Source organism: Gymnoscopelus microlampas (assembly GCF_963454915.1).
Source record: "Gymnoscopelus microlampas genome assembly, chromosome: 16".
Classification (NCBI taxonomy): Eukaryota; Metazoa; Chordata; class Actinopteri; order Myctophiformes; family Myctophidae; genus Gymnoscopelus; species Gymnoscopelus microlampas.
Window position 1 is genome coordinate 43390698 of NC_139953.1, and position 72089 is coordinate 43462786.

Sequence of the window (72089 nt, forward strand, 5' to 3'; positions counted from 1 at the left end):
CTGTGGTCTATGTTTTGTTTCACTGTCTAACATACACACTTCTCAACATATACGTATGAAGGATGACAATCAATCAATCAATCAATCAATCAATTAATCAATCAATCCTATATTGTCCTCTAAGGCAGTGGTTCTCAAAGTGGGGTCCGGGGACCCCCAGGGGTCCATGAGGGAGTTCCAGGGGACCCCAGCTAAATGATAGATAGTTAGGAACCAAATTGTCTGTCACTCAGAGAGTGTACAAATGGAACCAAATGGACCCTAACGGGTTCCATTTGTACATTAGAATAGAGTCTGCACACCATGCTGATGCTGAAAAAGCTCTGCTGTATTTGTATTGCCTTGTCAACGTTTTGATCTATTCAGATCTTCATCAGGACATATACATGGGAATGGGCGTAAACACACATAGGTTTATATAGGTCACCATCCACTCAAAGATAGGTTAATCCCAAAACAGTCAACTGAACTCATCATTTGGTTGGCTTTGCATAAATAAAAAGTAAAGAAAGTTAGCTCATATCTCGATAACAGTTTAGGACATGTTAAGGATGGCATAAATACTATTAACTGGTGTAAATAGCATATATAAATATGGAGACTAGTCACTGACAGTGACAGCACCGTGTTGATACAGGTCTCACATCTGCAGTGAATCAGCGTCAACGTGAGGGTCTTTGCTGGGCAGTGAGTGTTGCCAACCGTTGTGAGAGAAATAAGCCAATCCACCTCCAAAACCAAGCCAACTCTAGCGAGAGAAATAAGCCAAATATCACCTCGAGAAAAACAAGCCAAAAGTTGAGTTAAATAGGTGGACATGGCAACACTCCTACTGGGACTTATTCTACTCCGGAAACGACGGACAGTTTGCACACTGAAATGGGGCTATGGCGCCACCCCTGGATCGGCCGGGAATACAATGTATATGAGCACTATGTGTGATGAAAGGTGTATGGATAACACTAATATACAAGAAACATGTTAAAAACATATACAAAACATTTGTGTAACAAAACAAAGAGACAATATAGCTGCAAGCAGCGATAATACGGGGCCAGTGAATAGAGAGAGAGAGAGACATGGAAACGGAATAGATTGAAGAGAGAGAGAGTGACATGCAAACAATAGATTGATGAGAGAGAGAGATGGAAACATAATGGTTTGATTGGACATCTCAACCTACTGCCATTAACAGGATTCGAACTCTCAACCTTCAGACTAATAGGCTGCAACACTACCTATAGTGCTATAGCTTTGTCCAGGCTGATATTGTCTGTTGAAGATCATAAACTCTTGCCTTCTTTCATGAACCAAGCCCCTGTTTCACTAACACTAAGATCACTCGTTCACAAGCCATTTACCAATGAAGAAATTGTACATCTCCTCAGAACCAAAACTAATGAAAGTAGCCGATCTACAAGCTCACAAACCATGAAAAGTTGTGAGATTGTAGATCAGCTATTTTCAGAATGAAGTATGTCATACGTAAAAAACGTACTCTCAAATAAGCATTTCAGGTTATCTTTACCATTTGCACATGTATTCATTGATACAGTCATGTTGTTTGCAATTCAACTTAAATTAAGTCTACATCAAGTGAGGCTTGAACTGGCGACCTTGAGATTGTGAGGCATTCATTTAAGGGAGACGCCATTGGCCCAACAGACAAGTAACTGTGAAAAAGGAGATCACACAGATGATACAGCAGAAGTTAGGAGCCAATGACTGTTTTTCATATAATTCAAAATGGTGGGAGATCTAAAGGTCAGAGGTCAAAAGTCAGACCACGAAAGTTGTCGGGCATGAAGAGACGCATGTGTGTATCGAAGTTTCATGGTTGTAGGTCAAACAGGGCATGAGTTGTACCTGTTCAAAGTTGGCACTTTCAATTGAGTGCTATAGCGCCACCCTTTGACGAATGAGTGTGAGAATTATTTCTTGGTAGTTTTTCATGAGCATCTACCATATGGCCGAGTTTCGTAAAAAGCGTATGCACAGTTAAGCCAGAACTGGCAAAAACAAGTATTTTTCAAACTGCTCAAAATTGCGGAAAATCTAAGGGCGGAGCTTAATGGTCAAATCGATACGTGTGTTCCTCATGAGTCAAGGCACATGTGTAAGCAAGTTTCACGACTTTCGGCCAAACGAGGAATGACTTATGCCTGTTTAAAGTCTGCCTTTTCAAAAAATTGCTATAGCGCCCCCTTTTGGCCAATTGGAGTAAGATTGGTTTCAGTGATATTTGGAATGACCCTGTACATTTCTGCAAAGTTTCAAAGAAATGTGAGTCTGCATGTATGTTTTAGGCACAGATGAATAATTTTCTTTAAACTGTAATAGTTAAAATCTATCTCCTCCTGGGATTTTTGAGCAATCTGCACGAAACGTTTAGCACTTGAACCTTGGACCACTGCCTACAAAAATTTCCAACGGATTTTCCATAAGTGAAAAAATGCAGAAGTTAGGAGCCAATGACTGTTTTTCATATAATTCAAAATGGTGGGAGATCTAAAGGTCAGAGGTCAAAAGTCAGAGGGTGAAAGTTGTTCAGCATGAGGAGACGCATATGTGTATCCAAGTTTCATGGCTGTAGGTCAAACAGGGCATGAGTTGTACCTGGTCAAAGTTGGCATTTTCAATTGAGTGCTATAGCGCCACCTTTGGACGAAAGATTGTGAGAATTATTTTTTGATCGTTTTTCATGACCATCTACCATATGGCCGAGTTTCGTAAAAAGCGACAGCGCGGTTCAGCCAGAACTGCGAAAAGTGGCAGAAGAAGTGACAGAATACTGCCAATAACAATACGTGTACAGAGCAGAGCTCTGTCCCCGTAATAAACAGTCTTGAATAGAATAGAATCAAATTGAGAGCAGTAGAAGTGTTTGTTCAAATCCATGTGCCTGTGACCAACCTCATGTTAACTACTGTATGTTGTTATGTTATCACTGTGTAGGACGATTCTGATGATGGACCCACTTATGTCAATCAAACCACCACCGTCTAACCACCAAGAGCAATACTACTGGGACAACACAGGTATAAATGGAGTTATGTCACATTGTATTTTATCGCACATCATTTTACTGTCATGTGTTGTGTTGTGTTGTGTTGTGTTATAGTGTTTGCATTGTTTTGGTTACATTTCATTGTGTTGTCTCATATAGGTTCAGTATGGTGTACCATGATGTTGTTACATTGACGTATGTCACCATAAAGAGCCCTTCTGCTTCTGCTGTCAGGATTCAAACACAGGCCACTGGCGTTAAGGAGATAAAATAATGTTTTTTTAAAAGGTATGATTTTTTTGTATAAGCAAAACTGTTGTGTAAAACCATTTTACATTATATACTGTATCATTTGTGTACCAAAAGATTATTGTGGTTACAACTTACTAACTTAAAGGGATACTTCAGCCAAAAAAATATTTTTTTTTCTATCGATGAGACACCCCATGGAGATGTGAATTCATGGATATTTTTTTTGTTTTTGTCGCATTCCTAAGCCAATAATTTGAGGACCAGCGGACCGGCAGGCAGTGGTTCCAGTAGGAGACACAAAGGAGACTCTTTGTGTCTCCTACCGGAACCGCTGCCGGTCATCAAATTATTGGCTTATAGGAATGCGACAAAAACAAAAAAGTATCCATGAATTCAAGTTTCCATGGGGTGACTAATTGAAATGTCATTTTGGGGGTGAGCTATCTCTTTAATACAACAAATACAATATACTATATTATGTTTTACTTTTTATGTCTAACCCCACTAGCTGATCTATCAATGCATTTGCATTTGTGTGTGATAAGTAAACTCCACCATCCTAGATCTACTACTCATCCTCTTAGTAACCATATAGTTATGTGAGGTTGTTTGGTGTGATATTTTGTACCCATAGGTTTTATCAGTGTAAATAGATGTTTTTGTCCACCTGTGTGCTTGTAAACTGTGTGAATAGCTAGGCAGATAACAGGCGAAAAACAGGCGAATCGTTCACTTCCGGATAAAAGCGCCAAAATTGGTACACATACTCCTTGGGTAGTACTGTTTTGATAAAACCCGTTAGCCACCTGAAAATTCAAGATGGCGGCCATTTTTCAAGATGGCCACCATTGAATATACAGTAATATTACATTTCCCAACAAAATCCCATAGATACAAGCGCCAAAATTGGCAAACATACTCCTTGGGTATTGCTCTTTTGATAAAAACCAAAGATTTTAAGATGGTGGCCATTTTTCAAGATGGCCACCATTGAATATACAGTAATTCGCAGTAATTTCACAACAAAATGTCATAGATATGCACCAAAATTGGCACACACACTCTTTGGGTATTGCTCTTTTGATGACACCTGTTACCCATGTAAAAATTCAAGATGGCAGCCATTTTTCAAGATGGCCACCATTGTACAGTAGGCTATATACAGTCAAATCACATTTAGAAGTAAAATAGCTTAGAAGCAAGCACCAAAATTGGCTCATATACCATTCTTTTAATAATATTTTAGCAGCCACCTAAAAATTCAAGATGGCGGCCATTTTGCAAGGTGGCCGCCATTGAATATACACTAATAATGCATTTCTGAATAAAATCACCATAATATGTCCTATTTGAGTAATCTTGGTGTCAAATCATACATTTTTCACTATGTAGAATCTGAATCTGGACCCATGGACTGACTTCACTGGCTTCCTTGTACCATATATCAGCCCCGGAATCCTAATCTTCTGCTAAATTAGGGGATCATGCTATGTTATAAGTCTATTATGTGTAGCATTTTCTTGTACAAGACAAAGAGGAAGGGTAGTGTTTTCAGCCTGCGGCGAAAGATGGGCAGTGACTCTGCTGTCCTGACATCAGTGGGAAGTTCATTCCACCACTGTGGGGCCAGAACAGAAAAAAGTCGTGACCGTGTCGATCGACCAGAAGGACCCTTGAGTGACGAGGCAATCAGTCGCCCCGAGGTGGCAGACCGAAGTGGTTGGGCAGGGGTGTAGGCATCGACCATAGCCCGGAGGTAAGAAGGAGCTGTTCCTTTCACTGCCCTATAGGCTAGCACCAGGGTTTTAAACTGGATCCGAGCTGCTACGGGGAGCCAGTGTAGAGAACGGAGAAGGATAGTTGTGTGGGAGAACTTGGGGCGGTTGAACACCACACGAGCTGCAGCTTTCTGAACAAGCTCCAGAGGTCTGATGGCAGATGCCGGAGCACCAGCCAGGAGGGAGTTGCAGTAGTCCAGGCGGGAGATGACAAGAGCCTGGATGAGCACCTGGGCTGCCTTCTCCGTGAGGAAGGGGCGAATCCTCCTGATGTTGTAGAGGAGGAATCTGCAGGACCGTGTCACTGATGCGATGTTTGCCGAGAACGACAGTTATCGTCCAGGGTCACACCCAGACTCTTCGCAGTCCGAGTTGACGTCACCACAGCATTATCAATGGTGATGGCCATGTCTCGGTGCGGACAGCCCTTCCCCGGGAGGAACATCAGCTCGGTCTTGTCCAGGTTGAGCTTCAGGTGGTGCGTCGACATCCACTCCTAGATGTCAGCCAGACAAGCAGCAATGCGTGCCTCCACTTGTGTGTCAGAGGGGGGGAATGAGAGGATCAGCTGGGTGTCATCGGCATAGCAGTGGTAGGAAAAGCCATGGGAGTGGATGACAGCACCAAGAGTTGTAGTGTAGAGAGAGAAAAGAAGAGGACCCAGAACCGAGCCTTGGGGAACCCCAGTAGTGAGTCTGTGTGGTTCTGATACAGACCCTCTCAGCATCACCTGGTAGGAGCGACCCGTCAGGTAGGATGCAAACAGGGAGAGTGCAGAGCCTGAGACACCCATCCCCTTAAGGGTGGAGAGGATCGATCTGATGGTTCACTGTGTCGAACACTGCAGACAGGTCCAGGAGTATCAGGATGGAGGAGAGAGAGTTCGCTCATGATGTATGACAGATCAAGCGCAGCTGAAGGTGTTGATGATGCAAGGTTGGACATGTTTGCTCGGAAGCAGAGACCATATGAAGCCATTCCTCCTACCCGATCAGCGCTGAAGGAGCACGTGGTGGGGCAGTTTGCATGTGTCCATGACCCCTAGAACTATGTCGGCAGGAGTCTTGTACTCCTGGCAGGGTTACCCAAGCCAAACAGGTCGAAGGGTAGAGACTAGACAAAGGGTGATCCCAGGGCGCTATTACTACTTGTAATCTACACTTGCAAGATCCGCTTGTCTCTCAGCGCTAATCTATGTGATTTTATTGCAAAATGTAGCAATACTGTATATTAAATGGCAGCCATCTTGAAAAAGGGCCACCATCTTGAATTTTTAGGTGGCTGCTAATATGTTATTAAAAGAATGGTATATGAGCCAATTTTGGTGCTTGCTTCTAAACTATTTTACTTCTAAATGTGATTTGACTGTATATAGCCTACTGTACAATGGTGGCCATCTTGAAAAATGGCTGCCATCTTGAATTTTTACATGGGTAACAGGTTTCATCAAAAGAGCAATACCCAAAGAGTGTGTGTGCCAATTTTGGTGCATATCTATGACATTTTATTGTGAAATTACTGCGAATTACTGTATATTCAATGGTGGCCATCTTGAAAAATGGCCACCATCTTAAAATCTTTGGTTTTTATCAAAAGAGCAATACCCAAGGAGTATGTTTGCCATCTTGAATTTTTACATGGGTAACAGGTTTCATCAAAAGAGCAATACCCAAAGAGTGTGTGTGCCAATTTTGGTGCATATCTATGACATTTTATTGTGAAATTACTGCGAATTACTGTATATTCAATGGTGGCCATCTTGAAAAATGGCCACCATCTTAAAATCTTTGGTTTTTATCAAAAGAGCAATACCCAAGGAGTATGTTTGCCAATTTTGGCGCTTGTATCTATGGGATTTTGTTGGGAAATGTAATATTTCTGTATATTCAATGGCGGCCATCTTGAAAAATGGCCGCCATCTTGAATTTTCAGGTGGCTAACGGGTTTTATCAAAACAGTACTACCCAAGGAGTATGTGTACCAATTTTGGCGCTTTTATCCGGAAGTGAACGATTATTCCCGGTATCTGCCTAGCTAGAATGACATGCAGCTGATGACCCATCAATCATAGATGACGTCACTGACATGTTTGCTCCCGTTAAATGGGTGTGTCAGGAGTGTAACCCCTGATGACATCACAGTATTACATGGCATAACTTATTGTAAATATGTCTTAATCTGTTGTAATAGAATACCCTCGTGAATGTATTTTCATACTACTTCTGCACGCTCCTTACCTACAAAGCCATGTTTCTGAAAGAAACATTTCAGTATTCTGTAATCGCACATCCATACATTTCTTTCATAAAGGCTAAATGAGTTATATACACAATAGATTTGACTTGAACCTATCACTATAACTTATTCATATTATGGTGATTGTTTTAATTAAGTAATTTTCTCCCATAAATTTTAATAATTTTAATAATGTATGCATTCATTTTAATAATTTTAATAATGTATGTATTATAATAATAAAAACAATCCTGCCATACTGTATAAAGGGTGCAACACTTTGGAATATTTTGTTTTATTATTTTCTTTGTTATTACATTAATAAAGTGCTCTCTTTCTATTTTTGGATGTCATGGGTCATATTTTACAGTAAAACAACGGTTCTGTTCTGTTGATCAAAAGGTTTTGTCTAAGGTTCTATTCCCTCATCCTCCAGCATGTGTCTCCATCAAGGTTCATGTAATCTCTCAAGAACAGATTTAAAAAACAGCAGAGGGCGCTGTTTTTCCTTTTTATTTGACGATGGGTTCCCAGATTGAGGTTCATGTGGTTCCTGTGGATGTGTCCTTGAGCAAGGCATCAACCTCCCCTACATGCTCATTCATTGTACATCACTGTAGATGAGAGCTTCAGCTAAATGCTTGAATTGTATAATGCTGTTACTTTAGCCTTTCAGCAGCAGAAGACAATAGCAAGCTTTCACTTCCAAAATGCATCAACGCAAGTCCCATTGTTGTTTAATACAAATGTTGCACAGCAAACTGTCACAACACGTTATTTTATTTATGTGTTATTTAATATAGTATAAGTAATTCATTCACATACACACTTCGCAGTATCAGTCAAGTCTAATTGTCGATCCACAGTAGAGGATCGTGAAGAATTTCATTCTAATGGGAGTGAAAATAGACCATTGGTTTTACACCATCGCCTCTTTTTACAGAGTGAAAACCCCATGATGAGGAAATTAAAGTATGATTCATAAACCTGTGAATTATAGATATCTATTCAGTGTGGAAACATTATCAAGCAACCCATTAGTTGCAGCAGAGTAGCACGTAGTAGTTTCTATCAATTACACACCCCATGAAGCCTTGAATTCATGGAGCATTCACTAACATTTTGTTCGTGTCGCGTTCCAAAGTCAATAATTTTATGACCGGGTCATCGGTCAATAGGATACTCGGTAGGAGACTCTTTGAGTAAAGTAAAAAATCACACCCTGTGTGAAGGTAGCGGCGCCTTTGATACATTTTGTCATCGATATGTGTTTATAATGTGTTTATATGAAGCTTGACCAATCACTTTGTTGACGCACCTGACCAATCAGAACGTTGACGGACCTGACCAATCAGAACGTTGACGGACCTGACCAATCAGAACGTTGACGGACACGGACAAAGTCAGGTATAGAGCAGGATAGGTATAGAGCGGCTAGCGCCGCTAAAAATACCTACACTTTTTTACTTAAGTACAGTACTTGAGTAATTGTACTTTTTAGTTACTTTACACCACTGTTTGGATTCGATAGAAGCCAGCATGTCTTCTGTGGAAGCATGTTGCGCAGCGAAAACAGCATATCTACAAATGCTTCACATTCTGCCTCTAAACTTTGAACAGTTGTTTGCCGAAGTTTGTATGCAATTCAGATTATGCTTTTAAAGTTCCTACAGCAACAGGTTCATCGTCCTACTGTAGATGAGAGGGAAGAGAGTTCACTAAAGTCATTATTTGTTTACAGCTAAATAATGTGTTACACTCCAAGCAAGACCATTTTCAAACGTTCTGACTGTTGACAATGTCCGTACAGTCGCACACGTTTGACAACACTTGCTATATAAGTATAATAACAATAAGGGCGACAGAGGAATGTCTCAGAGCCTAAAAGTAATACATGATTCCAAATGCAAAAGAGGATTTTGTGGAGTAGTGTGTCAGCCAGTGATGTACAGTATCATGTGAGTGGATGTAAATACATGTGATGTAGGGATGTTGTATGCTGCAGAACCAAACAAACAGCAAGCTAAACAAGAGAAGTGCAGCACTAGGTCAGTGGTTCTCAACCTTTTCAGGACGTGACCCTTCAAAATAATCATATTAACATTATATTTGAACTCTGACAAGCACTTGGAATTGTGCGTGTGTGCGTGCGTGTGTGCGTGTGTGTGTGTGTCTCAGCAGTGACACACAGACAACAGTGACAAAATTATTTGAAACCTGGGTTACATTTAGGGACGCCCCAATCATGTGGGGATCCCACTGAGGGTCCCGACCCACAGGTTGAGAACCACTGCACTAGAGAGAGAGAGAGAGAGAGAGAGAGAGAGAGAGTGTGTGAGTGTGAGTGTGAGTGTGAGTGTAAGTGTGAGTGTGAGAGTGAGAGAGAGAGAGAGATGGCTATTGACAAGCTCATATGTACTATGGGATGCACTGGACCCTGGTGAATCTATGGATATATGGGTGACCCCATGAGCACTGATGATCCCTGACTCCTGAAAAAACAGATGTCATAATACTAAACATCTCTTGCTTCATTTAGTCTCTCCAACATCATTAGTCCCCACCAAGTACAATATTATATATATGTATTATATTAGTATTTCCAGTCTCTCCAACATCATTAGTCCCCACCAAGTACAATTACAATTCAGACATTTAGCAGACACACTTATCCAGAGCGACGAGTACGAGTAGCAGAGTAGCAGAGCAAGCATGAACCCTAACTGGTGTAAAGTAATTCAAATTTTTGGTACTTTTACTTCTACTCCACTACATATCAGAGGCAAATATTGTACTTTTTACTCCACTACAATGATTTGACAACGTTACTACTTTGTAGATTTTGATTATTATGACAAAACAAGCATTAACCACTTCAGCCCTATGCATACTTAGGCTATTTGGAAATAGCCGATCTACAAGTTCACAACGCGTCGCTGTGAGCTTCGTTGACTACCTTTTTTCACTGACGAAAACGTACAGTAATAAAAACAAAAACAAAAACTAAGCTATGATGACTAAAACTAAAACTAAATATATTGGTAATTTTGTCAACAAATAAAAACTAGATTAAAATGTTATTGAGGGAATAGTGGAGAAGAGATCCAGTAGAACTAAAAGACGCCTGGGTGGTGCGCTCTGAAAATAGCAGATGTACAAGCTCACACGTGAGCTTGTAGATCTGATCTGCTATTTTCAGCATGCAACCAAGTGTAAAATCAGCCATTACGATGCCATCAAGGCACCGCCAAAATACATTTTAGCCGACTAAATCACCTGTAGATTCAGTTGACTAAAATCTTATGATATTTAGTCGACTAAAACTAGACAAAAACAAAAACATTTCAGATGACTAAAATATGACTGAAACAAAATGGGATTTTATTCAAAAGACTATGACTAACACGAAATCAAAATGTGCTGGATGGAATGGAATGTCGTCATCGGACACGATGGACAACCTTAAGCAAGTAACTACCATCGCAATCTGTTTCTGATAATGAGGAACAACTCTCTCTTGTTGATGAAACATCATCATGGTGTTTTGTTTTTAATTAGCTGGTTGGCTCTTTGGGATTGTCACATCCTTTCTCTTAGAATTTAGAAATTGTGGTGTGTGTGTGTGTGTGTGTGTGTGTGTGTGTGTGTGTGTGTGTGTGTGTGTGTGTGTGTGTGTGTGTGTGTGTGTGTGTGTGTGTGTGTGTGTGTGTGTGTGTGTGTGTGTGTGTGTGTGTGTGTGTGTGTGCGCGCGCGTGTGGATACAGAATAGCATGAGATAGCTGTAATAACGGAGGAGGTCAGTTAATGATCGAAAGTACATCTGAGTGTTAAGAGGCAGTAGTTCAGAGACAGCAAATATCAACAGAACAATAGAGAGTATACAGTAGAAAGTGAAGTATGGCTGAATTCAAATGGACTGAATTTTTATTGCTATTGACAGTACTGCTTCATCTGCCAGGTAAGAATACATTTAATTTAATTATTAAGCGTTTAGTCAATTTAAGTAAGTACTGTAGTATACATGTACTGTAAGGTAGGGTAAGTGATTTACTTTTTGTTAAAATAAGTGTTAAATAGCTCTATATTCTGAGAGTACCCATTGCTATGGAGTGTTTGTTCAGTAAAAGGAGTCTCCCATGTCTCTCCTCTCTCCAAATGATTACTATCAGAATATAGTACTTTAACCTTTTTAACCCAAAACAAAAGAATTACCAACAAATATCACTTACCCTACCTTGAAGTATACCATAAATACAGTGTTCATCTCAATATGAAATATTCACCCTTTTATACATGTGGTAACTGCTCTTACAAATTGTTTAATAACATAATCACATGAATCACAATTCAACTGATTATATCCATATGTGACATATTATTTATTCATAAAGTAACGTAGAAAATAAAAAGAACAATAGTGTGACCTGTGGTTGTGGCTCTAACACTTAACTCTAACCTAAACTTTACACTCCTCACTGTTGGATGATGTAATACTGGGATATGGGAGTTTAATCCTTGAACAAATAGAAGCTTGGCTAATTTTCTACAATACATGTAAATGTAAATGTATTAATTAGTGTGATGCAATAATTATCTGCTATTATTTATCCCTCAGCAAATACCAGACAAAGAATCTCCCTCTACCACAGAGTTGGAGATGAAGTCACTCTGCCCTGTGACAATGTGACCAAACTCCATGATTGTCAGGAGGCTGAATGGATTTTTGATGGGAACAACCCTACTGTACGTTTAGTTATAGGAGGGAGGATTGGCAATCTATTGGAGACGAATGAGAAAGCAAGAGCAGAGAGACTGAGAGTTGGATCAAACTGTTCTTTGGTTATTAAGGATGTCACAGTTGAGGATGTTGGCCTCTACACTTGCCGGGAGTTCTTGCCGGGAGTTCAAGTTGAACTTCGAGATGTTTATTCTGTCTCTCTCTTCACCAGTGAGTTTCTTCTTTACCATTTATTCAGCTCAATCCACTGAATTAGAATGAGTTTTAGTTGAAATCTTTTTTTCCCTCTTCAGCTAACATGTTGAACTAATATTCACTATGTTTTCTCTCTCAGTATCTCAGTCATCTTCACCAGGGACAGATCTTGACACCAGCAGGAGTCAGACGGTGTTATCCTGCTCTATACTGATATATGATCGGAGATCTGCAGGGAATACACATTCTCTGAGATGGGTGGATGAGGATGCCAATACATTGAATGAAACCAGAGTAAAACAGGAGTACCCCTACTACTACGGCACTGTGACCATTCACATCCCCCAGAAGAGTCAGAACAGTCAGGTGTTCAGCTGTCAGCTGGCTGATGGAACAGGACGAGTGAAGAAATCTATAGATTTTACAGCCATGAACTCAGGTGGGAAATATTACTCGCATATGATGAAAATCATTCAAATGATACAGTATGTCGGTGTTTAAGATCTTTAATGATTCAAGTATTTAACATGATGGATGTAAGCTATTGACAGTCACCCCATGGAGACTTGAATTCATGGATATTTTTTAATTTTTGTCTCATTCTTAAGACAATAATTTGATGACCAGCAGACCGATAGGCAGCGGTTCCGGTAGGAGACACAGCGAGTCGTTGTGTCTCCTACCGGAACCGCTGCCGGTCATCAAATTATTGTCTTAGGAATGAGACAAAAAACTAAAAGAATATCCATGAATTCAAGTCTCCATGGGGTGACTAATCCATTGAAACAAAGTTTTTTTGGGGTGAAGTGTCTCTTTAATCATGGGTGTTATGGTAAATGCAGTTTGATATGCCAACACAGCCATATATAAATAGAAAGCAGCAGTTGCATGTACAGTAAATTACAATGTGTAGTTTGTTTAAAACAAGAAGAAGAAGCTTGCATGATGTGTATTTAACTTGTAATACTTTATGTATTCAAAAGCTTTTATTATTATCAATTCTCTGATGTGGTTCATACGGTATATTTGCATATTGGCACATATTTTATTAGGATGTTTTGTCTGAATGTGTCAGTGATATGTCCATTTGGAGTGCTGTGTGTACTGTCCTGTATTTTCCTTATCTTGTACTATTTTGTGTCTTAACCTGTAGATAAGACACCAGCCCCTACTGCTCCCACTGCTGGTCCCACTGCTGGTCCCCCTACTGGTCCCCCTCCTGGTAGGAGATTTGACCTTCACGTGATGAAAATGCATATACCACTTAAGCCCTAATTTATACTTCATCGTATGAATAGCAAAAATAGCTAATGTACAAGCTCACAATGTGTCGTATTGGGATGTGTTCTGAGCAGATCTGCTATTTTAGAAAGAAAGATGTAATTATTACTTTTAATATATTTATTGTTTGATCCTCCCTATAGGGATGCCAGGGTTAACGTGATTATGTTAATATTGTCTGTGGGTGTTTATAATCTTTATTGAATCACATAAAGAAACATGCCTCTGCTTTTGATATCCCCATGTCATTACATTTTATGACAGGTGGGGATATGTTTTAGCTCTGCTTCTAGTCAAACTTAAATTAATTAAATACATGCATTTATTTTTGGAAAGTGTAGACTGTCTGATGTTTCAATGTGTCAATTGTGAAAATATCACAATTGACAATTTAAATAAAAAATGATGTTAACAAAAATATATATATACGTATATGTTTTTTAATTAAAAAAAATGCAGATCTACAAGCCCACAAAGACTTGCGATGCAACACGCTGTGAGCTTGTAGATCATCAGCATTTTCGCTATTTGCATATAACAAAGTATATACTGTAGGGCTTACGTGGTTAAACAATGCATTGTTTTTTTTTAATTCTTTTTTCAATTGATCCCTGTGCAGTGATGACAAAATCCTCCACAGAAACATTGATAAACAAGACTACTAAGAAAACAGCTAAACTTTCAGAATAATTAATGACTAAACAGTTTTAAAACAAAGTGTTTTCAATGTTTTTAAGAAGTTTTATTTGAGTGATTTGTGAATGTTATTAGTTATCACTGTACAGTAGCCTATGTATTGGTGTGTGTTGTATTCAGGGTGTACATATACATGTTCCATGTGTTTGTCCTGAACGTGTAATGTTATTTTCTTTCTTAATGTCGTCCATAGATAAGACAACACCCTCTGCAGAGCCCCCTGGTCTGACCCACATCCTGTGGACTGTTGGTAGAGCACTGATGTACCTGATCATGTTTGTTATGATATTCATCATATCATATATCATATACAAGTGTAGATCAGCTCAAGGTGAGAATGGTCTCTCTCTTAGGTCTAAGTGAGTTACATTAAAACATAATTATAAATTATTCTAAATTCAACTCTGATGTATTTTTCCCCCCCAGGGGCCCAAACACCAAATGATGGCAATATGGTGAGTTATAAAATTGGAAAAAAATATACAGTGAAATGCTGCAGTAAAAATCTTTTGGTATTTATAAATGGACATTATGTCAAGTTATTGTAGGTATTGTGTAACAGAGAGCTGTTACTATGCTGTTAGTAAAGTCTGACCACAGCCACTCGTATCAACACCACAGTGACGGGAACTTATATGAACATATTTGACATCAATGTATATGAGAATACACACTTTGAATCAGAATCAGAATCAGGTTTATTGTCACATCACAGGTTTACAAGGTAAAAAAGTGGGTGAAATTCGTTTTTGTACATCATTCCCATTGCAACGTTAATTGAGAACCTTCACTACAACTCAACTCATTATTTTTGTTTGTTTAATTGGCAGAAGGAGCCACAAACTCCATCTTTCTCTGACTCAATGTTTGATTGCCCTTGTCAAACATAATGAGAATAAACAGTCTTGAACAGAATAGAACGAAATGGAGAGCAGTAGAAGTGTTTGTTCAAATCCATGTGCCTGTGACCAACCTCATGTTAACTATGTTGTTATCACTGTGTAGGACGATTCTGATGATGGACCCACTTATGTCAATCAAACCACCACCGTCTAACCACAAGAGCAATACTACTGGGACAACACAGGTAAAGATGGAGTTATGTCACATTGTATTTTATTGCACAGCATTTTACTGTCATGTGTTGTGTTGTAATGCTTGCATTGTTTTGGTTACATTTCATTGTGTGTTGTCTCATAGGTTCAGTATGGTGTACCATGATGTTGCAGTGACTTATGTCACCATAAAGACTTCTGCTTCTGCCAGAATTCCAACACAGGCCACTGGTGTTACTGTAATTTAACGGGAATATCACTCATTTTCAACATTGAACCATGTCATAATACCTTAGAGCTGTTGTGTGGAAATACATTTTTAAAAGCCCCCCCTCTAGGCTGCCTCATTCACTAGAATGGGGAATCTCACTTCCAGCTGAAACAGTGTGACTTGTAGTAGTTTAAAATGGCATATGGTTGTATATCACATTTCACAAGACATTGTACTTGTAGATAATAGAAATCAATTGGCTGAAAATGCTTTAACAAGTCTTTCAAACTTTGTATTCAAGTCGCACTGTTTCAGCTGGAAGTGAAATTCACCATTCTAGTGAATGAGGCAGCCTAGAGGACGGGCCAAAGAGTACACCATCCGTATGTCACTGATCACATGACCCTAACAATCAATCAAGATTTTTTTGTATGAGCAAAACTCTTGTGTAAAACCCTTTTACATTATATATATATATATATATATATATATATATATATATATATATTAGGGGTGTGCCGATATATCGTCCCGCGATATATCGCGATACGTTTTCGCGACGATATGTATAGTTTTGGAAAAAAAAATATCGTTTTTGAAAATTTTTTTTTTTTTTTTTTTTTTTTACAATCATAATAATCAGGCATGCAAACGGCCCCGAAGTGAAAAGAGTGACAACATGTTTTTTTTTCGGGTCAGGTGTCATACTATTTGGATTCAAAACGGCTATTGTAGCTGAAAAGCTACAAGTTTGCATGTCTGAATAATGCAAAAACAGAATTATTTGTTTGCATTTTCTTTTTTTCTCCTCCATATATTTTCATAATAAAAAAAGTGCGTATCGTATCGTATCAAAATCGTATCGAAGTTGTGAGCCAAATATCGTATCGTATCGTTTCGTGAAATTAGTGTATCGGCACACCCCTAATATATATATAAAATTATTTTTTTTACCAAAAGATCACTGTGGTTACAACTTACTTATTTAATACAACAAATACAATATACTCTCGGTTTATTTTTACTTCAGCTCTATTAGGTCTAGCCCCACTAGCTGATCTACCAATGCATTTGCAATTTGCATGTGTGTGTGATAAGTAAACTCCACCACCATGGATCAACAATTCATCCTCTTAGTAACCATATAGTCATGTGAGGTTGTTTGGTGTGATATTTTATCAGTGTAAATAGATGTTTTTGTCCACCTGTGTGTGCTTGTAAACCAACTAAGTGTCAATGACGTGCAGCTGCTGACCCATCAAGATGACGTCACTGACATGTTTGCTCCCGTTTAGTGGGTGTGTCAGGAGTGTAACCCCTGATGACATCACAGTATTACATGGCATAAATTATTGTAAATTTGTCTTGATGTGTTGTAGTAGAATAGACAAATTAATGTATTTTCATAAAACTTTAGCACGCTGTTTACCTGCACAGCTATGTTTCTGAAACAAACATTTCAGCATTGTATCAACATGCATCCATACATTTCTTTCATAAAGGCTAAATGAGTACAATAGATTTGACTTGAACCTATCAGTTATTAACATTATGGTGATTGTTTTATTTAAGTAATTTTCTCTCATTGATGTTAATAATTTAATGAATGTATGTAATATAATAATAAAAACAATCCTGCCATACTGTATAAAGGGTGAAACACTTTGGAATATTCTGGAATAAATTGTCTTTGTTATTACATTTAATAAAGTGCTCTCTTTCTATTTTTTGATGGCATGGGTCATATGTTACCGTATACAAGTGTTCTATTCTATTCTCAAGAGACAAACAATCAAGGATAAATGCAGCTTGACCAAAAGGTTTTGTCAAGGGTTCTATTCCCATTTCCCTCATCCTCTAGCATGCGTCTCCATCAAGGTTCATGTGGTTCCTGTGTCCTTGAGTAAGGCATCAACCTCCCCTATCTAATACAAATGTTGCACAGAAAACTGTCACAATCAAACAAAGCTATAGCTGTTTTCTGAATTGGAAAAGGAAACATGCATGCCACCTTCTGAAAACTAGTTATGCACAGTACTCCTCCTATCATGAACAAGCTTGAGTGATTACACTCTTTAATGCTAGTTTAGATTCATGTCTTCTTGCTTACAAAAAGGAGCCACTTTTCAAACTCCCTGAGAAAGGTATCAGCAAAAGCTGTTTTTTTTTTAGGGGGGGAGCGGGTTAAGATTTCTAATTCTATTTTATGTTTTATACTGTCCTGAGATCAAATGTCAAGAAATGCAAATGGCCAGCCGGTGATGTCAGTCATTTATTAAAAAAATATTAGTGGAAGTACTCCTGTGGCCTACTGGCAGCGCGCACATGAAATCTGCGTAGATTGGTCAATTGGTTTGTGAGATCTGAACACACAGACGTACAGACCACAATGTCACACACACACACACACACACACACACACACACACACACACACACACACACACACACACACACACACACACACACACACACACACACACACACACACACACACACACACACACACACACACACACACACACACACACACACACACACACACACACCTCTTCTAGACAGCTAGACTTCTGGCTGTAGAGGCCATAATAAATTACTGTCATGTCAAACAACTAGCAGTCAGGCAAGGTCACTTTAAGTGACAATGTGGCTGGATATGCAGCAATGAGAAACTAACAACTGTCTGGTTGATGAAACATCATGATGGTGTTTTTTCTTTTCTTTTTTTCATAGCTGGTTAGCTCTTTGAGGCTGTCGTTTGTTGTCACATCCTTTCTTAGAATTTGGAAATTGTCAGTGGTGGTAAAAGTACTCACATTTTTTACTTAAGTAAAAGTATCAATACTGCAACGTAGATATACTCTGTTACATGCAGGAAGTCCCATATTCAAAATGTACTTGAGTAAAAGTACAAAAGTACTGGCATAAAAATATACAGTGTGTGTACATCTGTGTGCAAGAGGCAGTAGTTCAGAGACAGTAGAGATCAACAGAACAATAGAGAGTATAGAAAGTGAAGTATGGCTGAATTCAAATGGACTGAATTGTTATTATTATTGACAATACTGCTTCATCTGCCTGGTGAGGATACATTTAATTTATACATTAAGTCAATTTAAGTAGTCCTACAGTACAATACATAATTAATGCAACATTAATTATGCACCTTTTTATGACAACTGCTCTTACAAATTGTTTGATAACATACAATTTTATCTGATCTGGGTTGAATTACTTAATTCAACTGATCATATCCATATGATGTTTCTATTATTTATTCACTTTTATGTTTTATGTTTAAAACAATAACAATATTTTGGCCTGTGTTTGTGTCTCTGACACTTAACCCTTACACTCCTCAATGTTGGTTGTTGTAATATTGGGAAACGTGGTGTACAAACGTTCAATAACAAGAACTTTGGCCAATAGCGCAATATACTGTAATTGTCTGAAATGTTCATATGATGTAAATGTATTAGTGAGATGCAATAATGATCAATTATCGTTGTCATTTATCCATCAGCAAATACCAGACAACAGGACCTAGTTGTCTACCAAAGAGTTGGCGAAGAAGTCACTCTGCCTTGTGACACAAGTGATTGTGAGAAGGATGAATGGCTTTTTCATGGGTACAGTTCTCCTGCTATTCTAGGTTTAGTTCATAAAGGGAAGATTAACAATCATGATTTGAGAAATGACAAAGCAAGAGAACAGAGACTAAGAGTTGAAAGAAACTGTTCTTTGGTTATAAAGAACTTCACATTTGAGGATGTTGGTCGGTACGTTTGCCGGCTTGTCGACAGCAAAATTAAAAGTAGTTATTCTGTCTCTCTCTTCAACAGTGAGTATCTTCTTTAACATTGTATTAATCTCAATCCACTGAATATTTAGACTGAGTTCTAGTTGAAATCATACATTTGTCTTCAGCCAACATGTTGAACTAATATTCACTATGTTTTCTCTCTCAGTATCTCAAACACCGTCACCAGGGACAGATCTTGATCCCAGCAGCAGCCAGCTGCTGTTATCCTGCTCTATAGTGAGATATGACCAGACTGGAAAGTGTAGACATTCTCTAAGATGGATAGATAAGGATGATACAATATTGAACAAAACCAGTGAAGAGAAACAGTATGACTGCAATGACACTCTGACCATTAAGATCCCCCAGAAGAGAAGTAACAGTGAGGTGTTCAAGTGTCAGCTGACTAGTGTAAAAGGAAAAGTGATTAAATCTATTCATTTCACCGCCGGGCCACCAGGTAGGAATTACTTGCATATGATGAAAATACAAGTTATTAACCTCTTAAACCCTAATCTTTGTTGTACGACAAAAAGCCAAAATATCAAATTAAATAGCTCACAACACATCATATTGCAACCTGTCTATGAGCTTGTAGATCGCCTTTTTTCACATTTAAAAAAAAAAAAAGTTGTCCGCAAATGATAGTGTAATCCCCTGGCCAATTGTTGCATTTTGCACGTTTCGTTTGTTAATTTTTTTAGAGTATAGAAAGTGAGGTATGGCTGAATTCAAATGGACTGAATTATTATTATTATTATTATTTAGTTGTTGTTTTTTTGTTATTGACAATACTGCTTCAACTGCCTAGTGAGAATACATTTAATGTATACATTTAGTCAATTTAAGTAGGCCTACATTACAATAAATACATAATTAATGCAACATAATTATGCACCTTTTTGCACGAATGTTTAATAGCATATGTGAAACTTTCATATGAAATGTACATTAAAATGATACAGTATGTAGGTGTTTAAGATCTTTAATGATCAAAGTATTAACATGATGAATGAAAGCTACTGACAGGGACGTATCAATCATGGGTGTGTTATGGTAAATGCAGTTTTGATATGCCAAAACAGCCATATATAAATAGAAAGCAGCAGTTGCAGCGGTAGGCCTACATTATGTATTCAGATGCTTTTATACAGTAGTTATCAATTCTCTGATGTGGTACATATGGTATATTGGCATATTGGCGCATATTTTATTAGGATGTTTTGTCTGAGTGTGGCAGTGATATGTCCATTTGGAGTGCTGTGTGTCCTGTCATGTATTTTCCTGATCTTGTACTATTTTGTGTCTTAATTTCAACCTGTATAAGATAAGACAGCAGCCCCTACTGGTCCCCCTCCTGGTCCCACTGCTGGTCCCCGTCCTGGTAGGAGATTTAACCTTCATGTGATGAAAATGCATATACCACTGAAGCCCTAATTTATACTTCATCGTATAATAGCAAAAATAGCTAATGTACAAGCTCACAATGTGTCGTATTGGGATGTGTTGTGAGCAGATCTGCTATTTTAGAAAGAAAGATTTAATTATTACTTTTAATATATTTATTGTTTGATCCTCCCTATAGGGCTGCCAGGGTTAACGTGATTATGTTAATATTGTCTGTGGGTGTTTATAATCTTTATTGAATCACATAAAGAAACATGCCTCTGCTTTTGATATCCCCCCACTGGTCATTACATTTTATGACTGGTGGGGATATGTTTTATCTCTGCTTCTGGTCAAACTGAATTAAATACATGCATTTATTTTTGGAAAGTGTAGACTGTCTGATGTTTCAATGTGTCACTTGTGAAAATATCACAATTGACTATTTAAATACATATTTATTTGCTATTTAATAGCAAAAAATTGCAGATCTACAAGCCCACAAAGAGTTGCGATGCAACACGCTGTGAGCTTGTAGATCATCAGCATTTTTGCTATTTGCATAATAACAAAGTATATAGGGCTTATGTGGTTAAACAATGCATTGTTTTTTTTGTATTCTTTTTTTAATTGATCCCTGTGCGGTAATAAATCATCCACAGAAACATTGATAAACAAGACTACTAAGAAAACAGCAAAACTTTCAGAATGAATTAATGAATAAACTGTTTTAACAACTAAAACTAAAAAACTAAATTCTTCACAAAAGTGCTTTTCTACTTTTCATTGTGGGTGATTTCTGTCAGGCGGCAGGCCAATCGTGACAGTGTTTTAAATCTAAGAAGTTTTATTTGAGTTATTTGTGACTGTCATTAGTTATTACTGTACAGTATGTATTGGTGTCTGCTGTATGCAGGGTGTACATATACATGTTCCATGTGTTTGTCCTGAACGTCAGTGTAATGTTATTTTCTTTCTTAATGTCATCCATAGATAAGACAACACCCTCTCCAGAGCCCCCTGGTCTGACCCACATCCTGTGGACTGTTGGTAGAGCACTGATGTACCTGTTCATGTTTGTTATGATATTTATCATATCATATATCATATACAGGTGTAGATCAGCTAAAGGTGAGAATGGTCTCTCTCAGGTCTAAGTGAGTAATGTTAGAAACATAATTATACATTTTTCTAAATTCAACTCTGATGTCTTTTTTTCCCCAGGGGGCCAAACACCAAATGATGGCAAAATGGTGAGTAATACAATGTGAAGAATATACAAAATATACAGTGAAATGCTGCAGTAAAAATCTTTTGGTATTTATAACTGACTATTATGTCAAGTTATTGTAGGTATTGTGTAACAGAGAGCTGTAACTGTGCTGTTAGTCTGACCACAGCCACTCATATCAACACCACAGTGACGAGAACTTATATGAACATATTTGGTATCAATATATATGACAATACACACACTTTGAGAACGTTCACTACAACTCCACTCATTATTTTTGTTCGTTTAATTTGGCAGATTCAGCTGACTCAACGTTTGATTGCCCTGTTCAAACATAATGAGAATAAACATATTGAATAGAATAGAATGAAATGGAGAGCGGTATATTCTCCATTTCTCAACAAAGGGAATGAACTCGTTCTCATGCTATTCCTCAAAAATGTGGAATGCCCTACCAAAAGGAGTAAAGGAGTGTAAAACCCTACTCACTTTCAAAACTGCCCTAAAGATACACCTTCAGGAGGCTGCAATTCAAAAATGGCCCCTGTCCAAGTCCTAACCTACCCCATGTCCTAACCTAACCTACCCCCCTACCCACCCCCTCTCTCTTTCTTCTCTTGTACATATTTTTCACTCCTCATACCAGTAACCTGTAAGCTGATTGTATGACATTCTGTATAGTAGTGTGTATATCTGTCTGTCTCTTATATGTCATCATGATTTGTGTGCATGGGGATCTCATCTTAAACAAGCTCAGTGCTTAATGAGTTTTCCAGTTTAGTAGACCTTGTATTGTGAATTTGTACTTCCATGTACTGATGTTCTTATGTCTTACTAAATAAAGTACATCAATCAGTAGAAGTGTTTGTTCAAATCCATGTGCCAGTGACCAACCTCATGTTAACTATGTTGTTGTCACTGTGTAGGACGATTCTGATGGTGGACCCACTTATGTCAATCAAACCACCGCAGTCTGACCACCAAGTACAATACTACTGGGACAACACAGGTAAAAGGCTAATTTTAAAAAAAAGTTGTATTTCTATATGGAGTTATTATGTCTGCATTCTCTGTGTTGTTTATTTTGTCTGCATAGTCGTGTTGTGTTGTGTTATAATTTACATTGTTTTGGTTAGTCTCCTACATTTTATTGTGTTCAGTGGTGGAAAGTAACTAAGTACATATACTTAAGTACAATTTTGAGGTATTTGTACTTTACTTGAGTATTTCCAATTTCCAATACTTTAACTTCTACTCCACTACACTACATGGACTACTCAGAGGCAAATATTGTACTTTTACTCCACTACAATCTTTGAAAACTTTAGTTACTAGTTACTTTTCAGTTATGAATTATGATATTATGAAACATACATTAACCACTTTAGCCCTATTTTATACATAGGGTATTTGAAAATACTTTTACTTGTAAGGGCGCGCTCCCACCGCACTTTTATTTTACCTCTGGGGCAGAATCTGCCAATGCTTTGTCAATGCAAATGCGTGGATTCCTGGTCTTGCAGTTTTTTTCCAAGAATCCACGCATTTGCATTGACAAAGCATTGGCAGATTCTGCCCCAGAGGCAAAATAAAAGTGCGGTGGGAGCGTGCCCTAACAAAGTATTTCTATTGCAGTATTGGTACTTTTACTTAAAGGACAACTTTGTTTTTTTACAACCAAGGTTTATATTTTAGCTTGTTATTAAAGTAAATAAAAGATGAGTGTTATTTTTTTTTCATTTACTGCTTTCTATAGTTTTAGCAATTTTCACGATATTTTTTACAGTGGGCGGGGGCATTCTGTCCGGTGGCTAAATATGCCTTTTTTACACAATAAAAAAAGGTCCTGTGGTCTTTGATGGCCAGATGTGAGTTATTGGGGGCTAGAAACAAGCTTCTGTAAATACTAATAAAGAAAACGCTGGGTTATTGTGAAAAAAAAGACATATTTAACCACCGGACAGAATGCCCCCGCCCACTAGACACACACTGTAAAAAATATCGCGAAAATTGCTAAAAATATAGAAAGCAGTAAATTAAAAAAATGTAACACTCATCTTTTATTTACTTTAATTACAAGCTAAAATATAAACCTTGGTTGTAAAAAACCAAAGTTGTCCTTTAAGTAAAGAATTTGAGTACTTTTTCCACACTGATTGTCTATCACAGGTTCAGAATCAGTATGCCGTGTTGGTACAGTAACTCATGTCACCATGAAGACCATTTCTGTTTTGCTCGTCATTGATTCAACAACCTCTTCAACATTGTCAACAAACCACAGAAATAAGTGACCATACCTGCTCTGTCAGGTGTTTTCAAATAGATAAAATAAACATATTTAGTTATCATTCCAATGCCGTATTCAGTAGCATTCTAATGCAGCTTACATACAGTATTTTGCTCACATAAAGTTATTTTGTAAAGGCTATAAATGAGTTTTACAAACAATAGATTTGACTTGAACCTATCACTCTCAGTTATAAGAGCTATGTAACATTAATGTTAATATTAGACATGTTACTGTCATACTGTGTCATAACTTAAGTTGCTTTGAATGTTTTGTGAAACTTTTTAAAACTCTCTATTTTCTTTCTGACACACTGTATATAGTTGCATTCGTTTTCCTGGAAGAGAATATGGAATTTGCTTTGTTGTGACATTTAATAAAATGCTTCTATTTTTGGATGGTCATATTTTGCAGTAAAACAACTATTCTATTCTATTCTATCTTAAGGGACAAATACATCAGGATAAAACCAGTGTGACCAAAACGTTTTGTCAAAGGTTCTATTCCCTCCAGTCCAGAATGTTTCTCCATCAAGGGTCATGTGGTTCCTGAGGACATTGTGTCCTTGAGCAAGGCACCAACCTCATCTGGCTCTTGTTATTGCTTTAGACTTCTCTGTTTTGCATGAAATAACCTTTAAGCAATCAATACCACTTGCTCACCAGTGTACTATTATTACTTAATGACACTTCCTCATTTAACATACATAGCTACTGAGGGGAAATTGCTAATTGTGTTTAGATGTCATCATGCTATCTTCCTGGTCCTCTTCCACACAATAAAACATCTTTATGTTTTTTTTTTACTTCACTGCTTCTAAAATTTGAACAGTCGTATGCAGTTTGTATGCAATATAGATTATGCTTTTATCCAAAGTTCCTTCTGGAGAAAAATGGTTCATCCAAAAAACCTGTTAAAACTAAAATGCATCATCACATCATCACAGAAAAACGTCCATACTGTAGAATAGTGGTTCTCAACCAGTGGTCCAGGGACCACTAGTGGTCCTTGAGGGGGTTCCAGGTGGTCCCCTGCTAAATGATGGAGCTGGTAACCAAATGGACCCTTATAGATCATTTTAGGATCTCAAGAGCTAAATTGTTGTTCATTATCTGCATTACTTAATTAAATAATTGTTATTTTGATCAATGTTTGACTGTTATCTCTCCTATTGGTACCAACATACAATTGTGGACAAAATGTTATCCGACAACAACAAAATATACTAAGTCTTGGGTCTGAGAGTCTAAATCTCAAATAACTTGAATAAATAATGGACCTTGATATGAAAAGGGTTGAAAACCACTGCTGTAGATCACTGAACCACTATGAGAGGGAAGAGGGTTCCCACTAAAGTTATTAACTTATTATTTATTTATTTTTGTTTCCAGCTAAATAATGTATTTGACTCCAAGCGACTATTGACAATGTCCGTAGTACAGTCGCACATGTTTGACAACACTGCAGTCAGGTTAAGAAGTATAAGAACCTTAAGGGCGACACAGACATTTATTAGAGCCAATACAAGGAATTTAAGTAAGAAATAATTCCAAATACAACTAAAAGAGGATTTTGTGGAGTAGTGTATCAGCCAGTGATGTACGTTAGTGGATGTAAATACATGTGATGTAGGGATGTTGTATTGTATAATAATCATATTTGAACTGGGGACCCGCCACCCTGACAAGCACTTGGAATTTTAGGAGCTGAGGCATTGCATTTAGTTTGAATCGGTTCCATAGTTAAATATTGTGAAAATAGCAGATCTACAAGCTCACAATGCCTCGCGTTGAGGCATTAAAAAGGTATTAAAAGTCCTTAAATTGTCACTTTACTTTCATCGTTACTTTGTAGATTTTGATTATTATGACAAAAGATGCATTAACCACTTCAGCCCTATGCATACTTCCTATTTGCAAAGCATTTTTATAAATGTGGAAACTTGTGAAATGGTACATTTTGCAAAATACATATTTCTTAGTATTTTAATGCTAATACTTTTGTACTTTTACTCAAGTACATTTTTAAGTAAGCCTTGCCGAGCCCTGAGGGCCATAGGGTAGCAGCCTATCTCCTGTTTCCTTAGCGTGAGGCAGCTTGATGTGCATCCTATAGTGTGTATAGTTTCAAAATACAGATTATTGATATTATACTGATGATAGGTTATTGGTCTACCTATGATCCTAGATCACTATTTCTATGCATTTGATGTATTACCTTGTGTTTTCCTTGCTTACTGTAAATCACTCTGGATTAAGAGCATCTGCTAAATGCCTCAATTGTAAATTGCAAATTGTCCCCGGATCCCACTTTGAGAACCAATGTTCTAGGAGACCCGGTCAACTACAAGTTTTTAATCAATTAAAACCTATGCTACTGAATATTAAACACTATAGGGTTTCAGTGGTTAAACATGTGGACTTTACATTGCTTCAAAGTACCATAAATAAAATGTTCTCTCTGTAACTACAACAGCTGCCTCATTACCATCCTGTTTCTTCCTTTTAAGGTTGTGTAATGGCTGTCTAAAACCATTAACATACAGTGTGGTCGTCTTATGTAATGCCCACTTTCATAACTAAATACTTTATGTTAATCTTCAATGCAAAACAAGCAGTAATGAGGAACTGTGTGTGTGTGTGTGTGTGTGTGTGTGTGTGTGTGTGTGTGTGTGTGTGTGTGTGTGTGTGTGTGTGTGTGTGTGTGTGTGTGTGTGTGTGTGTGTGTGTGTGTGTGTGTGTGTGTGTGTGCGCGCTCGCGCGCGTGCGTGCATGTGGAACAGAAGTTAAACTGCATAGATACAGAATAGCATAAAATAGCTGTAATAACAAGGAGGAGGTCAGTTAATGTACATCAGTGTGTTTAAGAGGCAGTAGTTCACAGACAGCAGAGATCAACAGAACAATAGAGAGTATAGAAAGTGAATTATGGCTACATTCAAATGGACTGAATTATTATTATTATTGACCATACTGCTCCATCTACCTGGTGAGAATAAATGTAATTTATACATTTAGTGAATTTAAGTAGGCCTACGGTACAATAAATACATAATTAATGCAACATTAATTATGAACCTTTTTATGACAACTGCTCTTACAAATTGTTTGATAATATACAATTTTATCTGATCTGGGTTGAATTACTTGATCATATCCATATGATGTTGCACAAGTCTATTATTTATTCACGTTTATGCTTTATGTTTAAAACAATAACAATATTTTGGCCTGTGATTAATTAATTATGAATTATGCACCTTTTTATGACAACTGCTTTTTAAAATTGTTTGATAACATAGAATGTTATCTGATCAGGGTTGAATAGAAAATGAAAACAAATTACATGACAGACAAAATTCAACTGATCATATCCATATGATGTTGCACACATCTATTATTTATTCACGTTTATGTTTTATGTTTAAAACAATAACAATAGTTTGGTCTGTGTTTGTGTCTGACACTTAACCCTTGCACTCCTCAATGTTGGTTGTCATAATATTGGGAAACATGGTGTACAAACGTTCAATAACAAGAACTTTGGTCAATAGTGCCATATACTGTAATTGTCTTAAATGTTCATATGAATATAAATGTATTAGTGAGATGCAATAATTATCAATTATCATTGTCATTTATCCATCAGCAAATACCAGACAACAGGAAGTATTTGTCTACCAAAGAGTTGGAGAAGAAGTCACTCTGCCTTGTAACACCAGCCATTGTGACCAGGATGAATGGATTTTTCATGGGTACAGTTCTATTACTCTAGGTTTAGTTAATAGAGGGAAGATTGACAATATTAGATTGAGAAATGACAAAGCAAGAGCACAGAGACTGAGAGTTGAAAGAAACTGTTCTTTGGTTATAAAGAACTTCACAGCTGAGGATGTTGGTCTGTATCTTTGCCGACGTGAAGGCGAAACTGACGTTAAAGAGCCTTATTTTGTCTCTCTCATCACCAGTGAGTATCTTCTCTTCCATTTATCAATCTCAATTCCACTGAATTTGGTTTAGACGTTTTGGTTGAAATCATACATTGTGTCTTCAGCCAACATGTTGAACTAATTCATATTCACTATGTTTTCTCTCTCAGTATCTCAGTCATCTTCACCAGGGACAGATCTTGGGTCCAGTGACATGGAGTTATCCTGCTCCATAATGACATATAGTCAGTGTATACGTTGTAGACATTCTCTGCAATGGTTGGATAAGGACAATAAAACATTGAACGAAACCAGAGGAGAACAGAAGTTTCTCCACAACAACACTGTGACCATCCACGTCCCCCAGAAGAGAAACAACGAGGTGTTCAGGTGTCAGGTGACTGATGAAAAAGGCAGAGAGCAGACATCTATTGATTACCTTGTCATGGCCTCAGGTGAGAATTATTACTTTCATATTACTTACACACTGTATCATTAAAATTATATTGTATATGAAGCAGGGAACCCCACTATATATTGGATTCATGTTAAATGTGGTTTTACAGACATTTAACCACTTAAACCCTCAAAACTTTGTAAACTTGACCTTTGGTTCGGCACTTGGTCTGCTCTTTTTTTCCCCTCTACACCAAACCTCCTCGCCGAAAATAGCCCAAGCTCACAACCCGTCGCAGACGCGCTGTGAGCTTGTAGATCTGCTATTTCTTATGTGAAATGTTACTTTCATATGATTAAAATGTACGTCATTAAAATGATACAGTATGTAGGTGTTTAATATCTTTAATGATTAAAGTATTTAACATGATGATTGAAAGCTACTGACAGGGACGTATCAATCATGGGTAAATTATGGTAAATTAAGTTTTGATATGCCAACACAGCCATATATAAATAGAAAGCAGCAGTTGCATGTACAGTAAGTCAAGTTGTAGTTTGTTTAAAACAAGAAGAAGAAGCTTGCATGATGTGAATTTAACTTGTAATACTTTATGTATTCAGATGCTTTTATAGTTGTCAATTCTCTGATGTGGTACATATGGTATATTTGCATATTGGCACATATTTTATTAGGATGTTTTGTCTGAGTGTGTCAGTAATATGTCCATTTGAAGTACTGTGTGTCCTGTCCTGTATTTTCCTGATCTTGTACTATTTTGTGTCTTAATTTCAACCTGTAGATAAGACAGCACCCCCTACTGGTCCCTCTCCTGGTCTTCCCACTGGTCCCTCTCCTGGTGATGAAAATGCATATACCACTTAAGTCCTAATTTATACTTCATCGTATGAATAGCAAAAATAGCTAATGTACAAGCTCACAATGTGTCGTATTGGGATGTGTTGTGAGCAGATCTGCTATTTTAGAGAGAAAGATTGAATTATTACTTTTAATATATTTATTGTTTAATAAATATATTAAATCCCTATGGGATGCCAGGGTTAACGTGATTATGTTAATATTGTCTGTGGGTGTTTATAATCTTTATTGAATCACATAGAGAAACGTGCCTCTGCTTTTGATATCCCCCCACTGGTCATTACATTTTATCACTGGTTGGGATATGTTTTATCTCTGCTTCTGGTCAAACTGAATTAAATACATGCATTTATTTTTGGAAAGTGTAGACTGTCTGATGTTTCAATGTGTCACTTGTGAAAATATCACAATTGACTATTTAAATAAATATTTATTTGCTATTTTAATAGCAAAAAATTGCAGATCTACAAGCCCACAAAGAATTGCGATGCAACACGCTGTGAGCTTGGAGATCATCAGCATTTTCGCTATTTGCATATAACAAAGTATATAGGGTTTACGTGGTTAAACAATGCATTGTTTTTTGTATTCTTTTTTTAATTGATCCCTGTGCGGTAATGACAAAATCCTCCACAGAAACATTGATAAACAAGACTACTAAGGAAAAAAAAAATCATAATGAATTAATGAATAAACTGTTATAAAAACTAAAACAAAAAAACTAAATTCTTCACACAAGTGCTTTTCTACTTTTCATTGTGGGTGATTTCTGTCAGGCGGCAGGCCAATCGTGACAGTGTTTTAAATGTTTTTAAGAAGTTTTATTTGAGTGATTTGTGAATGTCATTAGTTATTACTGTACAGTATTGGTGTGTGTTGTATTCAGGGTGTACATATACATGTTCCATGTGTTTGTCCTGAACGAGTAATGTTATTTTCTTTCTTAATGTCATCCATAGATAAGACAACACCCTCTGCAGAGCCCCCTGGTCTGACCCACATTGTTGGTAGAGCACTGCTGTACCTGTTCATGTTTGTTATGATATTTATCATATCATATATCATATACAGGTGTAGATCAGCTAAAGGTGAGAATGGTCTCTCTCAGCTCTAAGTGAGTTACATTAAAAACATAATTATAAATTATTCTAAATTCAACTCTGATGTCTTTGTTTTCCCCAGGAGACCAAACACCAAATGATGGCAATATGGTGAGTAATACAATGTGAAGAATATACAAAATATACAGTGAAATGCTGCAGTAAAAATCTTTTGGTATTTATAACTGACTATTATGTCAAGTTATTGTAGGTATTGTGTAACAGAGAGCTGTAACTGTGCTGTTAGTCTGACCACAGCCACTCGTATCAACACCACAGTGACGACAACTTATATGAACATATTTGATATTAATATATATGACAATACACACACTTTGAGAACCTTCACTGCAACTCAACTCGTTATTTTTGTTCGTTTAATTGGCAGAAGGAGCCACAAACTCCATCTTTCACTGACTCAACGTTTGATTACCCTGTTAATAAATGAGAACATAATGAGAATAAACAGTCTTGAATAGAATATAATGAAATAGAGAGCAGTAGAAGTGTTTGTTCAAATCCATGTGCCTGTGACCAACCTCATGTCAACTATGTTGTTATCACTGTGTAGGACAATTCTGATGGTGGACCCACTTATGTCAATCAAACCACCACCGTCTGACCACCAAGTACAATACTACTGGGACTACACAGGTAAAAGGCTCATTTTTTAAAAAGTCTTATTCTATATGGAGTTATTATGTCTGCATTCTCTGTGTTGTTTATTTTGTCTGCATAATCTAACTTCTACTCCACTACACTACATGGACTACTCAGAGGCAAATATTGTACTTTTACTCCACTACAATCTTTGAACACTTTAGTTCCTAGTTACTTTTCAGATATGAATTATGATATTATGAAACATACATTAACCACTTTAGCTCTATTTTATACATAGGATATTTGAAAACACTTTTACTTGTAACAGAGTATTTCTATTGCCGTATTGGTACTTTTACTTAAGTAAAGAATTTGAGTACTTTTTCCACACTGATTGTCTTTCACAGGTTCAGAATCAGTTTGACCGTGATGGTACAGTGACTCATCACTCGTCACCATGAAGACCATTTCTGTTTCTGCTCGTCATTGATTCAACAACCTCTTCAACATTGTCAACAAACCACAGAAATAAGTGACCATACCTGCTCTGTCAGGTGTCAAATAGATAAAATAAACATATTTAGTTGCCAATGCCGTATTCAGTAGCATTCTAATGGAGCTTATGTACTGTATTTTGCTCGCATAAAGTTATTTCGTAAAGGCTATAAATGAGTTTTACAAACAATAGATTTGACTTGAACCTATCACTCTCAGTTATAAGAGCTATGCTTGGTGATTGATCTATTTTCATGTTTCATGTATTTAAGAAATGTTCTACCATTAATGTTAATATTAGACATGTTACTGTGTCATAACTTAAGTTGCTTTGAATATTTTGTGAAACTTTTTAAAACCCTCTATTTTCTTTCTGACACACTGTATAATAGTTGCATTCGTTTTCCTGGAAGAGATTATGGAATTTGCTTTGTTGTGACATTTAATAAAATGCTCTCATTCTATTTTTGGATGGTCGTATTTTGCAGTAAAACAACTCTTCTTTTCTATTCTATTTTGGTCTATTCCAATCCTAAGGGACAAATACATCAGGATAATACTAGTGTGACCAAAGGTTTTGTCAAAGGTTCAGAATGTTTCTCCATCAAGGGTCATGTGGTTCCTGTGGACATTGTGTCCTTCCTTGTGCAAGGCACCAACCTCATTTGACTTTTGCTCATTGGAAATATGTAAACTTTGAGCAATCAATACCACATGCACAGCAGTCTACTATTATTACTTAATGACACTTCCTCATTTAACATACGTAGCTACTGATGGGAAATTGCTAATTGTGTTTAGATGTCATCATGCTACTTCCTGGTCTTCTTCCGCAAAATAAAACATTTTTTTTTTTTACTTCACAGATTCTACTTCTAAACTTTGAACAGTCTTGTGCAGCTTGTATACAATATAGATGATGCTTTTATCCAAAGTTTCTACTGTAGAAAAAAGGTACATCCAAAAAAACTGAACGAAACACTAAACAGCATCATCACCATCATCGTCACAGAAAAACGTCCATACTGTAGATTAGTGGTTCTCAACCAGTGGTCCTTTAGGGTTAGGTGGTCCCCTGCTAAATGATGGAGAGCTGGTAACCAAATGGACTCTTATAGATCATTTTACGCTCTCCAAGTTAAATTGTTGTTAATCTGCATTACTTAATTAAATAATTGTTATTTTGATCAATGTTTGCCTGTTATCTCTCCTATCGGTACCAACATACAGCATAAAATTGTGGACAAAATCTTATCCAAAGACAACAAAATATACTAAGTCTCGGGTCTGAGATTCTAAATCTCATCAAATGGTGGTCTGTGGCTCAAATGCTGAATAAATAATGGACCTTGATATGAAAAGGATAAGACAGAGAGAGAGAGAGAGAGAGAGAGAGAGAGAGAGAGAGAGAGAGAGAGAGAGAGAGAGTGTGTGAGAGAGAGAGAGAGAGAGAGAGAGACAAATACACAAACAATCCAGCAGGTGAAGACAGATGTCATAATACTAAACATATCTTGCTTCATTTAGTCTCTCCAACATCATTAGTCCCCACCAAGTACAATTACAATTTAGACATTTAGCAGACACACTTATCCAGAGCGACAAGGTAAATAGTCACATAAAATAATAACAATGTGACAATGTACTGTAGTACCCAGTGGTGTAAAGTAATTCAAATTGTACTTTTACTTCTGCGCCACTGCATCTCAGACGCAAATATTGTACTTTTCACTCCACTACAATTATTTGACAACGTTAGTTACTAGTTACTTCATAGATTTGGATTATTTTGACAAAACATGCATTAAACCACTTCAGCCCTATGCATACTTAGGCTGTTTGAAAATAGCCGATCTACAAGCTCACAACGTGTCACTTTTACACAAGTACATTTTGAATATCAGACTTTTATTTGTAACAGAGTATTTCTACATTGTGGTATCGGTACTTTTACTTAAGTACAAAATGTGAGTACTTCCACCACTGGTAGTACACCTCAAAAAGCTAAGACACTATATGTGAACAATTAACCTCTGCATCTCTCTAAAACAACAAGCTCCACCCGAGGTGATCGACAGACCAGGAAAACGTCAAAGGAGACATGATGAAGCCAGTACCACACCTACACCCCCAGTCAGTGCCTTTACCTGCTCTGCTTGTGGCAGACAGTATGGTTCAGTGTTGATTTCGTCGACTAAAACTATGGCGAAAAATGTTCTTCGACTACCTTTTTTCACTGACGAAAAACTGAATAAAAACAAATACAAACTAAGCTATGATGACTAAAACTAAGACTAAATATATTGACAATTTCGTCAACACATGAAAACTAGATTAAAATGTTAGTGAGGGACGAGTGGAGAAGAGATCCAGTAAAACTAAAAGACGCATGGGTGTTGCGCCCTGAAAATAGCAGATCTACAAGCTCACAGCGTGTCGCGCTGCAATGCGTCGTGAGCTTGTCGATCTGCTATTTTCAGCATGCAACCAAGTGTAAAATCAGCCATTACGACGCCATCAAGGCACCGCCAGAATACATTATAGTCGACTAAATATACTGTAGATTTAGTTGACTAAAATCTTATGATATTTAGTCAACTAAAACTAGACAAAAAATAAACCATTTCAGATGACTAAAATATGACTGAAACTAAATGGAATATTATTCAAAAGAATGGAATGTCATCATCGGACACGATGGAAAACCTTAAAGGACGACTTCACCGCTTTTCAACCTATCTTCATATAATTGGTCCTCACAAATACTCATGATAAAATGGTAAAAAAAAAAAAATCTACTCGGTCTGTGTCTCAGAGGAGGGCTGTGGACAGTTCAGAGTCCCGTCTACCAGTGACATCATCAATGGGGAATCCAAGCTAATAGAAACTGCAGGCTTTCTATTCCTGGAAAGTTGCAATGCAATAAAAGAAGCCATTGTTCTCGTGTTAATAAAAATCTAAATACAAAATGTGAAATGTTGTTGGAAAAAAAAATCATGCCTAATGATGATGTCACTGGTAGACAGGTTTCTGGACTGTCCACAGCCCTCCTATGAGACACAGACCAAGTAGATTTTTTTTTTACCATTTTATCATGAGTATTAGAGAGGACCAATTATATGAAGATAGGTTGAAAAGCGGTGAAGTCGTCCTTTAAGCAAGTAAGATTGTGACTGTCATTCTGATGATGAGGAACTAACAACTCCATCTCTTGATGATGAAACATCATGATGGTGTTTTTTTTTTTTTATAGTTGGTTGGCTCATCCTTTCTTAAAATGTAGAAATTGTGTGTGTGTGTGTGTGTGTGTGTGTGTGTGTGTGTGTGTGTGTGTGTGTGTGTGTGTGTGTGTGTGTGTGTGTGTGTGTGTGTGTGTGTGTGTGTGTGTGTGTGTGTGTGTGTGTGTGTGTGTGTGTGTGTGTGTCTGTGTGTGCGTTCACGTGTGTGCGTGCACGCGCGCGCGTGTGTGTATACAGAATAGCATGAAATAGCTGTAATAACGGAGGAGGTCAGTTAATGATAGAAAGTACATCAGTGTAAGAGGCAGTAGTTCACAGACAGCAGAAATCAACAAAACAATAGAGAGATATAGAAAGTGAAGTATGGCTGAATTCAAATGGACTGACTTCACATTATTATTGACAATACTGCTTCAGCTGCCTGGTGAGAATACATTTAATTTATACATTAAGTCAATTTAAGTAGGCCTACAGTACAATAAATACATAATTAATTATTCATTATTCACCTTTTTATGACAACTGCTTTTTATCTGATCAGGGTTGAATAGAAAATGAAAACAAATTACATGACAGACACAATTCTACTGATCATATCCATATGATGTTGCACACATCTATTATTTATTCACGTTTATGTTTTATGTTTAACAATAGTTTGGCCTGTGTTTGTGTCTCTGACACTTAACCCTTACACTCCTCAATGTTGGTTGTCGTAATATTGGGAAACGTGGTGTACAAACCTTCAATAACAAGAACTTTGGTCAATAGTGCAATATAATGTAATTGTCTGAATAGTTCATATGAATGTAAATGTATTAGTGAGATGCAATAATTATTTATCAATTATCATTGTCATTTATCCATCAGCAAATACCAGACAAAAGGACGTATTTGTCTACCAAAGAGTTGGAGAGGAAGTCACTCTGCCTTGTGACACAAGTCATTGTGAGAAGGATGAATGGCTTTTTAATGGGTACAGTTCTCCTACTACTCTAGGTTTAGTTAGACATGGGAAGATTGACAATGATAGACTGGGAAATGACAAAGCAAGAGCACAGAGACTGAGAGTTGAAAGAAACTGTTCTTTGGTTATAAAGAACTCCACAGCTGAGGATGTTGGTCTGTACGTTTGCCGACTTGAAAGCGACATTGACCAAGAACAGCGTTATTATGTCTCTCTTCTCACCAGTGAGTATCTACTTTTCCATTTATTAATCTCAATCCACTGAATTTGGTTTAGACGTTTTGGTTGAAATCATACATTGTGTCTTCAGCCAACATGTTGAACTAATATTCACTCTGTTTTCTCTCTCAGTATCTCAGTCATCTTCACCAGGGACAGATCTTGGGTCCAGTGACAGTCTGATGGAGTTATCCTGCTCCACAGTGACATATAGTCGGTGTATACGTTGTAGACATTCTCTGCGATGGTTGGATAAGGACAATAAAACATTGAACGAAACCAGAGGAGAACAGAAGTTTCTCCACAACAACACTGTGACCATCCACGTCCCCCAGAAGAGAAACAACGAGGCATTCAGGTGTCAGGTGACTGATGAATATGGCAGAGAGCAGGCATCTATTGATTACACTGCCGTGGCCTCAGGTGAGAATTATTACTTTCATACGATGAAAATACATACTGTATCATTAAAATGATACTGTATGTCAGAGGTATTCAACGTTCTTCAGGCCAAGGACCCTTTGGCTGAGAGAGAGATGAAGCAGGGACCCCCACTACATTCACGTTAAATGTGTGTTTACAGACATTTAACCACTTAAACCCTGAATACTTTGTAAACTTGACCTGGCACCGGCACTTGGTCTTCTCTTTTTTCCCTCTACACCAAACCTCGCCGGAAATAGCCGATCTACAAACTCATAACGCGTCTGCAGCTTGCCTTAACAGTGATGTGTTCAGCTGTCAGCTGACTGATGGAAATGAACGAGCGAACAAACTATTGATTTTACTGCTAAGCCTTCAAGTAGGAGATATTATCTTCATGTGGTGAAAGTGCATATCATTAACCACTTAAGCCCTAATGTATCCGTCATCATATGAATAGCAAAAATTGGCAATGTACATGTCGTATCCTGATGTGTTGTGAGCTTGTAGATCTGCTATTTTAGAAAATAAAATATTTCATTCTTATTTTTAATATATTTATTTGATCCTCCCTATAGGGACTCCAGGGTTAATGTGATTACTTTAATATTGTATGTAGGTGTTTATAATCTTTAATTAATTACATAAAGAAACATGCCTCTGCTTTTGATATCCCCCCTCTGGTCATTACATATTACGGCAGGTGGGGATATGTTTTATGTCTGCTTCTGGTCACACTGAATTAAATACCTGCATTTATTTTTGGAAAAATGTAGACTGTCTGATGTTTCATACAATAATGATGTGCTATAATTTATCCCTCAGCAAATACCGGACATGATGACCTCGTTTACCAACAATTTGGAAAAGAAGTCACTCTGCCTTGTGACCAACGTTATTGTGGGGAGGATGAATGGGTGTTTCATGGGTACATGTTCCCTTCTTTGGGTTTAGTTCATAAAGGGAAGATTCGGGAAGATTTGAAAACACAGGACAAAGCAAGAGCACAGAGACTGACAGTTGAAAACTGTTCTTTGATTATAAAGAATTTCACAGTTGAGGATGTTGGCCAGTACCTTTGCCGACTTGAAGGCCTAAGAGACTTCAAAAAGCGTTATTCTGTCTCTCTCTTCTCCAGTGAGTATGTTCTTTACCATTTATTCAGCTCAATCCACTGAATCAGGGACGTGCACAGATAGACTCTAGGTGGTGCTAGAGCACCTGCCCTTTGCCCTCTTGACCAGAAGGGCCCTTTTGAAAAAAAGGGGGAAAAAGTTTTTTTTATTTTCAGTTTACAGCAGGGGTCTTCAACAGGGGGTCCTCAGAGTTACTACAGGGGGTCCGCCAAATCTTTATGTGATATGATTTTTCTTTTTACCATAACCACTCGAAACCTAGCATCCCTTTTCTGAGGAGAACTTTAGCCAAAAATAGCAGATCTACAAGCCCACAACACCTCGCGCTGCGAGGCGTTGTGGGCTTGTAGATCGGCTATTTTTGGCAAAGAGGTATAGGTGTAGAGGGAAAAAAGAGCAGACCAAGTAAACCAAAAAAAGTATAATTTACTTGAGCACCTGCCCCTCAAAATGTCTGTGCACGCCACTGCACTGAATTATTATTAGACTCAGTTCTAGTTTGAAATCATACATTGTGTCTTCTGTCTTCGGCCAACACGTTGAACTAATATTCACAATGTTTTCTCTCTCAGTATCTCAGTCATCTTCACCAGGGACAGATCTTGGGTCCAGTGACATGGAGTTATCCTGCTCCATAGTGACATATATGTGTACACCTTGTAGACATTCTCTGCAATGGTTGGATAAGGATAATACAACATTGACCGAAACCAGAGGAGAACAGAAGTTTCTCCACAACAACACTGTGACCATCCACGTCCCCCAGAAGAGAAACAACGAGGCGTTCAGGTGTCAGGTGACTGATGAATATGGCAGAGAGCAGGCATCTATTGATTACACTGCCGTGGCCTCAGGTGAGAATTATTACTTTCATACGATGAAAATACATACTGTATCATTGAAATGATACTGTATGTCAGAGGTCTTCAACGTTTTTCAGGCCAAGGACCGTTTAGCTGAGAGAGAGATGAAGCAGGGACCTCCACTACATATTGGATTCATGTTAAATATGTGTTTACAGACATTTAACCACTTAAACCCTCAATACTTGTAAACTTGACCTTTGGCTCGATACTTGGTCTGCTCTTTATTCCCTTTTCTCCCCCTCTGGTCATCACATTCTATGACAGTTTAGAATGTTTTAGCCTATCTCTGCTTCTGGTCACACTGAATTAAATACATGCATTTCTTTTTGGAAAATGTAGACTGTCTGATGTTTCAATGTATCAATTGTGAAAATATCACAATTTACCATTTCATTTAAAAAAATGATGTTAACCACATTTTCAAATGTTTTCAAACTTGTTAAAAAAAGGTGACGTTTCTTAAAAGTTTCATTTTTTTTACAACAAAAAACATCAGATCTACAAGCCCACAAAGAGTTGCAATGCTTGTAGATCAGCCTTTTCGCTATTTGTATACGATAAAGTATACAGCCTGTAGGGCTTACGTGGTTAAACAATGGATTGTTTTTTTTATTCTTTTTTAATTGATCCCTGCACGGTAATGACAACATTCTCCACAGAAACATTGATAAAGACTACAAAGAAAATAGCAAAACTACTAACTTTCAGAATGAATTAATGAATAAACAGTTTTATAAACGAAAACTAAAAAAATAAATTCTTCACGCAAGTGCTTTTCTATTCATTCTCTGATTTGGTATTATTCATTGTGGGGTTTTTCTGTCAGGCGGCAGGCCAATCGTGACGTTTTTTTTTTATGTTTTTAAGAAGTTTTATTTGAGTGATTTGTGAATGTCATTAGTAGTTATTACTGTAAAGTATTGGTGTGTGTTGTATTCAGGGTGTACATATATACATGTTCCATTTGTTTGTCCTGAACTTCAGTGTAATGTTATTTTCTTTCTTAATGTCATCCATAGATAAGACAGCACCCCCTGGCCTGACCCACATCCTGTGGACTGTTGGTAGAGCACTGCTGTACCTGTTCATGTTTGTTATGATATTCATCATAGCATATATCATATACAGGTGTAGATCAGCTCAAGGTGAGAATGGTCTCTCTCAGTCTAAGTGAGTTACATTAAAAACATAATTATAAATTATTCTAAATTCAACTCTGATGTATTTTTCCCCCACAGGGGCCCAAACACCAAATGATGGCAATATGGTGAGTAATACAATTGTAAAAAATATACAAAATATACTGTGAAATGTTGCAGTAAAAATCTTTTGGTATTTATAACTGCCCATTATGTCAAGTTATTGTAGGTATTGTGTAACAGAGAGTTGTTACTATGCTGTTAGTAAAGTCTGACCAGAGCCACGTATCAACACCACAGTGACAGGGACTTGTATGAAGATATTTGATATCAATATGACAATACACACTTAATTGAGAACCTTCACTACAACTCAACTCATTATAATTGGCAGAAGGAGCCACAAACTCCATCTTTCTCTGACTCAACGTTTGATTGCCCTGGTCAAACATGATGAGAATAAACAGTCTTGAATAGAATAGAACGAAATGGACAGCAGTAGAAGTGTTTGTTCAAATCCATGTGCCAGTGACCAACCTTGTGTTAACTATGTTGTTATCACTGTGTAGGGCGATTCTGCTGATGGACCCACTTATGTCAATCAAACCACCACCGTCTAACCACAAGAGCAATACTACTGGGACAACACAGGTAAAGATGGAGTTATGTCACGTTGTATTTTATTGCACAGCATTTTACTGTCATGTGTTGTGTTGTAATGTTTGGATTGTTTTGATTACATTTCATTGTGTGTTGTCTCATAGGTTCAGTATGGTGTACCACGATGTTGCAGTGACTTATAAAGACTTCTGCTTCTTCTGTCAGGATTCCAACACAGGTCACTGGTGTTAATTTAACGGGAATATCACTCATTTTCAACATTGAACCATGTCATAATACCTTAGAGCTGTTGTGTGGAAATAAATACAACCCCCCCTTCTATGTTGCCTAGAACTGGAGAATTGATTGTTGGGGTTATGTGATCAGTGACATATGGAAGGTGTACTCTTTGGCTCCACCCTCTAGGCTGCCTCATTCACTAGAATGGGGAATCTCACTTCCAGCTGAAACAGTGCGACTTGCAGTAGTTTATAATGGCATATGGTTATATATCACATTTCACAAGGCATTGTACTTGTAGATAATAGAAATCAATTAAGAAATCAAAGAATTAACAAGTCTTAACTTTATATTCAAGTCGCACTGTTTCAGCCGGAAGTGAAATTCACCATTCTAGTGAATGAGGCAGCCTAGAGGACAGGCCAAAGAGTACACCTTCCGTATGACACAGATCACATGACCCCAACAATTAATTATCTTTTTTCAAATTTCCACACAACAGCTCTAAGGTATATAATGACATGGTTCAATGTTGCAAATTAGGGGTATATTCCCCCTTAAGGAGATAAAACTCCTTTACATTATAAATAATATGTGTACCAAAAGATTATTGTGGTTAGAACTTACTAACTTAATACAACAAATACGATATACTCTCGGTTTATTTTTTACTTTTTTATGTCTAGCCCCACTAGCTGATCTACCAATGCGCCTGTGTGATAACTTAAACTCCACCACCATGGATCAACTACTCATCCTCTTAGTAACCATATAGTCATGTGAGGTTGTTTGTTGTGATATTTTGTACCCATAGGTTTTATACATGTTTTTGTCCACCTGTGTGCTTGTAAACAAACTAAGTGTGAATGACATGCAGCTGGTGACCCATCAATCATAGATGACGTCACTGACATGTTGTCTCCCGTTTAGTGGGTGTGTCAGGAGTGTAACCCCTGATGACATCACAGTATTACATGGCATACATTATTGTAAATATGTCTTAATGTGTTGTAGTAGCATAGACAAATTAATGTATTTTCATAAAACTTTAGCACACTGCTTACCTGCACAGCCATGTTTCTGAAACAAACATTTCAGCATTCTATCATCGCACATCCACACATTTCTTTCATAAAGGCTAAATGAGTACAATAGATTTGACTTGAACCTATCACTGTCAGTTATTAACATTATGTTGATTGTTTTATTTAAGTAACTTTCTCCTATTAACGTTGAAAATTAAATTAATTGATGTAATATAATAATAAAAACAATCCTGCCATACTGTATAAAGGGTGCAACACTTTGGAACATTCTGAAATATGATATCAATATATATGACAATACACACTTTAATTGAGAACCTTCACTACAACTCAACTCATTATTTTTGTTTGTTTAATTGGCAGAAGGAGCCACAAACTCCATCTTTCTGATTTTCTTTGACTATGACTATGGCACTTAAAAAAAACACATTGATGCTTTTTTTTCTAAGTGAGTCGTGTGATGATCACACAAAAATTGCTATAGCTAAAATGAGAATAGAAGAAAATGATACAATGAAAATCATGAGGTCAAAGGACAGAGAACAGATACACGATGAAAATAAAAAGATGGAAGAAAATATTACTATGTTCGAAATGAGGGAAGGAAAAACGGATATGAAGAAGGCAAAGGAAAGTCTTCCTAGAACTGGCCCTGTGAGATCAAAGGATATATCACAAAGGCTTAAACACAGAATTGTGAGAAAGCACAGATCTGGTCAAGGTTACAGAACAATTTCTGCTTAACTTAAGATTTCTAAAAATACAGTGGCCTACATAATCCAACAATGGAAGAGACAAGCCTTGGTGGGAAACGTAAAGAAGAATCCTATAGCTGAAATGATAAAAGAAGAAAACGATAAAATTAAAATCATGAGGTCAAAGGACAGAGAACAGACAGCCGATGAGGACAAAAAGATGGAAGAAAATATTACTATGGTCATATTGAAGCCAAAAGGACTTAAATAAATAAATGATCCTAAAATTAATTTAGTATGTATATATATTCTTTTTTTAAGTGAGTCGTGTTGTGATGACCAAACACCGCCCACTTCACACTGGGTGTGATTTTTTCTTTGTTATTACATTTAATAAAGTGCTCTCTTTCTACAACAGATAAATGCTGGTTGACCAAAAGGTGCTGTCAAAGGTTCTATTCCCTCATCCTCTAGCATGTGTCTCCATCAAGGTTCATGTGGTTCCTGTGGATGTGTCCTTGAGCAAAGCATCAACCTCCCCTACCTGCTCATTCATTGTGCATCATTGCAGATGAGAGCTTCAGCTAAATGCTTCAAGTCCTATTGTTGTTTAATACAAATGTTGCACAGAAAACGGTCACAATCAAACAAAGCTAGCTGTTTTCTGAATTGGAAAAGGAAACATGCATGCCACCTTCTGAAAACTAGTTATGCACAGTACTCCTCCTATCATGAACAAGCTTGAGTGATTACACTCTGTAATGCTAGTTTAGATTCATGTCTTCTTGCTTACAAAAAGGAGCCACTTTTCAAACTCCCTGAGAAAGGTATCAGCAAAAGCTGTTCTTTTTAGGGGGGGGGGGCGGGTTAAGATTTCTATTTCTATTTTATGTTTTATACTGTCTTGAGATCAAATGATAAGAAATGCAAATGGACAGCCGGTGATGTCAGTCATTTATTAAAAAATTATTAGTGGAAGTACTCCTGTGGCCTACTGGCAGCGCGCACATGAAATCTGCGTAGATCGGTCAATTGGTTTGTGAGATCTGAACACACAGACGTACAGACCACAATGTCAGACACACACACACACACACACACACACACACACACACACACACACACACACACACACACACACACACACACACACACACACACACACACACACACACACACACACACACACACACACACACACACACACACACCTCTTCTAGACAGCTAGACTTCTGGCTGTAGAGGCCATAATAAATGACTGTCATGTCAAACAACTAGCAGTCAGGCAAGGCCACTTGAAGTGACAATGTGGCTGAATATGCAGCAATGAGTAACTAACAACTGTCTGGTTGATGAAACATCATGATGGTGTTTTTTCTTTTCTTTTTTTCATAGCTGGTTAGCTCTTTGAGGCTGTCGTTTAGGTGTTGTCACATCCTTTCTTAGAATTTGGAAATTGTCAGTGGTGGTAAAAGTACTCACATTTTTTACTTAAGTAAAAGTATAAATACTGCAACGTAGATATACTCTGTTACAAGTAGGAAGTCCCGTATTCAAAATGTGCTTGAGTAAAAGTACTGGTATCAAAAAATACTTAAAGTACCAAAAGTAAAAGTACTCATTGTGCAGAATGTCCCATTTCACAAGTTCCAAATGTATTAAAAAAAATATTTTGAAAATAGACGATCTAGAAGATCACACAAGCACACAATGCGTCGCATCGCGAATGGCCGAAATCTATATATGGCTGAAGTGGTTAGTGTGTTTTGTAATAATAATAATCAAAATCTACAAAGTAACTAGTAACTACAGTTTTCTTTTAATTGTTGTGGAGTAAAAGTACAATATATTCCTTTGAGATGTAATGGGGTAGAAGTGAAAGTATTGAAAATTGTTAATACTGAAGATAGTAAAAAAATACCTCAAAATTGTACTTAAGTACAGTACTTGAGTAAATATATTTAGTTACTTTACACCACTGGACATTTTGTGTGCGTGTGTGTGTGTGTGTGTGTGTGTGTGTGTGTGTGTGTGTGTGTGTGTGTGTGTGTGTGTGTGTGTGTGTGTGTGTGTGTGTGTGGCATAAAATAGATGTAGTAACAAAGCGGAATGTAGTAACATAGCCTACATATGTGTGTTAAGAAAGTAGATCAGAGACAGCGGAGATCAACAGAATAGAGAGCATAGAAAGTGAAGAATGGCTGGAGGATTCAAATTTGAATTTATGTTATTATTGACAGTGCTGGTTCATCTGCCTGGTGAGAATACATTTAATTTAAATATTACACATTTAGTCAATTTAAGTCCATAGTAGATTTAAGAATACCATAAATACAGTGTTCATTCATACTTGTAGCTATATGAAATATTCACCCTTTTATGAAAGTGACAACTGCTCTCGCAAATTGTTTGATAGCATACAATGTAATCTAATCTTGGTTGAATTAATTGTTTCGCTATTATAGAATCTAAACAGACACAATTCAACTCATTTCCATATGTGATATATTGCACACATCTATTGTTTATTCATAAGTATTGACTTATTTAAAGGTAGGTTAAGTGATTTTCCTTGGTTAAAATAAGTGTTAAATAGCTCTATATTCTGATGGTAGTCATTGCTATAGAGTGTTTGTTCAGTAACAGGAGTCTCCATGTCTCTCCAGCTCTTTAATAAACAGAAAATGAATTTTCAGGTCAGGATACCAATTTTATCCAATCAGGATAGAGAACTCAGACAGGATACAGATTAAACAAGTGAAATTGGAAGTGATGACACAATGAAATTAGCAGACACAGTTGTAACTGGAACACTATTAAAAATGAAGCTAATAAATGGGTTCTCTCTCCTGATTGGCTGAAATTGTGTCACCTACCTACCTAAAGAGCTGGAGAGACAGGGACTGTGACTGAACAAATACTCCGTAGCAATGATTACTATCAGAATATAGAGCTTTAACCTTTTAACAAAAACCTTTTTGTTTTAACCAAAAACATCACTTACCCTACCTTAAAAAAAGAAAAAGAAAAAGAAAAAGAAAAGCTGTGGTTGTGTTTCTGACACTTAACTTTTTTTTTTCTTACATTCCTTACTGTTGGTTGTTGCAATATGGGAATCTGGGAGTTTAATCCTTGAACAAATAGAACCTTGGCTAATACTGTCTAATTTTCTAGAATACATGTAAATGTATTAGTGTGATGCAATAATTATCTGCTATTATTTCTCCCTCAGCAAATACCAGACAAGAAATCTCCCTCTACCACAGAGTTGGAGATGAAGTCACTCTGCGATGTGACAATGTGACCAAATTCCATCGTTGTCAGGAGGATGAATGGCTTTTTGATAGGAACAACCCTTTTGTTGTAGGTTTAGTTCATCGAGGGAGGATTAACAATGTATTGAATAAAACTGACAAAGCAAGAGCAGAGAGACTAAGAGTTGGACCAAACTGTTCTTTGGTTATAAAGAATGTCACAGCTGAGGATGTTGGCGTCTACACTTGCCGAGAGTTCTCCTCGGTTCCCGTTAAACTTGAAGATGTTTCTTCTGTCTCTGTCTTCACCAGTGAGTTTCTTCTTTACCATTTATTCAGCTCAATCCACTGAATTGGACAGAGTTCTAGTTGAAATCTTTTTCCCCCCCTCTTCAGCCAACATGTTGAACTAATATTCACTCTGTTTTCTCTCTCAGTATCTCAGTCATCTTCACCAGGGACAGATCTTGACCCCAGCAGCAGTCAGACGGTGTTATCCTGCTCTATAGTGATGCTTGACCGGTTTGCAAGGAATAAACATTCTCTGAGATGGCTGTATAAGAATGATAATACTACATTGAATGAAACCAGAGTAAAACAGAAGCGCCCCTACAACAATGGCACAGTGACCATTCACATCCCCCAGAAGAGGGATAACAGTCAGGTGTTCAGCTGTCAGCTGACTGATGGAAATGGACGAGTGAAGAAATCTATAGATTTTACAGCCATGACCTCAGGTTGGAAATATTACTTTCATATGAAATCATTCAAATGATACAGTATGTAGGTGTTTAAGATAAATGACTAATGATTCAAGTATTTAACATGATGAATGAAAGCTACTGACAGGGAAGTATTACTCATGGGTGTTATGGTAAATGCAGTTTTGATATGCCAACACAGCCATATATAAATAGAAAGCAGCAGTTGCATGTACAGTACTGTAAGTTACAATTTGTAGTTTGTTTAAAAAAAAGAAGAAGTTTGCATGATGTGTATTTAACTTGTACACTTTATGTATTCAAATACTTTTATAGTTTTCAATTCTATGATATACGGCATACGGTATATTTGCATATTGGCATATATTTTATTAGGATGTTTTGTCTGAGTGTGTCAGTGATATGTCCATTACGTGCTGTGTGTACTGTCCTGTATTTTCCTGATCTTGTACTATTTTGTGTCTTAATTTCAACCTATAGATAAGACAGCAGCCCCTACTGGTCCCCCTCCTGGTCCCCCTGCTGGTCCCCCTCCTGGTCCCCCTCCTGGTCCCCCTCCTGGTCCCCCTACTGGTCCCCCTACTGGTCCCCCTCCTGGTCCCCCTGCTCGTCCCCCTCCTGGCCCCCGTCGTGGTCTTCCTGCTGGTCCCCCTCCTGGTCCCCCTACTGGTCCCCCACCTGGTCCCCCTCCTGGTCCCCCTGCTGGTCCCCCTCCTGGTCCCCCTGCTGGTCCCCCTCCTGGTCCCCCTGCTGGTCCCCCTTATCTGACCTACATCCTGGTGTCTGTTGGTGGAGTTGTGTTGTTGTTGGTCCTGGTTGTCATGGTATTCATCATTTACAGGAAGAGAGCTAAAGGTGAGCATGATCTCTGGTCTGATATCCTTGCATTAAACATACAATTAACATTCTTAACTAATGATTATTACTTTTTGATTTTATATTACTTTGATTAAGTCTATGTTACTTCAACACCAATTGACGATAAACACCAGGAATTCATGATGAATCATGATGAATTAATGCTTAATTAATTAATCATTAGTTTATCATAAAATAAGTGTTAATTAAGCTAGTTGGTTACGTGTATGATTGGCCCCTTATGAGCACATGGATAGATTCTGAATTCTACTCTCATATCTTTTTTTCCCCAGGGTACCAAACACAAATTGATGACAATATTGTTGTGAGTAATAACACTGGAAATATAACATGTCTGAAAACTAAATATACAGTAAAATACTGTATACATTTTCTTTTCTAATATATTACTGAAAATAATTCCACCGTATGTACTGTGTAACAGAGAGAGCAGTCAAACAAGCATGTATTCAAACAAGATGCAATATACAGAAAATACATAAAATATAATCGTCTCTGTATCTTTCTGTATCGTCTCTGTCGGGTGGAAACCTCATATGTCCAAAACTGTTACTTTTCAGGTTTCAAATTCAAAAGCATCAAAAGAAGCAGATCTACAAGGCAAGCTCAAGTTTAGAGCTTGTAGATCTGCTACTTTTGACACTTTTGTGTGACGCTGTAGTAAAGTAGGACGTTCAAAAACCCCAAAAGTTAAAATATGGAGATGAGACGTTTCTGCCCGACAGCGACGATGTACTGTTATGCTATTTAAGTGTGCCAATGTGATCATGCCAAATGCTAATAGTCAATAGTATTGTAAGTGCTTCACTGGGCACACTGACATCTAACAAACACAACTCTGTAAACTCAAGGGTTCCCAAACTATTCAGGTCGCGACCAACCCCAAATAATCATAATTTGAACTGGGGACCCCCCACCCTGACAAGCACTTGGAATTGTAGGAGTTGAGTCGGTTCAACAGATAAATATTGTGAAAATATTACATTTATTTGTGTGCTATATTTCACAATGTTTGCCTATTAGGTAATATTTGCCAATTTGGCCAATGTTTGACATTTTTTTATTGTATAGTTTGTTGGTTACTTTTGACATAGTAATGGTCTTATTAGTATTTTTTAAAAAATGATCATTTTAGAGGTACTAAAAAGTCCTTAAATTGTCACTTTAGAAATGTGCCCTGTACACACTTATACTGTATGTTAGTTTGTTTACTGTTTAGTAAGAAAACAATGTTAAGCGAATCATCTGGGGACACCGACCCCAAGTTTGGGAACCACTGTGCAAACTCACACAATGTGTTGCTGTAACTGAGCTGTTTGTACAGGCTCTGATGTGTACACATACCAACCACACATTTCACACTGTAACACCACAGCCAGTGAGTCAAGTTCACAGGGAAATCATCAGTGTTCATCATCTAATTCTGAGTGTACAGATATAACCAAATGGACCCGTTTTATGTTCACTCTCTGAGTTACAGATGAATAAATTAACACTGAGGATTTTACTGTCTATGAAAATATTTTTACATCAATGTGTCAATACAGACACAAATGCCACAATGCAGACACAAGCTCCATCTTGTTTTTGTGGAGAAATAGAATATAATAGAAATAAAAGTGTTAACCTCATGTCAACCATGTTGTCATTAGACTGTGCAGGCTGATCCTGATGAGGGCCTCACCTATGTGTCAATCAACCACCCTAAGAAGAGCCAGTCTACTGGGAAAGCACAGGTAACCAATGGTTCCTTTTTTTAAGCCTTACAGTATGTCTTTTTGTGTTTTTGATGTTTTAGTTTTTCTTTTCTTTTGTTTCAATTAGGAAATTAATTTCATGTGTTGTCATGTCATTTGGGTTGTCTTGTGCTTCGCTTTCATATTCATCTTTTGTTAATTTGGTATAATATGGTTTGTTGTGTCATACTGGCTTATGTTGTGTAATGTTCTTCTGTGCCATGTGGTGCTGTGTTGCATATGTTTGCATGTTGTTATGTTGTCATGTTGTCATGTTACACAGTCATGTGTTGTGTTGTGTTATTTATTACCAGCTTGCAAAGCTGGTCTACAAACCGTCAGACCTACTTCCGACACATTAGAGATTTGCATTCGACACATTTTCATTTGCATTCGACACATTTTCAACACATTTGCGCGTCATTGGCTGTCCTTTAAGCCAATGGGGATACTTTCCCAAATCCCATACTCTGCACGGGCGGGCCTCGTCCTCCCAAGCTATGGGACTAGACACGCCTCTGACTGCCCATGAAGACAGTCTTCTAGGGCTGGCTGATTTTCCAGAAGAGCTGAAATGAGCAATGAGCAAATGAAAAAAAAAACTCTAAAATATTCTAAACCCACTATAGCAATCTGGTAATATCAGGCTACATATCACTTAAATGTCAGAGCTTAACTCGGCATGTAAATATGATATAAATGTGTTAATGTGAAGTGGATTCCTTCCAGCGCTAGCCGATTTTGGCTAATAGTAACAGCAACTAACTAACAGTTTTTAGCCAAACGCGGTCATGTCCGCTCTCCATTAGTTCTCGACGCAAGTCGCGTTATTACACCCGTAATTTTCATGTATTGTACATCCCACAATAAAATGTATTAACCATGTTATGGTTTCTGTCCATTACAAATGTCACAAGACACGAAGGAGACGAGGCAGCGGCCCGCGGAATTCGCGGCCTAGCGCAAGCATAAGCCTCGCCTGGGAGTGGGGCCTTTACCCCAACATCGCCGGGCCGCCCGACGATGTCGGCGCGCTGCCACCCGCGACGTCCCGCGCCATGTAAACAAACTACCGGTTGTTGCTAATACTGTCTAAGCATGTATGTGAATGCTTATGTCCAATACTGTGTTGCCGTTAGTTGGGTTTAAGCCAACAGCTGCCTACAATGGGCCGTCAGTGTGTAGTTAAGCCACGGGTAGAGTTAGCATGCGGCTAACGTTAATGTTACACAACGCAGCTGTCGTCACTCAAACGGCTACGTTAAACATCTTATCAACAACCTGTATGCACGTTAGTGTGGTCAATGTCATCAATGCTAACTAATTAGCCCGTTGCACAGTGTTATTTTGGTGTCTTTTGTGTCTTTTGTAGCAACTCAGAGTGTTAAGTCGCACGGAATTGAATAGCTTAGCACTTCCGGTCGTTCCTTCACAATAAAGGTTGCAATCAATTGAAAATAGCCGATCTACAAGCTCTCAATGCGTCGGCGTCGCGATACACACAATATACACATCTTTAGAAAACAGCTGATCTACAAGCTCAAAACAACTCGCAAAGCCACACGTGTACAAGTATATAGGGATAAAGTGGTTAATGCAGGCTTTGTAATAATTATACACATCTACAGTTCACTAAAGGACAATATGCCTCTGAGATGTAGTGGAGTAGAAAATTGCACATACTCCAGTACAGTTAAAACCCCTCAAATTTGTACAGTACTTCAGCACAAACAAATTCACATTATCTACCTATCCATCAGCATAACATGAATATTCTATCTATCTATCTACCTATATATCTCTCTCTGTGATCACATTACTTAATACAATGTATGATGACTCATTATATTATTATATGAATATTAGATAATGATTACTACAAGCTCACAACGCCTCGCGATGCGTTGCAAACATAGCAGATCTACAAGCTCACAAAAACAACCCGCCAAAGGGGGCCGCCATGTTACTCCCAGGGGGTCCGCGAACATCACTTCCGCATTTTCTTCTTCGCTGGTCTAAACAAAGACACGGTTGCCAGATTTATGAGAGAGAAATAACCAACCAGGTCAATGAAAACAAGCCAAATATTTAAGTGACTATTAGGCTACATGAGCACTTTAAACCTATATGCATCGGCTATTTGAAAATAGACTATTTGGAAGTAGCCGATCTACAAGCTCACAACAAAATAATAACAAATAAAAAGCAACTACCAATATTTACAAGCAACTTTACAGAACACGAGGTCGCTTACAATTAGTACACATGGCAACACTGTGTGTGTGTGTGTGTGTGTGTGTGTGTGTGTGTGTGTGTGTGTGTGTGTGTGTGTGTGTGTGTGTGTGTGTGTGTGTGTGTGTGTGTGTGAATGAAAAACAAGCGCCGAAACAAGCGTTTTTCTCCCAAACAAAGACATTTACACTTGTGTGTGTGTCACCTACATTGTCAATCTATATACCATTTTAAAGGTACGTGCCTTGTGATTAAAATGATGCAAACCATTCCAAGATTGATGATGCTTTTAGCATCAACACTGACGCTAAAATCAGCGTGTTTCATGCTTCATGAAAATAGCAGATCTACAAGCTCACAACGCGTCGCCGCCTTGTGTGCTTGTAGATCTGCTCTTTTTCATTTTTTATTGAATACTTGAATTAGAAAAGACATTAATGAAACCAAATGGACCCATTTGGGTATTTTGTTCATGTAAGCCAGTAGTGGAAAGGGCAAACTTGCATGAAATTAAAAGACACGTTGTGAGCTTCACTTTTATAAAGGCTATGTGGTATCTGAAACCCACAGACTTCACTATGGTCTGGTAAAGGTTCTACTGCACTTTTCGTTAACACACACACACACTCACACACACACACACACACACACACACACACACACACACACACACACACACACACTTTATATTGGTAGCCAACCGATGAACCTCTCTGTGGAGTCCTTTCGGTTGCATTGGAATGGCTGACATTTCATTTTAAAGACCACTTTTACATTTTGTGCTGCAGATTGGGGCAAAAAAAGCCTGCCGCAAGCTGGTATATTATGATTTTGTCATTTCTTGTTTGATTATTTATAGTTGTGTTGCATTTTACTGTCATCTTGTGCTGTGTTATGTACATATGTTGAGTTGCACTGTAACTGTGTTTGGATCATAGACTGTATAATAGAGAGGTTTGGATACATTATTTTTGTTTACATTTCATTGTGTTGTCTTTTATAGGTTCATTCTGACGATGGAACAGTGACTTACGCCACAGTAAAGGCCCCTTCTGCCTCAGCTGGACACTAGCAGCACTACCACCAACCTCTTCTTCACCACAGAAAATGTTGTGCAAGTCTCTTTTATATCTGTACCAGTGGTGGAAAAAGTACTCAAATGTTTTACTTCAGTAAAAATAGTGCTGTATCAATACTGCAACGTAGAAATACAAGTAAAGCTCCGGAATTAATAAAAATACTTGAGTAAAAGTACAAACGTATTGGTATCAAAATGTACTTAAAGTACCAAAAGTAGAAAGTGCTCATTATGCAGAATGTCCCAAGTTTTCAAATGCATAAAATGTATAAAAGTCTTTAGAAAATTGCAGATCTACGCATTGTGAGCTTGTAGATCGTTTATTTTCAAATGGCCAAAATGTTTTCAAATGGCCAAAATGTATATATAGGGCTGAAGTGGTTAATGTATGTTTTGTAATAATATTCAAAATCTAAAATGTAACTAGTAACTAAAGCTTTCAAATAATTGTAGTGTAGTAAAAGTACAATATTTGCCTCTGAAATGTAGTGGAGTAGAAGTAAAGTAGCTCACAGAAAATTGGAAATACTAAAATGACCTCAAAATTGTACTTAACTACAGTACTTGAGTAAATTAACTCAATTACTTTACACCATTGACCTGTAAAATTGTATTTGTGTCACAGTGTTAACGCCACCATGCTGGATCAATACTCACTCTCTTAGTAAACATAGTAATCTGAGATTGTTTTGTGTGATATTTTGTGCTCAAAGGTTTTATCAGTGTAAAAAGCTTTTTGTCCACCAGGGTGCGCAGTAAACCAACTATAAGGATGAATGATAAACTGACACGACATCAGTCATAGATGACATGCTCCGGTTTAGCGAGTGTGTCAGAGGTGTAACCGTGAGATGATGTATAAAATGGTATAAATTATTGTAAATATTTCTTGATGAATTTCAGTATGATTCTAATGCAGTTTTTTCACTAGCATTCTAATGTAGTTTATATATTTTGCTCACAACCATTAAGTTCTTCCACAAAGGATAAATTAGTTATACCCAATATATGTGACTGAACACTGAGTTATTAATCCTATGCTTATTGGTTGACCTATTATTGTTTATGATGTATTTAATACATTTTCAACCACTATAGGGCATCGCAGTTCCCGCCCACTTCCTGGTGCCACTGCAAAATACTCAATGCATGCATTATTGAGTATTTTGCAGTGGAACCCGGAAGTGGCCGCAACTGCGATGCCCTATTGTTAATATTACAGAGTACGTTGTTTTGTAGGAGTTGCTTTGAATGTTGTGTGAAACCTTTTAATTGTAATGTATAAATATTAGACGATTAGAAAAAGTTCTTGCAAATGATCTAATGTTTTTTTTTTTTTTTTTACCGTAACATAATCTAATGAGCGCACCTTTCCTGGGTGAGAATTTGGAATTATTTGCTTTGTTATTACATTTATTTTCTGCTTTTGGGAAGGCATGTCATATTTTGCAGTATTCCATTCTATTCTAAAGAGACAAATAAAACAGGATAAAACCAGTTTGACCAAAAGGTTTTGTCAAAGGTTCTATTCCTTCAACCTGTGTACATAATCTATACTAAATATTCACAATATATTTTTAAAATAATCAGTTTGAATGATTTTGTTGACTCGTAAAGTGTCGGGATGACATGCTCATTAACATGTTGCAGGAGATTTGTTGTGTTGGTACCCGTACATGATTGCATCAGGTGAGGATGCAAGACAAGACAGACAGCTAGAAGTAATGTTAGCTAATAGCTGCCTTAATTCATTCATTGTTCCACTGGCATACCTTACAAGGCTTACATCATACCACCATGGTCTAAGACTTTCTCTTCAACATTGAAAACTTGTTCACCTTAACGGAAACCACAACTCTTGAAAACTAACAAATGAGTGGGGCAGTGTGAATGAACACAGGATTGACCCTGGCAGCATATCAATGGTACACGTGTGTTACCTGTTTATTAAGCTACTACTACTTTTTCAACCACATCTAAAGAGACAAGACATCATTTGAATGAGTTTGGGAACAGACACATTGAGACAAAAGACATAGTACACAACACATTACTTTTGATGGAAAAATGAATTGCAACATCTATGCGGTAAGTGAAGAAAGGGAACTTGGAAAGACACTTTCTGACAAACCACAAATCATTTGACTAGACCTTTCCAGCTGACATAGAACTGAGAAAAAGGAATTGAAATCTCATGTATTTGTGTAGGCTACCATACATGGAAGGGGATAGAGCTCTCTCATCATTATTCTACTGTAAGTATTTGCCTCATCAGCAAGAACTGCACAGTGATGGTGAAGAAAGAGACCTTGTAAAGACACTTGCGGACAAACCACATGTCATTTGACTAGACATTTCCAGCAGACAGAGAAGTGAGACAAACAAATAAACTAAGGAACTGAAATTTCAACCATTGCCATATAAAAATATCAAGTCAAGTGCAATCATCAGTGTTTTTTCTTGTTACTCTTATGTTACTTATATATGTGTGTAATCTCTGCATCATTGTAAATGAGGGTCTGCCTCAATGATCTCTCCGAGAATCTTAAATAAAGGTTGAATGAATGAATAATCATAAATGATGTTTTTATTATTGTTTGATGTGCATTACACGTTTTTCACAATTATACTTATTAAACTATTGACTTTATTCTCTTTGCATTATTTGAAATAGGGGTCTAAGCTCAGTATTTGTGGTACTATTGTTTATGCACACGTACTAGTCGTTTTAAAAAGTGTAGCACACTGGCATAGACACTATGTCACATTACGAGTCCATTAGTTTACATTTAGCGCTAATCATTTGGGTTTCTGGTCAAATCATTGACCAGTTATTTTGTATGTATGTGACAAAAATAAAATATTGATCAAAATGTCCGTCACAAGCTGACATGGTGATGACCCCTGGTCCTAACACATTATTTCATATTGCCAGGTATCAGCTTACATTTTAGTATTCATTTAGTGTAACTAATTCACATACTGTAGAGGTAATTTACAAACTTTCCAATATTAGTCATGTCTAAGCATTGATCCATACCTTCTTTTTTAATTACAATTTTTGTAGAAGATATAGCCTATATTTTTTAAAAACCTCTTAGAAGTCTTCAAACAAATAATATAATAAGTGTCAAACAAATAATATAATAAGTGTCTAGGCAGCACAGAACAACAAATGAACTGCAATTGATTAATCATGAACAATACTGTTATGTGCAAGGTGTTTGTTTTGTTTAGTTTTTAGCTTTTTATCCCAATTTAGTCATTATGCCAATTGGTTCCTCCCCACACACTTTTCTGTGTTGTTACTGCTGTTAACAACACAGAAATCCTACTGGTAGTGCAGTGGTAAAGTCACTGCCCACCACCACGGAGGTTGTGGGTTTGAATCCACCGTGGTGCAGCCGGCTTTGTCGAGCGTCTACACGAACACACCGTGTTCGGGGGTGGGAAGCCGGATGGGGAGGGTGATATATGTCACTGTACCTACTCCTACGGGCTGGGGGGCGGCACCTGTCAGCGGGGAGTGTTGGGCGGGAGGAGTAGGACGAAGGCTCTACGTCCTCCTGGTGGGGGCTCCTCACTGGTAGGTGAGTCAGTAGGATACAACAGCAGTGACAACACACAAGGGGGCAGGGCAGCCAGCGCGTCGCATCACAACGCGTTGTGAGCTTGTAGATAGGCTATTTTGAAACATTTTAGTACTTTTATTTATGGTACCTTAAGTACATTTTGATACATTTTGAGACAGATAATACTTTTGTTTTTTACCTTTACTCAAGTACATTTTTTATTTGACTTGTAACAGAGTATTTCTACAATGCAGTATTGATATTTGTACTTATATGTAAGAAATGTGAGTACTATTTCCGCCACTGAACCGCGCTAGAACAAACTCCGGGGAAAGATCAAGAACGGACAAGCAATTCAACTCAAACTAACACTCAGACCCATTAAATGCCCACAGTCTCCATTAGTGCAAACAGTCACCGCTGGGAAACCCAGGTGGAACCAGTCTCACAATCAGGCCGCACAGATGAACAGGAGCAGAGTCACCACAGGGCAACAGTAGCACATGACAGGGGCAGGGCAGCCAGAACAGGGGCAGATTGTGGGTCCGCGGGACCCCGCAGATCGTGACAGGTTCTCACCCTTTTCTGGATCAGGGCCCACTTCAGTGGTCAGATGGGCCGCTTGCATTTTATTTGCAAGTATGTTAATTTGAATGATCAACCAGCTAATTGTGTTCCGTAGTATCCTTTTAAGTTCCTATTAATCGTTATAACAATGACATTATTTCAATGTTAATGTTGTATTATCATTCAAATGTGTGTTTACCAATTATTTAGAGGCCCACTTGTGGTATCCTCATGACCCACCAGTGGGCCCTGTACCACAGGTTGGGAATCGTGTAAAGCACATACAAGCACGCTTCGCTACCTAAACTTGCCTTGCCTAGCTAGCAGGTGTCGCGGGGCTTTTAGACACTTGCACTTTAAATAGAATAGAATAGAATAGTCCTCACTCCTTTGGGGTGTTATTTTGTCACATTATGTGTATATATATATGTATATATATGCACATAGCGTGAAATTCGTCCTCTGCTTTTAACCCATCCTTTAACAACTAGGAGCAGTGGGCAGCCTTCTCCCTCCATTGGCGCCCGGGGAGCAATTAGGGGTGAAGAGTCTTGCTCAAGGAAACACACATCGACACATTGATACTGGGACAACCAGGGGTCTGGCTCCCCAGGCGGGCTCACTAACCACTCAGCTATGGCCGCCCATAAATGAGAGAGGTCAGCTTGCAATAGGCAAAGAGAAAGCTGATAGGGATGTACAAAACGTTTGCACTTGAGAGTGTAAACAAGATTATGAGCTGGTCAGTTGTTTCTCTATTAGGGCACGGTGACACCGCACTTTTATTTTACCTATGGGCCGGAATCTGCCAATGCTTTGTCAATGCAAATGCATAAATGGATTCGAGTTAAAGATGCGCAAGACCATGAATCCACGCATTTACATTGCCAAAGCATTGGCAGATTCCGCCCCATAGGTAAAATAAAAGTGTGGTGTGACCGTGCCCTTGGCTTACAGTGTTAAAATGGGCCAGTAAGAATAGTAGCTAAAGCTACAATATAAGAAAAATATTTTTGGAAAATCCTGCAAATAACTGTACATTAATAAAACATTCTCTACGCACTGTACTAGCTGCCTCATTACCATCCTGTCTTTTCCTTTTAAGGTCGTCTACTGGCCGTTTTCGTCAGCCTGTTGCCTAATGGCTGATGTCATACCTTATAGGCTACTGCCCACTTTCACAACAAAAGATTTGAGGAACTAAGTGTGTGTGTGTGTGTGTGTGTGTGTGTGTGTGTGTGTGTGTGTGTGTGTGTGTGTGTGTGTGTGTGTGTGTGTGTGTGTGTGTGTGTGTGTGTGTGTGTGTGTGTGCGCGCGCGCGTGCGTGTGTGTGTGGGCGTGTGTGAACATAAGGTTAAACAAGAGCAGAAAATAGATGTAATAACAGTCAATCACAGGAAGTGCATCTCCGTTTAAGACAGAGTCACATGGTTCACAGACAGTAGAGATCAACAGAACAATAGAGAGATATAGAAAGTGAAGTATGGCTGAATTCAAATGGACTGAATTCACATTATTATTGACAATACTGCTTCATCTGCCTGGTGAGAATACATTTAATCTCAATATTACACATGCAGTACATTTGTGTACAGTACATTTAAGTATACTACACATACAGTGTTCAACACAATATAAATATTTATCCAACCTTTTTTAAATGTGACAACTGATCCTATGTGTGATATATTGCACACATCTATTATCTATATCATGATGTAATTCTGCTTAGACAAAGTTACAATAGTTTGACCTGTGGATGTGGCTCTGAAACTTAACTCATACTTAACCCATTAAGACCGGGAAAGCATCTGTGTCATTTTAGATTTTAGCTATATACTGTATATAGCATATTGGTTGGCTATTCAAAAATAGCAGATATACAATCTCTTAGCATGTCACTTCGTGCCGCACTATGAGCTTGTAGATCTGCTATTTTTGAATAATCGTCAACATGTGTTAAAATCTTTGAATGTATATATTTTTTCAAGCGAACTCAAATCTTTGCTTCTGTGGGTCCCTGGAACAACATATTTTGAGTTTGGAGTCCGCGGCCAAATACATATCATTTTGTGGGTCCTTGACATGAAAAAGTTTGAGAACCACTGATATTTAGCAACAGGTTTTTCAGAAAACTGTTTGGATTTAGAAAACATTTGTAGAATCGGACGGAAAAGCATCTGTCATTTTAGATTTTAACCACTTTAACCATTAGTTTATACTTTGGCTACTTAAAAATAGCACATATAGAAGCTCATAGTGCAGCACCAAGTGCCGCGCTATGAGCTTGTAGATCTGCTATTTTTGAAAAATCTTGAAAATGTGTGCAAATGTTTGAAAATATATATTTTCAAAGCGAACAAATCTTTGCTTCTGGAGGTCGCTGGAACTAAATATTTTGAGATGGGGGTCCGCAGCCAAATACATATCATTTTGGCATGAAAGGGATTGACAACCACTGATAGCATAGCAACATAAGTACAAAATAAATATTTTTTGCTAGGATTTAGAAGACATTTGTAGAACCCCCAGAAGCAAAGATTTGAGTAAAAAAATGTTTGCTTTAAAAATATTCAAAGATTTGCACAAATTCTCACGATTTAAAAAAAAAATTGATCTACAAGCTCATAGCACGGCACTCGGTGCCGTGCTGTGAGCTTGTATATCTGCTATTTTTGAATAGCCCAAAGAAATCTAAAATGACACAGTTGCGTTCCCGAATTGAATGGGTTAAACCTTACATTCCTCACTGTTAGTTGTTAATTTTGGAGGTTAAACATTGAACAACACATGTAAACATTGGCTGATAGGGACAAGTTATCTAAAATGTTCATATGAATGTAAATGTATTAGTGGGATGCAATAATGATCAATTATCATTGTCATTTATCCATCAGCAAATACCAGAGGACAAGAGGACAAATATGTTTACCACAGAGTTGGAGAAGAAGTCACTCTGCCTTGTGACACAAGGGATTGTGACGAGGATCAATGGCTTTTTCATGGGTACAAGGTTGAAACTCTAAGTTTAGTTAGAAATGGGAAGATTGACAATAAAAGATTGATAAATGACAAAGCAAGAGAACAGAGACTGAGAGTTGAAAGAATCTGTTCTTTGGTTATAAAGAACATCACAGTCGAAGATGTTGGTCGGTACATTTGCTGGCCTGAGGGGCCGAAAGTTAAAAGTAGTTATTCTGTCTCTCTCTTCAACAGTGAGTATCTTCTTTTCCATTTATTTGTCTCAATCCACTGAATTTGGTTTAGACTGAGGTCTAGTTGGAGTCACCCAACATGTTCAACTAATATTCACTATGTTTTCTCTCTCAGTATCTCAAACACCGTCACCAGGGACAGATCTGGATCCCAGCAGCAGCCAGCTGCTGTTATCCTGCTCTATAGTGAGATTTAACCAGCATAGAGAGCGTAAGCATTCTCTAAGATGGATAGATAAGGATAATAAAATATGGAAAGAAACCAGTGAAGATAAACAGTTTGACTACAATGACACAGTGACCATTCAGATCCCCCAGGAGAGGAGTAACAGTGAGGTGTTCAGGTGTGAGCTGACTGGTGGAAATGGACAAGTAATTAAATCTATTGATTTCACCGCCGGGCCCTCAGGTAGGAATTACTTTCATAATGATGAAAATGCATATCATTAAAATGATACAGTTAGTATGTAGGTACTGTATGTAGTATGTATGCATGTAGATCTTTTGAATGTAAGCTACTGACAGGGGAGTATCAGTTATGGGGTGTTATGACAAAACAATGTGAGGTCATGACTAAATCAACCACAGCAACTACAGTATGTAGAGAGAAAACAGCAAAACTACTTGTTTTGTCCATCTTACACAACATAACATTATGCACACACCTCTCTCTTTCTGTGTAAGATACTGTAAGTGATTGTTGGATAGATACTGAGCCATGGGCAGGGACATTCTCTCAGAACAGAGGCTCTAGCCACGATTGAGCATGTGTGTCTATACAGTATAGAATGTTCTTCACAACATGCACATAATACTATAGATAGATATGTTGACAAATGCACTTTGATGTGACAGACTGCCAACACAGCAATATATAAATAGAAAGCAGAAGTTGCATGTAGGTTTCAATTTTACATTTTGAAATGTCGGTTTTTTTTCTTTCTCCTTTTTTCATGCTTGCTTGTATATTTTATTTGTACACATTCAGCTACAAATGCTTTTATCCATTTTCCGATTTTTGCTAAATGGGTACATATTTTAAGAAGTTGGTATGTGAATTTTATTGAGTCGCAATGCGATTTCTAAACTATTGTAATAAAGGCACCACACTGTATATTCATCAACTCACCACTTTGAAACTTAATATATCGTATCTTCGGGTAGAAACCTCATATGTCCAAAACTGTTACTTTTCAGGATTCAAATTCAAAAGTAGCAAAAGTAGCAGATCTACAAGCTTGTGGATCTGCTACGTTTGGCGCTTTTGTGTGACGCTGTAATAGCTATGATCAAGTAGGGCATTAATTTACGAAAAAAACACAAATAAAAATATGGAGATAAGAGGTTTCTGTCCAACAGCAACAATATAGTAGATCTGTAACTCAATATCTAACATAAGGTGCAATTCAGTGGTCAAAGGTCAAGGTCACCACATGGCTCTCAAATATGGATACCTGTAGGTTGTATCATGTATGTGTGTGTGGAGGATGTGTGTACATATAATATGTACACATTGTCCTGTCATTGTGATTGTCCTGAACTTGTTATTTTTGTTTCTTAATTTCAATCTATAGTTAAGAATACAGCGCCCCCTGCTGTGACCTCTGCAGATTTGACCTTCATCCTGGTGGCTGTTGGTGGAGGTGTGTTGCTGATCCTGGTTGCCATGGTATTGATCATCATGTACAGGAAGAGAGCTAAAGGTGAGCATGGTCTCACCTCTGATTTTGTTGCATTTAAAACCCATTAAGTCCAGAAAAGCATCTGTGTCATTTTAGATTTGAGCTAAAAAGCATTATTTTATACTTTGGCTATTCAAAAATAGCAGATATACAAGCTTATAGCGGGATAGCGCGTCACTTTGTGCTGCGCTACAAGCTTGTTGATCTGCTATTGTTGAAAAATTGTGAATATTTGTGCAAATGTTTTAATATATATAGATTGTTTTAAATCAAACATATTTTAACTCAAATCTTTGCTTCTGGGGGTCCCTGGAGCAAAATGTTTTGAGATGGGAGGGTCCGCTGCCAAATACATATACATCTGGGAGTCCTTGACATAAAGATGTTTGAGCACCACTGATATTATAGCAATATATGTTTTTCAGTAAGCTGTATAGGATTTAGAAGACATTTGTAGAATCGGCCTCAGGTCTTAATGGGTTAAAAACATAATTATATTCTGAATTCTAATGTGATTTTGATTTTCCAGGGAGGCAGACACCAACTGATGGCAATGTGAGTAATAACATTGTCAAAATCAAACATGTCTGCAAACCAATTATATTATATTCAGTGAATTATAATGCTTCAGAAAATTGATTATTTGGCATTTTATAATAGAATCATTATCCCACATTATAGGTACTGTGTAATAGAGTGCTGTGAAAATCTAACAAAATTGTATCCTCCAAACAACATAGTGAATATAATGCCTAATGCTCTTTAGTTGTGCCATAACCATTGTGCCAAAATGCTAATAGTCAACCGTATTTGCTTGCTCATCGGCACACCAAAATCTAACAAACACAATATGTTGTTGTAACTGCACAGTAAAATCCTCAGTGTTAATGTATCCATGCATAACTCAGAGAGTATAAAAGGGAGTATACATGTGTATGACTTAAAAGAAGTGCCTTTGAGTACCAAGAATAGCACTATATAAGTTTGATATCATATTGCCCCTGGCACTGCTCCCAAGAGTCCCCCCATTCCCACCCATAGCAGTCTTAACTGAATGAGAGTTCACAGAAAATGCTAATAAACAGCTGTAAATTCGGGGAAAAGTTCTGTCCCTGCATATCGTCTCTGTCAGGTGGAAACCTCATATGTCCAAAACTGTTATTTTTCAGGATTCAAATTCAAAAGTATCAAGAGATCTACAAGCTCAAAGCGTGTCGCTTCGAGCCGCATTTCAAGCTTGTAGATCTGCTACTTTTGATGCTTTTGTGTGATGCTGTGGTATGATACCTGTAGGGCGTTAATATACGAAAAAACACAAAAAGTCAAAATATAAGAGATAAGAGGTTTCTGCCCGACAGCAACAATATATTATTATTATTATTATTATTATTAAAATAATGATTTTACAGAGTGAGCTGTTTGTGTGTATAGAGTCTGGACACATGACTCAGCCACACCACAGTGAATGAGTCTCAAATGGAAATATTTCTCCATCAATATGTCAACACATGGTATTACGTTTGGTGACCTTCATGCAGCTTACTTCTTTATTTCAGTTCTGAATGCTCCATCGCAACTCCTTGCAACAAAACAGTTTTAAGGTCAACCGCACCAATCCTTGCAACTGCCATTGGCAGGGCCGGATTAACCCTTCGCGGTGCCCGGTGCTACGGTCCCGTTTCGGTGCCCCCCCCCCGAGTACATTTAGTCAAGTACTTTTTACTTTACTGGGGTATTTCCAATGTTCAGTTCAGGTTTTATTCCAGACTTTTACTTGTAAGGTTGCGCTCCCACCGCACTTTTATTTTACCTCTGGGGCAGAATCTGCCAATGCTTTGTCAATGCAAATGAGTGGATTCCTGGTCTTGCAGATTTTTTCCAAGAATCCACGCATTTGCATTGACAAAGCATTGGCAGATTCTGCCCCAGAGGTAAAATAAAAGTGCGGTGGGAGCGCACCCTAACAGAGTATTTCTACATTGCAGCATCTGTACTTTAACTTAAGTAAAACATTTGAGTACTTTTTCCACCACTGATCAATGGTTTGGAGTGTCCTTTAGACACAAATTTCATCACGCTCTGACACAGTTTTTTTTTCTCGTGAAAAGTAGAATGAGAATAAATAGTCTACAGTAGAATATAATTGAAATAAAAGTGTTAACCTCATGTCAACCATGTTGTCATTAAGACTGTGCAGGCTGATCCTGATGAGGGCCTCACCTATGTGTCAATCAACCATTCTAACAAGAACCACACTACTAGGAGGGCAAAGGTAAAATGACCTGTATTAGCTTTTTTAAGCTAATGTCGTTGTTTGCAATACTGTTTAAAGGAATGAATGTTTCATGTGCTGCATTGTGTTACGTTATGTTGTGTTGTATTACATCATGTCATTAGTGTTGTGTTGTGTGATGCTTTCATCTTCAGCTGTTGTGAATTTAGGATATTGTAGTATCATTTTGCATCATGTTATGTTGTTACACTGTTGTTTTGCGATGCATTGTGTTGTTTAATTGCACTGTGTTGATCTGTGTGTTGTTTAATTGCACTGTGTTGATCTGTGTGTTGTGTTGCATTTTTTGTCATCTTGTGTTGTGTGGTGATGTACATGTGATGAGTTACACTGTGTTATTGTGTTTGGATACATTTATTTTTCTTTACATTTTATTTTTATAGGTTCCTGATGATGATGCAGTTACTTACGCCACGGTAAAGGTCCCCACTGCCTCTGCTGGACACTAGCAGAACTACCACGACCTCTTCAACATTGACCACAGCAGTTCTGTGCTCTGTTGGGATTCACAAACACAGACCACCATGCAGGGTAGATAGAAAAATAAATGTCAGGATATTTTCAAAGAGCAAAACCATTGTGTAAACCAGTTAGTTCTCAAACGTTTTCGTGCATGCCAAGGACCACCAAATTGATATGTATTTCGCTGCGGACCCCCATCTAAAAAATGGTTTGTGCCAGGGACCACCAGAAGCAAAGATTTGAGTCAAAAATGTACGCTTAAAAAATTGAGTGTCCTTCATTAAAAATTTTGCAGAAAAGCAGATCTACAATTGCTATGAGCTTGTATATCTGCTGTGTATATATCTTTTACTCCCCCAAGGACCCCTGGGGGTCCCCGGACCCCACTTTGAGAACCACTAGTCTTTTATAAGTACATATAAAAAAAAAATCAACAAAAGAGCATCTTGGTTAACAACTTCATCAAGATTTTTGTAAACAAAAATGTGTAAACAAGGACTTTTAATTTCTAAAAAACAACCACCAACCACACCACTTGTTTTACTATTGTATTTATGTGACAAGTAAACTCCACCACCCTGGATCAATACTCATCCTCTTAGTAACCATAGGTTGTTTGGTGTGATATTGTGTACCTAAAGGTTTTATCAGTGTAAAAAGCTTTTTGTCCACCAGGGTGCGTAGTAAACCAACTAAGGGTTTGTACAACTGATGTCCCATCAATCATAGATGATGTCATGGCATTACATAGCATAACATGATTGATTGTAAATATTTCTCCATGTGTTTTAGTAGAATAGGCAAGTTAATTGTCTCCACAAAGTTAAGCCCATTCCTTCACTAATGTTTCTGAAGCAAACATTTCAGTATCGTTCTAATGCAGTTGATTCCGTAGCATTCTAAGGTAGCTCATATATTTATATTCAGTTGCATTCTAATGTAGCTCATATATTTATACAATCTAATGTATCTTAAATATTTGTATATTGTAATGTAGCTTATACATTTATATATTCGAATGTAGCTTATCTTTTGCTCACATCCATAAAGTTCTTCCATAAAGGCTAAATGAGTTATCTACACAATATTGACTTGGACCGATCACTGTCTGTTATAAATATTAAGTTGATTGTCCTATTTCTGATTATTATTTAAGTAATGTTCTACCATTTATAATACACAGTATGTGTTGCTGTTTCATACGAGTTGCTTTGAATGTCCTGTGAAACTTTTAAAACTCTTGCTAATGGTCTAACATGTAATTACTTGCTTTGTCTATTCTATTCTATTCTTAACAGACAAATAAATAAATGGTAAATGGTGCATTTATATAGCGCTTCTATCCGAAGCGCTTTACATTGATAGTGCCATTAACCCATTCACACACACATTCATACACCGATGGTGGAGGAAACCATGCAAGGCACCAACCTGCTCATCGGGAGCAATTAGGGGTTCAGCGTCTTGCTCAAGGACACTTCGACACTAACTCTATAGGGGAGCGCCCCAGCCCGGGATCGAACTGGGAACCTTGCGGTTTTCCAGCTCACACTACCCGGCCACTCTACCCCTGAGCCACTGCCGCCCCACAAATAAAGCAGGCTAAAGCCAGTTTAACCAAAAGTTTTGTCAAAGTTTCTATTCACTCATCCTCATTTACAATTATTAATATCATCCATATTGATTGATCTAGTATTGATTACCATGTATTTAATTCACTTTCTACCAATTAAATTTACACTGGATGTGTTGCTATGAAACAGCAACACACAAGTGGCTTTGAATGTTCTGTGAAACTTTTTCAAACTCTTGCTAATGGACTAATGTCTGGACAAAAATATGGCAAGTACTATCTATCTATTATTGAAAGGAATGCATGGGTCATACTGTGAAGATAAAACAACTCTTATATACTAATCTATTCTTAAGAGACAAACTAAACACAATAAAAACAGTTTGACCAAAAGGTTTTGTAAAAGGCTCCATTCCCTCAACCTCCACCATGATAGTATCAAGGTTTATAGTGTATTTAATACAACGCTGTTGTATTAAATGTGCTCTATAAATAAAGTGCATTGGATCTGAACACAATGGTTGGACTAGAAAAGAGAAAAACAATGTCCGCTGCTTGAAAACCAATCATATCACCGTGACCTCTCCCAATATGAAGGATCGCCCCAAAAGTCTTTGCTTGGGTTCTGCATTGCTGTCACATTTCCATATTGTTTCCACACAGTTTAAGCCCATTCATTGAACTTAGATGTCACCATACATCAACGGTAGGCAAGAGATCTCCGATTGTCTGGCTCCATGAGACTAGGTATATGCTAGTAGTTGACATATAGACGAATCCACCTCCACAGATGTGCTGTGCTGCTGTGTCGCGGTGCGGACACTGCAGCTATGGTTGCCTAAAGGCAGCGCGTCTGTGGATTCGTCTTAACTATACGTATAATACAGGGTTGAGTGGATAATCAGACTATCAATTTAGTCAATTACAATTATTAGAATAGTTTCGTGTCGATTCGTTGATGTACAGTATAAGAAAAGAAAATGTTCTCCCCCCAAAAAAACCTTGCTTCTTGATTATTAGTTTGTTTGAAGGTGTTATTGCTCTAGTCTAAAAGTCTACATCATCACATAATTATCACACATGGAAATGAGAGTCTCTGGCAATGATGTTTTAAATAGTTAAAGGAAGCTTAAACACAACATAAAACAACCAAGACGAATTGCACATTCTATATTATTCTTATATTAAAATTGGTTACTGGGAGGGCCAGCAGGCGGACCTCGGCCACGTCACTCTGACATAACCAAACCTGATACGCCCATATATAAGCATGTCACTATGACTCAGACATAACCATACAAAAAAACACAATATGCCCATATATAGGCATATATGGATACCGTATCCGGTTGTCCAGAGCCACAGATCCAACCGCTATGCCCATATATAGTCATGTGCATATATGGGACGGACCGACTTGAAACACGACACAGCTCCCGGAAAATGACTCGAGGGAGTGCGGTGCTCGCCGCCGAGTCGTTTGGATATGCGGTTGTCCAGAACCGCCGATCCGACTGATATGTCCATATATGGGCAGGCCAATATACAAGGTTTGGGCATGTAGGCTACTAATGACATCAGGCATCTCCATATATGGGCATAAAAGGGACACAGGTAGACAGACAGATACAGAGATCTCCATATATGGGAACAAAGGGGACACAGACGGGTCTGACAAAGCCCGCGACGCGTGATTATGGATCCCACCTACGCTCCAGGATATAGACCCGCCTTACCTGTCTGATTGGCTCCCTGGCAGGCATAGTTTTACTGAGGTTAGGGTTAGGTTTAGGCATAGTTGCAAAAACGAGAACTGTCAATCACAGCGACTACTGACCAATCACAGCGGGGTTTGCCTGGAGCTGCAGTGGGATCCATAATAACGCGCCCACGACAGACATATGGGTTGGATCGGCGGTGCCATGTAGGTGTTGAACTCTAGATGTGAGGGCTGCATAGTGGCCCGAACCTCTAGTGCAATAAATGTGTTTCCATCATGGAGAAGATTGGTACCTCAGAGGCAGTGGTGGAAGGAAGTACTCAGATAAAAGTAGCAATACCACAGTATAAAAATACTCTGTTATAAGTAAAAAGCCTGTGTTCAAAATGTTACTTGAGTAAAAGCACAAAAGTATTGGCATCAAAATGTACTTATAGTACCAAAAGTAAAAGTACTGAAATGTTTGAAAATAGCAGATCTACAAGCTCACAACGCGTCGCATCGCGAAGCGTTGTGAGCTTGTAGATCTGCTATTTTCAAATAGGTATAACATAGGGCTGAAGTGGTTAATGTATGTTTTATAATATAATCATTTATATCTGCAAAGTAACTAGTAACTAAAGTTTTCAAATAATTGTAGTGTCATTTTTTCACCTGTCACATACGTATGGTGAAAATAACAAAATGTGTGATAAATATGAAAAAGCTACTCCTGTTGAAAGGTTATCATATATTTATTTACTTATATTGACCCTATAGGTACGGTACAGGTACGGTTTTGCCCACTTATTTGATAATCAAATCTTGTCTGGCTCATGGACTAATTGGTAATGCCTGTGAAGGAAGTAAGGAAGAGGCCCAATTTCTTTCCAATATGGCTGCTGTGCATAGAGCCTATTAGTTTGGACTCAAGCCAGGTGTAATTGCCTTAATCAGCCTCCAGTGCCACCCACACCGGTTTATTTCTACATAGGCTTGCACTTTATTTTGACTTTTTCTTCATCTATTCATATGCATATAAATCAATGTAAATGCAAGAAACTTTTATTATTACCATAAAGTGACATCTCAACCGTTTGGTAGAGGCCTATGTTTAGAACACTGTTGGGTCTGTCTGAAATATATAATTGATTGTTATTACTTTTGTTTTTTTCTTGGTGTGACCTTTAAAGGGTTAACCTGTAAATTGCACTTTAACTAAATGACTGACATGGAACTCCATATTTGGGTATGGCTGACATCATAGTTTCATCAGTGATGATGCGAGTGTTTGGTTAGCTCGGCTTAAAAGCAAATGACACAGCGTGAATGACAGTCTGGCATATGACACATCGAGAGGAGACATTCCAGCAGAGATCCAGAAGTGTAATATTCTGTTGTTCAACTCTTGGCCCATTACAGACCATGTATAGCAGCACCTTTAACGATGACCTGCTGCTCCTGACAACGAGCCATCAGCAAGGAGACACAGAAGAACCAGGATCTTACAGTAGTCAGCAGTTTACCAAGACTTTAACTCAGTCAGAAGTACAGAGACATCAGCTGACTTACTTAGGGAAGAAAACTCACATCTGTAAACAGTGTGACAAGAAGTTCAGTTGTCCAGGTCACCTTAAGACACACCAGCGTGTCCATACCGGAGAAAAACCATTCCATTGTAAACAATGTGACAAGAGTTTCAGCCGGTTAGATACTTTAAAGAGACACCAGAGCATCCACACTGGAGAAAAACCTTTCCTCTGTAAACATTGTAACAAGAGTTTCAGTCAGTTAGCTGTACTCAAGATACACCAGCGTGTCCACACTGGAGAAAAACCTTTCCTCTGTAAACACTGTGACAAGCGTTTCAGTCAGTTAGGTGACCTGAAGACACACCGACGTGTCCACACCGGAGAAAAACCTTTCCACTGTAAACAGTGTGGCAAGAGTTTCAGTCGGTTAGATTCTTTAAAGTCACACCAGCGGATCCACACTGGAGAAAAACCTTTCCGTTGTAAACAGTGTGGCAAGAGTTTCAGTCACTCAAATAGACTGAAGACACACCAGCGCCTCCACACTGGAGAGAAACCTTTCCTCTGTAAACAGTGTGACAAGAGTTTCTGTCGGTCAGATACTTTAGAAACACACCAGCGCATCCACACTGGAGAAAAACCTTTCCATTGTAAGCAGTGTGGCAAGAGTTTCAGTGTGTCAGGTAAACTGAAGGCACACCAGCGCATCCACACTGGAGAAAAGCCTTACCTCTGTAAACAGTGTCACAAGAGTTTCAGTCAGTCATGTAATCTCAAGATACACCAGCGTACCCACACTGGAGAAAAAATGTTCCTCTGTAAACAGTGTGGCAAGAGTTTCAGTCAGTCATCTGACCTGAATAGACACCACCGTATCCACACTAGAGAAAAATTTAATCTACCGTAAACAGTGTGACAAGAGTTTCAGGGTGTTACAGCACCTGAAGAGGCACCAGTATCCACGTCCTCATTCTTCAGGAAATGAAGAAAACCTTATATTTTTAAAACAAAGCAATACTGCCTCATCAAAGTTGGTATAGTGACTTTATATATTGTCAGATACTTGTATGTGCCATTATTTTATCACCACTTTACCCAAATCCAGCTCAAGTGGAGTTAGGAGTTTATTCGTCCGAACAGAAATACGGCTCAAGTGGAGTTAGGAGTCCGATCATCTGACAATAGCTCCAATCGCTGCTGAGAGGGAGAGGTTTCAAATGGGTCTAAATTCCTAAAAAGACAACAATGGATCTCCAAGCTCACAATGCATCACATCGTGTGAATTAATGCCCTGATGCTTCATGACATTTATTATATAGGCCTACAATAAAAAACAGGACTTTAAATATTACAATAACTGCAAAGAGGGGTTCACATAACTTCTGCAAAGAGGGGTTCACAGAGTTGGAGTTTGAGTAGAACTAGCGAGAGAAATGCTATGAACTCATTTCGTGTCACATTGCTCTCCTCATTAAAGGATCTACACCATGAATTTAAAAAAATAATAATAATATTTAATTCATATTGTTTATGTCCCTCAAACGTTTTTCAAAAGGTTTGAGCCTAAATCAAGCCTCAGATATACTCATTCCAACTAACTTCTCTCTGGCTTATAAAGCACTTTCACCTGCAATACCACATTGTCCTGTTTGGCACGGGGCGCTGTATGAGCGCTGTATGAGCCAGTTTGTATGCATGTTATCTCCTGGGTCTGTGTGGAAAAAGTAAAAAAAATAAAAAACTAGAAAAAGTGCTCCTCGGAGCACAAGTCTCCGCCAGCAGACTTGTGTTGGGAATGTTGGGAATGTTCTAATTCTTATGTTCTAATTCTTACAAAAAATAGATGATGTTACTGTGTCATAGTAACATGACACAAGTGTCCTATCCGCCTGTATAACTGTCCTATCCGTCCTGTCTGTATAAGTGTCCTATCCGTCCTGTCTGTATAAGTGTCCTATCCGTCCTGTCTATGTAAGTGTCCTATCCGTCCTGTCTGTGTAAGTGTCCTATCTGTCCTGTCTGTGTAAGTGTCCTATCCAATTGTTACAGTATCCGCCATTTCTCAGCCATTTCGTGATTATTCCTGTCTTACCTCACTTTGAAAGAGGCACAGACTCTTTCAAAGTGACACATGTATTTATAGGCCGCTATACGTCACTAGCCAATCAGATCACACTATTTCACCATATTGTCACGTGTCACGTGACCAATGTTAGCTTGTTTCACGGAAAGTGAAAACAATGTCTCCTGGCGGAGACAATAAGAAAAAATAAATTATTCTTCTTTTTTTTTTACTTAAAAACGGGAGGGATTGTACCCTGACGTGACGTCACGTCAGGGTGCAAATCAGTTTGGCCTGTTTTGAGACCAATTTACAGAAAACCCCAGATTTGCTGTGAAAGCCTGAGTGTTCAAACTGGGGTATTTTTGGGGATAGAAGAGAGGTAGGGGAGACCAAAAACACACAAAAAAGAAAAAAAAGTTAAAGTTCATGGTGTAGTCCCTGTTTATAAACACTCCATAGATTAGTGTCAGTGCTAAGTTTGATAAACAGGTACACTGCATAGTTTTAAAAGACTAAGGGGGGAAAAACCCTGCGTCGTTAGTTTGTTTGCTGCGTGCTCCACGGCAGATCTCCTCTCTCTGTGTGCGCTGACTGCACAGTGTGCTGTGCTGTAGAACGGCAGCAGGGAGAGGAGAGAGGGGGAGTTGCGTGGTTTGACGGACAGTTTGAGGATCCAATAGAGTTGGGAGGTTTTGTCAGAGGTGGCTTTCAATACTTTTCATTGGTTACATTTTTTTTTTTACACAGACGTGAATGGTGTTCAATAGCGTTGATTTATGAAAAAGAAAAAAAAGCTGAAAATGGAGTTGACTGGTTCCCGCTGGACAGCGACGATATGAAAGTAAACTATACAATGTTGAATGAAACAGAAGACAGCATTAATTGTTCATTATCATAATTCCATCTACTGTAGAACACAGTGTATGAAGGCGAGTATCACCCCAATCATTCCAACATTATCACATTCTGGGAGGTGTTTGAAGAACTCACAGAAGATCAGAAGAAAGGCTTCCTTTGTAAGTATCATTTTACTTGTAGTTTTGATTCACTTCGAACAATGATAACCGTGGCTTTCCTCAGGTTTAAAAGTAATTTATATAAGATCACAGATATTGATCGACCAGTATGGGTCTGACCATTGGAATTCAATACTTATGGTTAATGTTGGTGATCTAGAAAATGCTGTTGCACTCAATGCAGCTACTGTAAATGTCCTAGTTCATGAGCTTATTTGTTTGCTAAAATGTACTTCCAAAAACTTAATTTAAGATTGTAAACGCTTCTCTTCTATTGCTTGTCCCCAGTGTTCCTTACAGGTTGTGACCGTATTCCCATTCTGGGTATGGACGAGATTAAGATGAAAATCGCTGTATGGCCCAAGTGTACTGAACTGCATTTCC

General features: G+C 37.9%; 2 protein-coding genes and 1 long non-coding RNA gene across 3 annotated transcripts; all 3 read left to right on the forward strand.

The window, feature by feature from the left end:
* The first annotated feature begins 18421 nt into the window (after positions 1-18421).
* LOC311062690 (uncharacterized protein) lies at positions 18422-52407 on the forward strand. The gene is made up of 8 exons (XM_084081897.1): positions 18422-18528; positions 18971-19288; positions 19416-19709; positions 29284-29340; positions 46597-46959; positions 47256-47287; positions 48636-48719; positions 51955-52407. Exons 1-8 carry the CDS (start codon positions 18468-18470, stop codon positions 52021-52023), a joined length of 1278 nt encoding a protein of 425 aa, XP_083938023.1. The 5' UTR covers positions 18422-18467; the 3' UTR covers positions 52024-52407.
* On the forward strand, positions 21638-24535 carry LOC311062699. Its single transcript, XR_014602529.1, has 4 exons — positions 21638-21766; positions 21860-21888; positions 22796-22878; positions 24039-24535. It is a non-coding gene; the product is annotated as an uncharacterized lncRNA (long non-coding RNA).
* Positions 52408-57574: 5167 nt separating the features above from the next.
* Positions 57575-65066, forward strand: LOC311063111 (uncharacterized protein). Its single transcript, XM_084082324.1, has 7 exons — positions 57575-57712; positions 59066-59383; positions 59499-59792; positions 60958-61086; positions 61595-61620; positions 63254-63337; positions 63742-65066. Exons 1-7 carry the CDS (start codon positions 57652-57654, stop codon positions 63805-63807), a joined length of 978 nt encoding a protein of 325 aa, XP_083938450.1. The 5' UTR covers positions 57575-57651; the 3' UTR covers positions 63808-65066.
* The last annotated feature ends 7023 nt before the right edge of the window (positions 65067-72089 follow it).

Bases quoted from the DNA above. Each gene is read 5' to 3' on its own strand.
- LOC311062690 (XM_084081897.1), top strand. From the start codon at position 18,468: ATGGCTGAATTCAAATGGACTGAATTGTTATTATTATTGACAATACTG. The intron at 19,289-19,415 runs GTGAGTATCTTC...TTTCTCTCTCAG, and splicing joins TTCTGTCTCTCTCTTCAACA to TATCTCAAACACCGTCACCA. The intron at 19,710-29,283 runs GTAGGAATTACT...TTCAACCTGTAG, and splicing joins TTTCACCGCCGGGCCACCAG to ATAAGACAGCACCCCCTACT.
- LOC311063111 (XM_084082324.1), top strand. From the start codon at position 57,652: ATGGCTGAATTCAAATGGACTGAATTCACATTATTATTGACAATACTG. The intron at 57,713-59,065 runs GTGAGAATACAT...TTTATCCATCAG, and splicing joins AATACTGCTTCATCTGCCTG to CAAATACCAGAGGACAAGAG. The intron at 61,621-63,253 runs GTGAGTAATAAC...GTTGTCATTAAG, and splicing joins AGACACCAACTGATGGCAAT to ACTGTGCAGGCTGATCCTGA.